Source organism: Malus domestica, chromosome 13 (genome assembly GCF_042453785.1).
Source record: "Malus domestica chromosome 13, GDT2T_hap1".
In the NCBI taxonomy this organism is placed as follows: domain Eukaryota; kingdom Viridiplantae; phylum Streptophyta; class Magnoliopsida; order Rosales; family Rosaceae; genus Malus; species Malus domestica.
The window spans coordinates 34987569-35059657 of NC_091673.1; the positions used below are offsets into that span (position 1 = coordinate 34987569).

General features: G+C 38.4%; 1 protein-coding gene across 1 annotated transcript; it reads right to left on the reverse strand.

The window, feature by feature from the left end:
• Positions 1-20565: 20565 nt before the first annotated feature.
• Positions 20566-22544, reverse strand: LOC114820317 (xyloglucan endotransglucosylase protein 7-like). The gene is made up of 3 exons (XM_029090876.2): positions 22201-22544; positions 21840-22033; positions 20566-21246 (listed from the first exon to the last, which is right to left on the reverse strand). Exons 1-3 carry the CDS (start codon positions 22492-22494, stop codon positions 20823-20825), a joined length of 912 nt encoding a protein of 303 aa, XP_028946709.1. The 5' UTR covers positions 22495-22544; the 3' UTR covers positions 20566-20822.
• Positions 22545-72089: the final 49545 nt, after the last annotated feature.

The following is a 72089-nucleotide window of genomic DNA, read 5'->3' on the forward strand; positions in this document are numbered from 1 at the left end:
TAAATCACAACTCAGAAATCACAACTGAAGGTAATCAATTCATATTACAAATATATTCATGGCTTTGAATTAACCTCTAGCCAAAATAAATTTAGTTACACATTATTAAAACAGAAATAAAATATAAATTTGGAAAGATTTAACCGAAAGATTGAGTGAAGCCTCTGCTTCTGTGCTACTGCTGTCGTGCTTCCGTCAGCCTCTGTCAATCTCTCTATGCCTATCTCTCCTCTCCGAGGCTCACGCTGCGCAAGGCAGCTTGCTGATTCTTCTCTCGTTTCTGCTCCTCGTCCCTCTCCCTCACTCAATTTTCTGTCTGTTCTCTCTATCCATCTCTCTGCCTTCTGTCCCCCCTTTTTCGCTAGAGCCCTCCTCTACTTGCTGTTTTTATTTATTTCTTTATTTGACTTTTCTTCTATTGCCAACCTGTGCTTTGCTGTATTTGTTGCCTTTCAGACAAAACCAAAGGGCAGCCTTAATCATTCATCATTATTATTCATCATGATTTTATGCTTTATGCTCTTCTTTGTCATCTTTGTCTGCTTTTCAATTCCAATCTGCAAGTTGTCGTCAGCTAGACCTTCCCTTACTCAAATGCCCATAACTTCTTCTAGAAAAATAATATTAACAATCCGCGAAGTGTTCTAGAAAATAGACATCTGTAGCTTTCCAAGCATATAAGGCTCATTCTCTAATTCATTCTGAGCTGTTCGCAACTTGCTCCCAAAGTCAGCTGATCTACACAGGCAGTTTTGACGAATTTATTATATAAAATTTCACTTGTTCTATTTTTATTTTCTTTGCATAACAAATCCTATAAACACAAAAATAACGTAAATAGCTCAAAAATATAAGGAACTAACTAAGAAAAGACGAGTGAATTCGAAGTAAAAATATATATAAATATGATCCGATCAAATACCCCCACACTTAACTTTTGCTAGTCCTCGAGCAAAACAAAGAAAACAAGAACAAGAAGTAACAAGAAAAACATTAGCTTCCCCCTATGTGACCCTCATAGAATTTCATTCGAGAACACAAATCAACAAGAACCATAGCTAGCATCAAGGAACTAATCCAAGTTCATCTTCCTTATTCAAATATTAGCAGTAATCTTTGAATCATCCTTGAAGTGTAGTGTGTGAGATAGCCATGCTAATGCAATTTCAAAATTTTTATATTTTTTAAAATCATCATATGCAAACTAGCAGCCTTCTCACGGGATATACACTCAATCACACATGTGTTTAGTTTAAATGTGTTTCGCTCAAAGAATCAAATGTGAAATTTCTACCATAAGCTTGCATAAAGATCTCATCTCCACAATCATAATTGCAAAACTTAAATCAAGAGGACTTTTATTGGATGTAATGAGGTTTAGGGAGAGGGTTATTGAAATGAAAGAATAGGTAAACACAAGTGTTCCAAGCTACATTGCAAGCAATTCTTTTCTTTAGATTTATAAGAACTCAACCTTTCCAACGATTCTTTTAGCACCTCTAACCACACCCTTAAACTGAAACTTGAACAACTTTTTATTTTCTTTGTGTACAATCTTTCTTTTTCTTTTTCTTTTCTTCTCTTTTCTCTTTTTTTTTTTTTTTTTTTTTTTAAATACAAACATGAAATACCCCCACACTTATTCTTTTGCCAAACACCTTCAAAGTACTTCATAAACGTTTCTCATAAGACAATCTCGCATTGCTCGCTTGGAAAGGGTAAGGAAAAATGTTTCAGGTATAAGGGTAGACATATCTGGTGATAAGAAATAAAAAGGCTCAACATACACGGCTCAAATTGGCAATCTAATGATATCATTTTTCTTTGGGAAACATGGTTATTTGGGCCATAGTGGTAAACCTAATGCCTCTATCATTTCCAAGTTCATGCAGTCAATGACAAACATTTCGAAAGATCGTTACGCAAGTTCTAGAGATGTATCTCACATAAGTTCATCACACATAAAAAAATAGGAGTGTATGAAAAATGCACACACTTTCAATAGGCTCAAAAACTCACATAGGATGTATATGGTCACTAAATTCACATATGAAGCTTTAAGTCATGCTTTAGTTTCACATCAACAAGGCTATGTGCATTTGGTTTTTCAAAGATGATCAAACATGTACAAAACTAACAAGAGAATTAGGAATTTCACAAAACACATGTTAACTAAGTTCTTGATAATCATGATTCAAATTTGATCCAATTATATCATTGGGTCGGGAAACTAACAAAAATCTAATAAGGAAAACAAGACAATATTTTTGGATTTTTTAAATTTTCCGATTTTTTTTTTTTTAAAGAAAACAAAACTAATAGAGAAAACAAAAAGCAACAACATGGAAACAAATGAAACTCGTTCGTAGTTGAATGTACAAAAAAATTTCAATTTGGTCATTTTTTATACTCTTTACCCCCAAACTTAAACTGGACATTGTCCCCAATGTCAGAAAACACTATAATGCAAATAAAAATAAAATAAATAAATAATAAGAAACAAAATAAAGCAATTGGACTGAAAACTTCCCTAGTTCGCAGTAAAACCAAGCGATGACCCTCCCAATCTAAAATTCTGCAATCAACTTCAAGGGTGGAAATAACCAAAAATTCCTGCAAAGAAAAGAAATAATTCAGTTAAGTAACGCAAGAAAATGTAAAAAAAATTGCAAACGAAAAATTGAAAATCACGATAAAAGACAATGAATAGAACTAATAAGTGATCATTGGTCGTGCTTGTTGACTTTCCACAGCTTTCCTCTTGAACGGGGTGACACTTAGCTTTTTACTTGCAAGTGATGATTTGATGATATTGTACGGCGAAGCTTTGCTCTTTGGTGATGTTGCAGTTCCTTATTTGTTCTCCAAGCAGATGTGGCAGCTTCTCTAGTTCTTTATCTCAGACTCCTTCCGCTGGGATGATTGTGCAAGCTGCATTCTTCTCTGCTTGTTTCTTCTGCACGACGGGCAGGCACGAGGGAGAGGTGTTGGTCTGTTTCTTTCTTCAATCTTTCCAAGTGCCCACCTCTTGCTTTCTTTCTCCTTGTCCCAGCTGAATTGTCTCCACATGCTTCGAGGTATCATTTTCACTTCCCTTACTGTCCCCCAGGCAGATGTGGTAAACGAAGAGAAAGCACAAGATGATGAAGATGAGTACTCGAGAGCAAGGCTAGGTAAGCAATCAGGAAGGGGTTCCAGGCAGTTGGCTCCAGATCGGAAGATTTATACCAAGTGCTGGCTGATTGCTTGCTTTCTCCTTGTCGTAAAACAAAGACAAGGAGAAGGACAGGGAGAAAGCATGATATGAGATACTCTTGCTTTCAACCTTCATGATATGAAATACTTTTGCTTTGGATGGGTTGTTTGCAGAGGTACCCCAAGGAATAAGGAATACAGAGTAACTCGAAAGGTTTCTTTGGGAATACATTCTCGGAGATGAAGAAGTGTTGAGAGGGTGTGTCTTTGCTGTGGGAAGGCGAAGGTAGATACTTATAGGACTTTTCGTCACAACCGGAACTATTCCCTCACTCATTGTCGGCAGCCGGTGGATGGATGAATAGTACAAATTACGCGCTTTCTGACAAAGCTGCCCGTAATTTCCGCAAAACTGCCAGTTGCATGTGACGAGTGATGACACGTCTGGACAAATTGATCTTTTGAAATCCGGGGTTCGGCTCGTGGTTTCTGAGTAAGCCCAACTTTTAAGAAATGAAACGCCTCTTTTGAGAAAAGAATCCGACTTTTGAGAAAGGAGCCCCGACTCTTCGATTTGCGAGAGGACGCTTCTCTGAGGAGCGCCTCTTTGATTTCTTCTTTTTATAGAGGCGTTAATTTTGTTCCACAACACACTTGAGCTCCCTCCTGTAAACACTCCCTTCTTGCACTTCCAAAATCTTAATCAGTCCGACTCTCTTCTTTCTTCACCACCTCTGAAAAATGTCTGGCCCTTCCGATCGTCGTTTTGACTTAAACATTGGTGAAGAGGCAGCTCTGCCTTCACCAGACAACATATGGCGCCCAACCTTCATATCCCCTACCGGTCCCCTTACCGTGGGGGATTCGGTGATGAAAAATGACATGACCGCTGCGGTGGTGGCCCGGAACCTTGTCACCCCCAGAGATAACAGACTGCTCGCTAGACGGTCTGATGAATTGGCGGTTAAGGAGTCTCTGGCTCTTAGTGTGCAGTGTGCGGGTTCTGTGTCCAACATGGCCTAACGCCTATTTGCTCGAACCCGTCACGTTGAATCGTTGGTGGCTGAAATACAGGGTCTCAAAGAGGAGATTAGAGGACTCAAGCATGAAAATAAACAATTGCACAAGCTTGCACACAATTATGCCACAAACATGAAGAGGAAAATTGACCAGCTGCAGGAAAATGATGGTCAGATTTTACTTGATCACCGGAGGTTTGTGGGTTTGTTCCAACCGCATCTGCCTTCGTCTTCTGGGGCGGCACCGCGTAGTGAAGCTCCAACTGATCAACCTCCGATACCTCCTCCTTCCGTGGCCCCGCCGACTGCTGAAGCTCCGCCGACTACTGAAGCACCACCTGACCAATGAATGCTATTATTTTACACATCATTGTAAAATATTTTTTTTTTAAGTGTTTTTTTTTATTTTTTTATTTTTTTATTTATTTTTTTAATATGTAAATTAATGTAAAAAGACTTTGTTTAACCTTCCCCCACACTTAAACTAAATAACACAAACTCACAGAAATCAACCAAATAACACAACTAACTAAACAAAACAAAATGAAAGCAGTAAAGATAAGGGTGTAAGTTGAATGCTTGGGTTGCCTCTCAAGAAGCGCTTGCTTTAACGTCCGCAGTCGGACGAATCTTTCCTTTAAACTCCCCTCGGCTCCAAAGCATGGAATTGATCTTTTAATGGGAGGTGATATTTAAAATGATTCGGCAATGGTTTAAATTCAAGAGTGGGTGCCTGAATCATCAAAATCAGAAACATGTTAGTATAAATTAAAATTAAAATTGGAGAAGATGGCTTACTTTCTTTTTCCGACACAAACTCAATGACAAACACCACATTTTTGAACATTTTCGGGACTTTGAACTTGGCCAGGTTTACTATGATGGTTGTGGCTTGTCCCGTGTCATCAAACTCAACTGCTTTGGGCTTGATTGTCTCATGCACAACCTCTTGGATGTATTCTTGATATGCTTCAACCACTTCATTCTCTTGAATCCCTTTTCTTGGTGTGCAAGGTTCTTTGAACGTTTCAATACCATCGGGAACTTGTTTTGGTGCACCAAGAATTGGGATATCACTTTGCACCTTTGGAAGAGCTTCCACAATGTCTTTTTCACTCTCTTTGATATTTGGAATAAAAAACCTGCAAGGACAACGGACATTCGGTGGAATAATGTTAGAATGAAGTGAATTTAGAACTTCCTCACCTGAGTTGGATGACATAGGGATTTGAGGAGCTTGCAGCAAGAATTCTTCTAAACTGCCCAGGTCGTCCTCCTCCTCTTCTGCTTGCAGCAGCAATTCATCCATGTTCGGGCTGTGTTTGGATGGTTCTGGGACAGCTTCATCCTTCATGTCACCTTCCAAAGTGATGGCTTCATCGATTTCACTTTCTGCCTTTGAATTTGCAATGTTTGAGTTGGAAAGTTCACTTTGATCTCGAATCTGTGCCATGAATTCCACAATCTGCCCAACTTGCATATCCAATTCGTCCACTCTTTTGACTCGGTCTTGCATCTCCTGGTTTTGATTTTCTACTCCCTGATTCAAAGAGGTGAGTAGCTTATTAAGTGTATCATCATCCAAGGACGTACCTGAATTGATTTGGGTTGATTGTTGTGGTGGCTGTGACGGTTCATATGGCCACTGATAGAACTCTTCTGATGGCGGCAATTGTTCTTCTTTTTGTGAACCCTGCGTCAAAGAAATTAGTCCTTCAAGAATTTCATTATAATTCACGGGCATACTTTGATTTGATTGGAATTGTTGTGGGGGATACTGTGGTGGCTGCATAGGTCTTAAATAGAACTCGTCTTGCTGCCAATATCCACCTTGTTGAAATTGTTAAGGTTCATCCCACATATAATCTGAATTACCTCTCCAATCTGAATTGCAAGCGTTGGAAAACATGTTGCCCCTTGATTGGTTATGGCCTTGATATCCCCAAACATCTTCATTTGCAGAAAATTGAGGACTTTGATATCCTTGCCCATAGGGCACATCAAATGTAGGGACACTTGGCATTGTGGTCCGTTCGGCATTATGAGTCAATTGAGCAGTGAGCTGTGCCAATTGAGCTTGAATGGTCGCAAGTGCCATGTCTTGCTCCATTTGTACCTAAAATCAAAGAAAGAAAAATAAATCAAATATCAAAAGTAAAATACACAAACACCAATATAAACATAAACAAAAAAAACAAAAATAAAGGGATTAGCAAAGTTGCTAATCCCCGGCAACGGCGCCAAAATTTGATGCGAATAATATAAGCACACAAAATTTAACCCTCTTTTTGACAATTGTAGTATAGATGTAAGTAGGGTATCGTTCTAGGCCGGGGATTAGGAGGGATTGCTAATCTATTCTAAATTAATTTAAAAATATTAAACAAGACTCAAGGACACAAAACTAGGCTAAAAGCTCTAATAACTCGAAACACACTTAGAATGACTCAAAATAATGAAAACAATCAAATTAGACACTAGGAACTGAAATGGACGGAAATTGAATTAAAAGACTAACAACAATGAAAACTAACTAAATAATATAATTTAATAATGGGGAGGGTTTGGTTTTGACGAGAAGTAAATTAAACTTAAATAAATTACAGAATTGACAAAAGCATGAAATTAAGGTGAAAGGATAGGTGACGGACTAGCTAGAGGGTTCTTCTCCACACATGACACATATGCAACCTAAATTGATTTTCAGTTGTTCTTTCAATAAATTGTAAATCTCAACGCCCCAAATTAACCGTGAATTGCACTAATTAACCCTCAGTTTTTCCACAAGTTATTAGGTTGGATGATTGCATACGACAACCCAAAACATTCCCTACAAGTTCCCTACATGAATTGCATAATAGAGATACAAGCAAGAATCATTAAGTTCTATGACAAACATAAGCATTGACGAGGCACTCGTTACTATGATTTGCATGAAACTTATGCCAAGAATTTACTTAACGTGATTGTGACTAGCAACCTTCACTACTTGTGAATATAAGTTCATAACGATTAGGTGAAACTCCCTTATATTCTAGCGTCAAATTCATGCATGTAAATTAAGTATGTATTCTTAATCGACATACAAAAATAAGTTATCAATCAAGCAGTTAAGCAAATTAAATCACAACTCAGAAATCACAACTGAAGGTAATCAATTCATATTACAAATATATTCATGGCTTTGAATTAACCTCTAGCCAAAATAAATTTAGTTACACATTATTAAAACAGAAATAAAATATAAATTTGGAAAGATTTAACCGAAAGATTGAGTGAAGCCTCTGCTTCTGTGCTACTGCTACCGTGCTTCCGTCAGCCTCTGTCAATCTCTCTCTGCCTATCTCTCCTCTCCGAGGCTCACGCTGCGCAAGGCAGCTTGCTGATTCTTCTCTCGTTTCTGCTCCTCGTCCCTCTCCCTCACTCAATTTTCTGTCTGTTCTCTCTATCCATCTCTCTGCCTTCTGTCCCCCCTTTTTCGCTAGAGCCCTCCTCTACTTGCTGTGTTTATTTATTTCTTTATTTGACTTTTCTTCTATTGCCAACCTGTGCTTTGCTGTATTTGTTGCCTTTCAGACAAAACCAAAGGGCAGCCTTAATCATTCATCATGATTATTCATCATGATTTTATGCTTTATGCTCTTCTTTGTCATCTTTGTCTGCTTTTCAATTCCAATCTGCAAGTTGTCGTCAGCTAGACCTTCCCTTACTCAAATGCCCATAACGTCTTCTAGAAAAATAATATTAACAATCCGCGAAGTGTTCTAGAAAATAGACATCTGTAGCTTTCCAAGCATATAAGGCTCATTCTCTAATTCATTCTGAACTGTTCGCAACTTGCTCCCAAAGTCAGCTGATCTACACAGGCAGTTTTGACGAATTTATTACATAAAATTTCACTTGTTCTATTTTTATTTTTTTTGCATAACAAATCCTATAAACACAAAAATAACGTAAATAGCTCAAAAATGTAAGGAACTAACTAAGAAAAGACGAGTGAATTCGAAGTAAAAATATATATAAATATGATCCGATCAGTATCAGGGAGGTCAGCCCAGACAGGGAGAGGTTGCTACTAGCGGTACAGGACCTTCTAGATAGTCTAATCAGCCAGGACAGGGACGTCGTTCTCAAGGGCGAGGTAATCAAGGTCACAGAGGTCGTGGTGGACGACAGCAAGCTCAGGGACGTGTTAATCACATATCACTGCAAGATGCTCAGAACTATCCAGATTTGATTATGGGTACGTTAAATATTCTTGGTCACTTTGCTAGAGTTTTGATTGATTGTGGTGCTACACATTCTATGATTTCTCATACGTTTGCTCAAATGACTCAACCTCACCCTACACCTCTAGGATTTGATTAGAGTTTGCTATGCCTAGAGGGGACAAATTTTATGTTGATAATGTTTATCCTGGGTGTCCAGTGATGGTAGATGGTGTAGTTATGCCAGCTAATCTTATCCCGTTAGATATTGTGGATTTTGATGTGATTTTAGGGGCAGATTGGTTGCATTGTAATCGTGCCCATATAGATTGTTACGAGAAATCAGTTACTTTTTATCGTCCTGGACTACCAGAGGTTACTTTTGTGGGTGAAAGAAGTGGGGTGAGGCATGGTGTTATTTCAGCCATGAGAGCAAATAAGTTGTTATCAAAAGGTTGTCAAGGATATTTGGCACATGTGGTGTTAAATGATGTTGTTCCTAACAGTGTGGAGGACGTTGGAGTAGTCAGGCACTATCCTGATGTATTCCCAGATGATTTGCCTGGATTGCCGCCAGACAGAGATGTGGAGTTTTCGATTGATTTGCTTCCAAGTACGGATCCTATATCCTTAACTCCCTATAGAATGGCTCCAGCGGAATTGAGAGAGTTGAAAATTCACTTACAGGAATTAACTGATAAAGGTTTCATTCAACCTAGTACTTCACCTTGAGGAGCTCAAGTGTTATTTGTAAGAAAGAAAGATGGAACTTTGAGATTATGTATTGATTACAGGCAATTGAATCGGGTAACGATTAAAAACCGTTATCCATTGCCTCATATCGATGATTTGTTTGATCAGCTTAAAGGTGCGTGTGTGTTCTCTAAGATTGATTTGAGATCTGGCTATTATCAGTTGAAGATTAAAGATGAAGATGTACCTAAAACGGCTTTCAGGACCCGTTATGGACACTATGAGTTTTTGGTGATGCCATTTGGATTGACTAATGCACCTGTAGCTTTCATGAGGCTAATGAATGAAGTATTCCAGCAATATCTTGATAGATTTGTCATTGTTTTTATCGATGATATTTTGGTATACTCTAAGTCGAAAGCAGATCATATTCAACATCTTAACTTGGTATTAAAGAAATTAAGGGAGCATCAGTTGTATGCCAAGTTTAGTAAATGTCATTTTTGGTTGAATCAAGTGGCATTTTTGGGACATGTAGTATCGGCACAAGGAATTCAAGTAGATCCTCAAAAGATAGCAGCAGTGGAGAATTGGGAACAACCACGAACCGTCACTGAGGTACGGAGTTTTCTTGGTCTAGCAGGTTACTATCGACGGTTTGTTCAAAGATTTTTCTATGATTGCTTTGCCACTAACGAAATTAACCAGGAAGGATGTTAAGTTCGAGTGGGACGAGAATTATGAGCAAAGTTTCCAGCAGCTGAAATATTGCCTCACTTATGCTCCAGTATTGGTACTTCCTGATGATAGCGATAACTTTGAGATTTACAGTGATGCTTCTTTGAATGGTTTGGGATGTGTTTTGATGCAGCATAATAGAGTGATTGCCTATGCTTCTCGACAGTTGAAGATTCATGAAAGGAATTATCCTACTCACGATCTTGATTTGGCAGCCATTGTCTTTACTTTGAAGATTTGGAGGCATTATCTCTATGGTGAGAAGTGTAAGATCTTCACAGATCATAAGAGTCTTCAATATCTTTTCACTCAGCTTGATCTTAATCTTCGTCAACAAAGGTGGATGGAGTTACTAAGTGATTATGACTGCACTATTGAGTATCATCCAGGTCGTGCAAATGTGGTAGCTGATGCACTAAGTAGGAAACCTCAAGGTCGACTCAATGCTTTGTATGCTTGTCGTGTTCCTCTTCTTGCAGAATTGAGAGCTACTGGAGTAAAGTTGGAGTTAGAAGATCGAAGAGAAGCTTTTCTTGCTAGTTTCCAAGTTAGGCCAGTTTTGGTCGATCGTGTACTTGAAGCTCAGATGGTTGATGATGAGATTCAAGAAATGATCTAATTGAGAAATGAAGGGAAAAAGAAAGACCTCAGGATTCAAGAATCAAATGGCTTGCTTATGCAGGAGAACAGAATGTATGTGTCGAATAATAAGGAATTAAAGAAGGAAATTTTGGATGAAGCACATTGTTTAGCTTATGCGATGCATCCAGGAGGAACTAAGATGTACCATACCATTCGACCATTTTATTATTGGCTGGGCATGAAAAGGGAAATTGCAGAATATGTAAGTAGGTGTATTGTTTGCCAGCAAGTCAAAGCAGAAAGAAAGAAGCCTTTTGGACGGATGCAACCACTGCCCGTTCCTCAGTGGAAATGGGAAAATATAACTATGGATTTCGTGTATAAGCTTCCACGTACACGAAATGGATTTGATGGAGTTTGGGTAATTGTAGATCAGCTTACCAAGTCAGCACACTTCATTCCAGTAAGGGAAAAGTATCCCCTGAATAAATTGGCTAAGTTGTTCATCACAAAGATTGTGAAGTATCATGGAGTTCTAGTGAATATTATTTCTGATCGAGATCCAAGATTTACTTCTAAGTTTTGGGTAGCTTTTCAGGAAGCTCTTGGTACGAAACTGTTGTACAACATTGCTTATCATCCTCAAACCGATGGACAATCAGAGAGGACTATTCAGACGTTAGAGGATATGCTGAGATCTTCAGTGTTACAGTTTGGTGATTCTTGGCATGATCGCCTAAACTTGATGGAATTTGCCTACAATAATAGTTTTCATTCGAGCATTGGTATGTCATCATTTGAGGCACTTTATGGTAGAGCTTGTCGTACGCCATTGTGTTGGTCAGAGGTTGGTGAAAGAGTGCTAAAAGGTCCAGAGATTGTAGATGAGACTACTCAAAATGTTCAGGTGATTAAGTCTAACCTGAAAGCAGCCCAAGATCGACAAAAGAGTTTAGTAGATGGACATGCTACTGATCGAGTATATGACGTGGGTAATTTGGTATTCTTGAAATTGTCACCTTGGAGAGGTGTAGTGCGGTTTGGAAAGAAAGGCAAGCTAAGTCCTAGGTACATAGGACCTTATGAGATCACTGAGAGGATTGGTGAAGTTGCTTACAGATACGAGTTGCCTCTGGAGTTATCTAAGGTACATAATGTGTTTCATGTCTCGATGCTTCGACATTATGTTTCAGATCCTTCACATATGATTCCTCCTCAACCTTTGTAGATTAATTCGGATTTGACGTACGATGAGGAACCAGTGACTATCTTGGATTGGAAAGACAAGGTTTTAAGGAATAAGATAGGAAGCTTGGTAAAAGTATTGTGGGGGAACCACTCAGTAGAAGAAGCTACTTGGAAGACAGAAGATCGAATGAGAGAGATGTATCCAAGGTTATTTTATGAGTATTAAGTGGATTGTTTGGTTGTGTGAATTTTGAGGACGAAATTCTATAAGGAGGGGAGATTGTCATAGCTCGTCCCGAGATTCTATTTATCGAGGTTGTGAAATGATGAAAGTACCCTTGACGGTTACTAAGGTATATGTGTGGCATGTTTTGAATAATGCATATTTTCCTAAGTTTTGGAAAATTTAAGTTGGATTAAAAGATGTGTGTATACTTGTGTGGTTAGGGAATTAAAGAGTGACTTGTTTTGGGTGGACCACACACACACACACACGGGACAAACCCTTTCCTTCCCCGTGCTCTCTCTCTTCCCTCGCAGTTTTCTCTCTTCCTCTCGAACCCGTACGGACCAAAGCACCAATCCCTCAATTTCTTCGTGGATCGAAGCTAAAAAGGTGAGTTTCTTCATCCTTTTAACCTCCTTATTCGAATGGTGTTACTTTTAGAACTGGAAACCTTCGAAATCACGTGAAATCCGAACCCCAGTTTGATGTCACTGTTCATGCACACGTGAATTGTTGACTTTCACAGGATTCTAAGCTTACAGGGAGCTTAGTGAGGTCTCAATGAAGCTCAGAGTGTTTAGTTTGAAGGTTTTGGACGTCGAGATCGCCGAGTTTGAAGTTGGCCGGTTTTCTTGGAATTTCTCCGGTGAGATTTCGTATGTTTTTTAACCTTAAAGTAGTGTAATGTGATTCTACATGCTTAGGGCTTCATTTTGATATAAAATGCATGAAAAATGGTTGAGAAATGACGGAGAACAAGGAGATTGAAAAATCTCCAGTTTTCCGGCGACCAGCAAAACCAGTCCGGCGACTGGAGGAAGAAGGTGACGCACGTGGGGGCGCGTGCGGCCTCGAAATTTTTTTCTAAAAATACCTCGACGTCCATGACGTCGAGTAGGTCACTGTGGTATATTCATATACCCAAATTGAGCATCGTATGAGAAGTTATTTCGAATTGTCGGTTATGTGCTTTAATTAACGTTTTTATAGTTGTTTCGCATATAGGTGATACCTATCCCGAGGACAAACGCATTCAAGGATGTCACGGGGGTTACGATCCTTCGACTTATCAGTGAGTAAGCAGTTATTTTTTGTTATTACCTATATACTACTGAATTTCCCAAAAATCGAATTTAAATGAAAGTATGTTTTTAAAATGCCATGCATGCATGTTATGAATTATATGAATTAGTAATTGATGCATATATATGTGAAATGGTGCTATGGACGCACATGTGAGTATCAGGTGAGTTTATGTTATTCATGTGAGCTATTGATGATGTGAATTGTGTTGAGAGCTCATAACCTGCACCTTTGGTGTTAGTGCTTATATTATTCACCCGCACCACACGCTCACCTCGGATCCAAGTAGGTGCATGTCGTATAGACGATAGAGTGGCTCCAACTGTAGGTGATTTTAGATTATTATACAGCTGTTGATGAGAGAAGCACTAGAGCGTATTCTTACACCTTTCTTATCGTACAGACTACTTCATAGTAGTGCCGTACAGGTCACTGCGGTGACTTTGGTTGGATGGGATATTGAGCTTTAGAATTAACCGTACAGGACCAACTGCAAGGTCTCCGATTGATTCCTTATTTCACCTGTTATAATGTTGCATTCTTATTCTGTTGTTGACATTTATAACATGGCATACCTTCTGATTTTTTTTATTAAGAATTGTGATTTGAGATATATGAAGATTATATGCATATTATGTTATTTTCTGGGAAAGTATACAGGTTTTACAGCGAGGGGTTAGAAATATTATTATTTGAAACATTTTCGAAAAGCTTTGTTTTACTGACCACTCAACTTTGTTTTGCGCCCCTCCAGGTTCTAGTTATCAGCGTTGGTGGCCCACGAGGATTTCCACGGCATTCTGACAGACTACTCATGTAGGACTCACCTTTGGGTGTTGTAATTTAGTTATGGTCCTACTTGACTGCACCTAGTACTTATGCTCTGAATATGCATGTTTCACACTTAAACTTACTCTAGCACGTTGCTTGGTTATTATTGCTAGTATTTGGTTTTTATTTCTTCGTAATTCTCTTACCTATTGCTTCCGCGTCGCACTTTTGGTTACGTCACACTCACGTGACGGCCAGCACGCCCTGATTCTAGGATCGGGGTGTGTCACATTCTTTTTCCATTTATTATTTCTTATTTTTACATAGTTTTTATCCATTTATTCAATCAAAATGTTTTAATATTTTTATTGTAACCATTTCTAATAGTAGTATAATGAGGGATTTTAAATTTATAGGATTAGAAATCTCTTAAAATATCAAACAATTGATGTCAAAACTACAAAAATATAATTATTAATTGTAATATAATGAGGTGTACAAAGTCAAAGGACTTTGATCAAACTTTGAATACCATTAAGGTTTTAGTCAAAGAATGTTAAGGATTAGAGACCACATCCAAAGTATCCCTTATTTCTTATTTCTTGCTCCAGAATAAGAACAAATGTGATGCCTTGTATTCATTTATGAAGATAATTAAAATAATTTTAAAAAAAGGCAAGTCGTCGGCACCCTTTCCCATCCCCATCCCCCTCTCACCTTGCCCTTCTCGTCACCTCTCTCTCCCTTTCTCTTTCTTTTTGTTTCTCTCTTCCCCTTATTATTTCTTCTTTCTTGCTCCAGAATAAGAACAAACGTGATGCCTTGTATTCATTTCAGAAAATAATTAAAATACCTTTAAAAAAAACAGGCAAGCCGTCAGCACCTTTTCCCATCCCCATCCCCCATCCGCCGCCCACCTTGCCCTTCCCGTCACCTCTCTCTCCCTTTCTCTTTCTTTCTGTTTCTCTCTTCCCCTTATTATTTCTTCTTTCTTGCTCCAGAATAAGAACAAACGTGATGCCAGCAATCTTCGGCCGAAAGATAGAGATTGACGACAGCCGATCTTAATTGGAATCACCGTCGACAATCTTTGGGTTCCATGTGGAAGTAAGAGTGAGAGAGAAAGAGAGGAAAGGAAAGAAAGAGAGTCAAATAGAGAAAAGGGATAATGACGCCTGAAAAATCGTCGGCTGATGATACAGGTGAGTGTGGGTGGTTCGGCATCGTCAAGCTCGTGGACTTATGATATCTTAATTATTGTGAAACAATTGGAATTTTTTGTAACTTAAAAGAATAAATTATACAGGTGTCAAATGTTTATTTGTGGAACTCCAGGTCAGCATATGTGCCTGGTACATGGAAAAATTTCTCCATTAAAACAAGGTGACTTTATTGTTTTTAATGGTTCATTTGTCATAGTGCTTCAACTTTTGCAGAGAAGAAAGGAGGACCTTTGCTTTCCCACTCCCCTAAGCAAAGAAAATGGTGGGGCTTCCACCAATTCCTAGAAAAATTAGGAGGATCAACCTCCTTTTTCCTCATCAAACTTCCAGGGATTCTTACCCTCCATTTTCTCGGCAAAATGGAGCAAAACCATTGGATGGCTTCATCGCTTCTCCCATCGCAGCACCACCATCATTGCGATTTCAAACCAAAGTATATAGCCATACGCCTCTGGAGTTCTGCAACTGAAGAAAGGTTGAAACCAGCCTCTCAATAGGAGAGGCAACAACCTCCTCACATCCCCGGTCGCTGCGTTACCGGTCACAAGCAGCGACAGTAGCAAGCTTGTCATTTCCTGGAATTCCGTCAACAAAAGGAATCCTTGAATCAGCACCACCGCCACCTCTCTCGAGCCATCACTCTCATCTCCCAAGTCACGGCATCCATTACGGCTATTCCAAACTAGAAAATAAAGTCGTAGGCCTCTGGAAATCTGCCATGCCTTCTTCTTCTCCACCATTAGAGATATTCGCAACACCATTGCCAACACCCAAACAGACGTAGCAGCAAACTAGCTTCCCACAGCCTCCTGCAACCTCTTGGTGTCTAAAGAGGTTTAGACATCTTTCTTTTCTCTCTTCACAGATGCAACGAAGAAGAAACCATCATCCTCCACGTTTGCACAAGTGGAGAAGAAGAACCTATTATGCCCAGCGAATCAGCGATGGTCCCTAAACTCCCCGATGATGCAAGGACAGTTTCGAACAAGGCAATAGCAGTGACGGATGCACAAGCAGTGGTCGCCGATCACTTCAACACCACCGCCTAACAATGGTGCTGAAGTAGCAGTGGGAGAGCTGCCACGAGAAAGCAAAATGGGTAACAGGTTTTCATGGTCATTAGTCACTTAGTTCTTCGAGCCCAGTAATCGCAACAATGGTTCAACTCGCACGGCTTAATCACCAACCGCGCGACTTAATCACCAATTGGAAAATTTTCAAAACTTCATATCTTCTTCATTTCTCAACCAAAATTCACGAAATTTGAACCAAATTGAAGCTTGGGATGAAAGGAACAAAACCTTACCACTTGTAGGTCCTAAATCCACAGGAAACTTGCCGGAAAATTATTGAGAATTATTGAGAGAATAGTTGACTTGGCATACAAGTTAATGAAATCTCTAGGACTCTCAGTGCCTTAAGGAAATAAATATATTGGAATCCTAATCACATGTAATCAATTAAGGGCCTTTATTAAGTAAATACAAGGAATGAGAGTCATGATGGGACTCTAATTGATTTGACATGATTTGGGTTGATATCCTTTCCGATCATAGGAAGGAATTGGTTGAAAACCCTAGCTATAAAACCAAGGAGCAGTCCCTGCTTCCATACCAGCTGAAACTCACGAAAACTACAAACCTATTTTGATAATAGAGTTCATTAAGAGGTACTGGAAGTAGAATACTACTTCTACTTTGCTCGCAATGATCAATGGCTTCATCTTCATAACCATGTCTTCCATATTCTCCTGATAAGTTTAATATAATTAGTCGATCTCTATTTTATATTGATTTGATTTATTCATGATCCTAATGTCTTGTTGTTGTGCTTTCAAAATATATCTTACATGTAACCCTTCAGCCGAGACTTGGAGGCAAAGGAAGAATACAAATCCTTAGTTTAATATTTGCTTCAAGTTTAAATTAGAGTTGTTGGATCATAGTCCATATGGCTGCTCTCACTTTTATCTAGCTTAAGTGATAGATTATAATAAATGGCATCATCTCATAGGGTGATAGCAATTAAGGGCTGAGATTTAATTTTGCTTGATGAGCGAAGGATCTCCCTTCCTTTTCCTTGTATAATGGTAACAACCTCACATGTTTGTTGAGAGGAATATCGAAATCAATTCCATCATCATTCTCTTAAATTCTCTCTGCCATTTTTTGGTTTTCTCATACCTTCATCAAACTTTCATAGAAGCTTATCAAATATTCCCATACTCTAACATTTAAATGGGATCCTAACCCTTCTCAAACTTTATTGGGCAAGGCACAACAATGATGTAGTTTTAACTAGGCATCACAAATTGGAAATTGGGCCAAAATAATAAATGAGCAGGAGTCCAATAGCGTGATGGAGGCACATCATGTGTGAAGACGATGCCGACATCGAATCCGTGGAGGACGTAAATCACTTCAAATACGGTAAATGTGAACCATCGCAAAGCACAAAGCTCAATGGACTTACACTATGTCAAATTTAATGGATCAAATTCCCAAAGTGGCCAATGGCATGAAGTCGTATCAAATACCAAATGGTACGAAGTCGTATCAAATACCAAATGGTATGAAGATCAAATACCAAATGGTACGAAGTCGTATCAAATACCAAATGGTACGAAGCCGTATCAAATACCAAATGGCACGAAGCCACAACAACACTCAAATGGCATGAAGCCGCGTTCAGCTCCAATGGCTTAAAGTCCTCGTCCACACAAGCTAAAACTACACAAGGCATCAAACGCTCCTTGTCTGCATGAGCTGAAATTGCACAAGGCACCAAACCCAAAGAACACAACAATACAAATCTTTATTTAGTGAGTCATCCACTCACTGAAAATACCAAATCATTATGAACTACGTTGGTTTGATTCTGCCAAGGATATTGATGAGTCCATATTATACCATATATTTTACCCTATTCTTAGTTATAATATATTGGTTATTTTGGTAGAATTTTGATACTTTGTTATCTATTTTCAATACAGGACATTATATTTCCTCTAGAGAAAAACATGATCAAACAGATGAATTTTAGAGTGATTCTAATTGGAGGATGTTCGTAAGTCTGTTGACTTGATCATGTCAAAGTTTCATAATTTTCTACCAAGCGGTTTATTTATGGCGATGAAATAAAGAAGCAGCATGCAATGTTGTCAAACTAATGTTTTGGACTTCTTTGGGCTTTTTGGCATCCAAGATGATGTCTTTTAGGTTCAAGGCCTTTTGGAATTATGTTCAGGACATCTCAAGCTTTAATTCTAGCCATTTTGGGCCTGTTTTGGAGCCCTGAAGATCCAGAAACATGGCTGTTTTGAGACTATGCAGATTTTGGCCAATTTTACTAGTCAATTTAGGATTATGTTTCCTAATTTATTTTAATTTATTTGGTTTCCTAGTATTATTCTAAGACTTTTTCTAGGTAGGGTTTTATTTTCTAGTAGTATAAATAAGGCTTTTTAGCCATTAGGGTTTAGAGGGGGGAAAGAAGAGAACGCACGCACACTTTAGAGAGCTTTTGGATTCAAGTTTATTTTCAAGGTATTTTCTATCCTTGTTTTTAATAATATTTTGTTTATGATTGTTCGTAACTAGTTTCGTTTGCTAGGCCACGAGCCTTAGCAAGAATATGTAGTTTATTTTCAACTTCCTTATGATATTATGTATGCAGCTTTTGAATTATTAATCACCGATCTATACTGTCTAATTGTCTTAATGCTTAACTACCATTAGGATCTTTAGAAAAGTAAATTGATGCAATTTTGGTCGGAGGTCGGTCCCTGAAATTGACGAAGGCTTATTGTGATTAATATGTGCAAGTTCACTTAGGATGAATACCACGTCTTAAGGGTTGTATGGTTTTTCAAAAGGTTTCACAAAGTTTAATGAGTCATGCATGTTTAGATTTGATTTGAATACCATAGAGAGCATTTGACATGGTATTTCAAAGTATCAAACCATTTAATTAAGTTTTCTGGGAAAAATACCAAGTATATATACTGAAAACCAAAAGCCCACTCACTGATATGTGGAAGGGTCGTAACCCCTCAGCCTTACTTGACTGTGCTCGTCCTCAGGATAGGTCTCACCTATATGCGAAACAACTATTTAAACATTATTTTTAAGCACATAATCAAAACCAGGTAATAACTTCTCATACATTGCTCAATTGGGGTATTTGAATATACCACCATAACCTACTCAACCTCAGGAACATCCTCATATTTTTAGAAAAAAATTCGGACCACTTAAGCGCCGGCCAAGGCACGGCCAGACGCGCAGCCTATGCACAGGCACGTGCCTGGCACACTGACGAATTCCCTAACGGCGTTAGGGAATATTTCGTTAAATATTAGAATATGCTGTTAAATATACTTGACGCCGTTAGAATATTCCGTCAACTTCGATGGAATATTCTTCTTCTTCTTCGGCGAGTCACCAAATTCCTTCGCCGCTGCCGTCTGTGTCATTAGAAACTAGAAAATTTTCAAATCTTCATATCGTCTTCATTTCTTAACCAAAATTCATGAAATTTGAACCAAATTGAAGCTTGGGATGAGAGGAACAAAACCTTACCACTTTTAGGTCTTAAATCCACCGGAAACTCGTCAAAAAAAACCCACGATAATCCGGTCACCGATGCAACTCACTAACTCGAGCTTCCTGATGTCCAAAACACTTCAAATTTCTTCCCTAAGCTTCGCAAAGACATTTTAAGGCTCCCTAGCACCCTAAAACTCGACAAAAAAGTCCGCGATCATGACAAGTGAACAGTGCACCTCATCGGAGCTTCTTGGTTCTGAAGTTTCAGAAGTCCCCACGTTGAACTAAAGGTATGGATGAGCTCCTGGACTCGCAAGGAACACAAAGACCAACTTCTCAGCCTCGATCCATGCAAGGAAATACTGGTTTAGCAAATGACCGTATGGTTGTACGGAAATGGAAGAAAATCCTAGAGGGAGGAGAGAGAGTCAACGATTGATGTGCATGTGTTGGTCTAGGTTGGGTCACCAACCAAAAACAAATAAAACTTAAAATCTAATTGGTCCAAAAGCTAAGAAGGAAAATGGATTGGTCCCAACCTAGTTCAATTACACCCTCACCATGTAACGTTCAAGAGTAAATTAGTAACTTCCACGCTCTTGACGACAAAATAATATAAACATTCGGGATGGGTTGTCACACCTAGGCTTTTACAATTTAATTTTCAAAAACCGTTTTCTTTTAGTTTATTTTAGTTTGTCACTTTATTTAATTATTTTCTATTAAATTCGTCTTTATTATTTAAATCACAAAATCACATTTTTCTCAAACTTTGTTTTAAATAATTAATTAAGATTTGATTTAACATAAATTATTTATTCAATCTTGAGGAGAACGACCTTACTAGAGCCATCTATACTACAATTGTCTTGTACTCTTGCAAGTATTTTAGTGTTTTTATCCCTTGTAAAATCCCTATCAGATATGTAGGCAGTCTATTACCATATTCACCCAAATAAACCAAACACCAATTCTTTTTAGTGGGTCATTCATTTACTAAAAATCCCCAAACCAAATGAACTACGAGTGACTTCATCCCTTAAAGGAGTTCGTTCAAATATGATGAACATTGACAAACAAGGATCAACAAACAATACCCACCAAAACACACTAAGAAAATATATCAACCGAACAATAACACAAGATTCTTACAAGGTCCTACAGTTCGTGCCTACATCCGCATCGTCATGCAAGAAGAATCAAAATCTTAAAAACAAAATAGTAAGTTTAAACAAAAATAAAACGAACGTAAACAAGCTGCCTTTAACATGTTAAGAATGTTTATGTTTTCTTGGGTCCAATTCAAATCAAAGGTAAACACACTTCTTCTGCAGAGACTAAATGAATAATTATGTATGAGCTGCGCTGTGACCCCTGTAGGGAAAAATGGTAAGATAGCATTCTGGGGCAAATCCTTGAGGGAATCGCTTTACGTCTGTGCAGTAGTTGTAGATCATATAATTCTTTTGCACCCATTGCATCCTCCCTTGATCCGCAATGTTAAGAGTCTTCCAGTACCATGATCCTTTATTTGATTTTGAATCGCAAGAAGAAGTGCCATAAGAGCAGATGCAAGCATCGGCATTGAAGTTCATGTAGGAGGCAGTGAAGGGCGATTGTGTCCAATCTATCTTTACAAGTCCACCTCTTGTGGCCCAGTTATCAGCATTCCAGAGACTGGAGTATAATCTCATAGCCTGGTTTTTGGGGAATGGAATACCAAACGACTCCTGGTTCTTGAACTGTCGAATTGGAAGGTCATCAACCAAGAATCTACATATACACGCAGCAGTATTAGAGAGCATCCTTTCTTACAAAGCCATGTAACTATTGATAAGATAATCAATACATAGGACTTGAGGTTTCTGATCGAAATTAGAATAATGCTAGAGATATCACATATGATTTGTTGACATTAATTGAACATAATATCTACCTCGTTGGTGACATGTACTTAACAATTTGATCAGACTAATTTTTCTTCCTATAAATTAAAAAAAAAATTGGTGAGTGTTAAGAAAAATTGCATCACAAAAAAATGACCGTTAGAAAATTAAAAAATAAATAAAGGAGGAGAATTTGGACAGTAATTGATCATAGGTGGATATGTTAATTGACATGCACAGTTTTTAACCACGTAACGAAATTCGGGCACCATGTCAGCAAAATGTGAGATTAGCCCTTTCCACATCATCACTTAACAATCAATTTAACAAATTAGCTAACGGATATGTGATGTTGCAATGGTTTGAAGATGATATATGGGGTTGCAATGGTTGCAATTGCACCAAACATGAGGGGACAAAATGCAATTTATTGTATTTTATATAACATTTTTTTTTTCTATGTGATAGATGCTTACTTACATAACATTTTGGGGATTCCAAAGTAGAGAATAGGTGTGGAAATCAGCAGTGGGGTCAAACCAAAGATAGAATTGCTGCTCTCTGTTACCCTTGCCTTGGCAGAACACATTAGTATGAAGAATGTAAGGCTCACCAGTAACATTCCCCAAGAATTCAAAGTCTATCTCGTCATGGGATGACCCAGTTGATGATAACTGAAACATATAAATGTACCAGTATACCGTTAGCATTAGAATTTAATATATGAAGTACTCTTGCAATTTTCACTTGAGTGATTTCATGGCAAAAAACCTCTCATCTATTTTCCCATAAATCACTTATATTACTGTGTGTGTGTGTGTATAAGTTTCAGGATACTTACATAGAAGGTAGTGACAGTGCCAGCAGAGTTTCCAGCAACAAGCTTGATCCGTATATCAATCTTTGCATATAGGTATTGATTATATGACTCAAAAGCTGAGCCACTGACATTGTCAAGAGAGAGAGCAAGGAGGTCCCCGTTGTTGAGCATCTTTGCATGATAGTCCCCTCCCCATGTTATGTAGAAATCTTGGTAAAACTTGCCAGCAAAGGTAACCGTGGAAGTGTTGATCATGAAAATAAAAATCAACAATAATGCTGCTGAAACATTGGAAGAATAATAAGCAGAAACCATTGCTCTTGATTTTTAATGGTTAATAGTGCTCTTCAGAATTTGTAGAAAAAAAAAAACTTAATTAGTGGTACTGGAAAGCAGCTTATTTATAAGCTCAAAGATGTGCAAGGATTTATACTATGGGATTTGTTCGTGGCTTGCATTTTATTCAAACACAGATGATTAAAAGTTGTCATTCATTGGTCATCTATTATTTAAATATATATTCAAAAACCATGTCAAAATGAGAGAATCTGAAGAGTAAAAAACTGTTTTACTTGATTTCAGAAGTTCATACGTCACTGTTTGAGTTGAACGTGGTGGCCACCAGTTTATGGACAGCAGCTAGCCAGCTACCAACCATATCGTTTCACACTTGCTTAACAAACCTTTGTTTTATGTCGAACCAGCTAGTGCCTTGCTCGTCTTCACTAAGAGGGTTCACTATTTTTTTTTATTTATTAATTTCCCTTTTCATTTTTTTAAAGAAAATTATTTATTACAAAACTATCAAAAATGTACATAGGACGTGCACATGGAACGTAACCAAGAGATCACACACGATAAAAATCACTGCACAAATTCACAATACAAACTATCATCATGAATATAATACGATTCTTCAACTACTGTAGAGACCTCCATCTAACCAATAAAAAAGATAATAACCTTGCGAGTCATAGAACCATAGTAACATAATCACGAGGAAAAAATTTCACCACCTCTGATGATCTTGCAATTGTCAGCAAAGAAGCACTGCTATGACTATGAGTCACCTACAATAAATGTCGAACTTCCTCTTCATAATCTTTTGCCAAACCAAAACAAAAAAATAAAAATAAAAATAAAAATAAAAACTAACCTTAACTCTATATATTAGTCATTGCTTAAAGATCTAAGTTTGATTCGTAAATCATAGCCATCACTAAGGCTCTCCTTGACAGAATGAGAGAGGGACTACAATCAATGATGTGGCTTAACCATGAACGCACAAATAGGAGGGGAAGGGAAGGGCACCCAAACAGGAGGGCAGATAATCTGCCTCCGTGAAGGAAATGATGGTGTCAGATGGGGTTGGAAAAATGGGGTGTTGAAAACCCAAATAAACCATTATTTTAGTTCCTACTTGCATCTCACTTCAATTTCCACCAAAAACAAAAACATGTCTTCCCATTGTATGAAAACTCACTTAGACATTCAGTAATGTTCCAGCAAGGGTGCGTGCTGCACGAGGGAAATTTCCAAGTTTAGGATTTGTCTTAGGTATTTTTACATAGTTTCGAACATAACTTGTTCGTTATAACTTCAAATTAAGGGTGAGCATGATGCGGTTAGGTGCGGTTTCGAATGAAACCACAGCCGAAATTGAAATCTTTTGCGATGTGGTTCTGTGCGGTTTTGAAGGCAAAACTGAAAGGAAACCAAACTGTTTGGTTCAATGCGATGCGGTTTCAAACGGTTTCGGTTTGGTTTTTGAGAAAAAAATGTACCATTAACATATACACCTATTTACGCATAAGACGGTCTTATTTTCCTCATATATATTAATTAATGAACATGCAGCAAAAACAGCAACAAGAATGCAGCAAAATGCAATAACAATGCAGCAAAACTGCAGCAAAAAATAGCTGCAAAACTGCAAAAAAAAAAAAAAAAAAAAAAAAAAAAAAAAAAAAAAGCTGCATCAAAACTACAACAAAACTGCAGAAAAATTGCATCAAAACTGCAGCAAAAAATTGCATCAACCCTTTTTCATTCAGTGTTCTTAAATCCTCAGTTTCCACTAGAAGAAACTTCTAATAAAGCATGTTTCAGATAGTGCAATGTATACCACACACATAGCAGCACAAACGATTGAAAGAATGGTAGTAAGGATCCACATTGAAAATGCCGAACACTAGCAAGGATACATGCATACAAGCCCACGCAACATAACATCACAACTAGTAGTTACAATCTGCCATTAAAAATACTCTTATTTCTCTACATCCAAAGAGAAGCAGATGAAATTGAAAACAGTGGACAATCTCAAGCCATGGGATAATTGGGAAGCCTCCAACTGTGAAGTGGTCTCTATCTGTGACTCTGCTAATTCAATTACATAACTCAAGCCATGCTTCTGATGAACAAAAATCCTATGAGAATACCTCTATCGTGACTCTGGAATTTGGTTGGAAAGTGTTTTTTATACAGTTATTTGGCTTCATCAATGATCAGAGGCTTTTCTTCTAATAAATACCAAATTTTTTGAACATTAATTATCATGATACATTCGTCGTCTTTGTTACATTTAGGCAAGCACACAAGGCATTGCCTAAAGAAATTAATAATTTAGAACTTAAATTGATACTTGGGTGGTTCCTAATCTAGTTCCCCTTTTGATTCACAAACCCTATCCCTAAAATTAATTATAAACCCTAACCCAGTTCCCCTTTTGAATCTTTGATTCAAACGAACCCTAACTCTAAAATTAATTTAATTACAAATTATTAACTAAACTAACTAATACAAGTTCTAAGTTCTTACCATATTAGCTGGAACAAAGAGCACTAGAGCAGGTGAATGGCTTGTAGATGAAGGGGATCTGGGGATGCAAGCAGTGAGGTCGCAGAGATGCAAGCAGCCAGGTCGAAGAGATGCAAGCATCGAGGGCACTGATGTCGACTATGGAAGGGATGAAGATGAGTTTTGCGCGAGAGACAGACAAATGAATATGGTGACTTGAATAGTGTAGTTGAAGTTGAACTAATTAAAAGTTAAAACATAACATTCAAAATATATGGCGCGGTTTCGGTTTTGGTTTTAGTTTCGGTGCGGTTTTGAAAACCCAAAACCAAAACCAAACCGTTTTCTTTGTTGCGGTTCAATTTCAAAACCGCAACCGTTTCAAAACCACAAAACCAAACCATTTGGTGTGGTCCGATTTGATTTGTGTTTTGGTTTTAGTCTTCGGTTCCAAGTGCCCACCCCTACTCTGAATTGAGTTCCATCCGTGGCCACATGTTCGTAAAAATGAGTACTATTCAAAAATAGTAAAATAAGACTGGAAAAGTGAAAGGAAAATTGAAGTGCATGTGTAGGGATGATAATTTAATCTGTCAAATCTGATACCCGCAGGTAACTGGCCCGAAGAGTTCGGTTTCGGGGAGCAAATTTCGGGCTTTTTTATTGTTATGGGTAACCGTTGGGTAAAATTTTCTGTTTCGGGTTTGGTTTTGGTTATAGGGGTATCTGCTCTGAACCCATACCCAAACCCGCCCCATTTTCATTCTTTAATAAAAAATATAAATATTTATTATATTTAAAACCTTTGAGTTCTTTAATACTACATGGGAGACTACAAAAATCTTGAGCACCACATACACGTACACGCGTACCCACGTATGCAAAAGTCTTGAGACTACAAAAGTTCCATTTTTGTGCTTTGTGCTTCTCCTTTCCCCAAGCACCTTTCTCTTATTCCCGTGCTCTGTCCCTCACCTCACTTCTCTGCAAGTCTCTCTCTCTCTCTGTCTTTCTCTCCTTCTCCTTATTATACACCACACCACCATCTTCTCGCCCTCATCGATCCCTCGCCTTTCTCTTGTTCCTGTGCTTTCTCCCTCACCTCAATTCTCTACAAGTCTCTCTCTCTGCCTTTCTCTCTTTCTCCTCATTACACTATCCTCACCTCTTCCGAGCTACGTACACACGGCACCGCCACCCACACCACCCCACCGTCTCTGGCGAGCCCTCAAACCACACCCTCTAAACCCCCACCATGTTTGCAACCTCTCACTCTCTCTCCTCGTACCTCTTGCACCATAACCTCAAACTCCCCCGAGAACCAACCATCGAAACACCAGTGGCCTCCTCGTCTTTCTAACTGTTCAATCAGTTAAATTTTACGGTTATAGGAAAACCGTTACCCGATGTATTTGGTTACAAGGAATACCCGGTTGGGTTTTTTACGGTTTCGGGTACGGGAAAAATAAACAAGTTTGGTTATGGGGATGGCACATCCGAACCCAATCCACCTCGTTGCCATCCATATCCACGTGGAAGGCCTATGTGGCATCTCAGGGGCATTTTGATAATTTCACTACTACTTCGGGACGGGATGTCACAATCTATCCCCTTAAGAAAATTTCATCGTAGAAATTCGAAACAACATAATTTAATCAAGGAAAAATACGAATACAAGTCTCTCGCATGTTCTTCCATTTCCCATGAAGCCTTTTCAACATAGTGGTCTCTTTGAATTTTGTATCGCTTGCAAGCATGCGATCGTAACGGCTAGCACTACGAGAGCAAGTGTGTGTGTGTGTGTATGTCTTTGGGTCAAGCCCATACAACAACTAGTTAGGAATGAGGCCTAATTAATAAAATACTACCGGAGATGGGCCTACTTGCCCACTCGCTTAATGAACCCAACGAATATGTTATCGATATTTCAATCTGTAACCTGCAATACCAACAACCGATTATTGTCTCGATAAACAAGTAATGGGACCCCGAGGGTGCAAAATTATTATTTTGCCCCTTAAGGGGAAAAGTGCATAAATCGTCCGATTTACACATCATTTGCACTCACGTGTTCGTAAGAACACGTACTACCTAGAAAGATGTGAAAATGAACAAAGAGTAATAAGGACTCAGATGTCCACGTATGAAATCCACATGGGATTTCCTTTTAGTTGACTATGGATGTTTCGTAAATTTCTAGCGTTAGGGAATAAAATAAGAATAAATGTGGGATAAGATTCTGTCAAGTGGTCTAGAAGGTGTCCCCGTGGACCGACAGAAGATGGGAACATTAGTAAGTCGGGTCGACAATCATCGAAACATCATCATAGTCTCCATGTGTACAAGGTGACCTATACATGAAGTCCATGGTGATATTCTCTCCTATCCATCTGGATATAAGGAGTGACTGTGACAACTCGAACGATTCTTTCTTCCTACTTTGACTAGTTGACAAATCAAGTTCTTGCTTAATACCTAAGCGATCTCATTTTCCATCCCAAGTCAAAAGTGGAAGGGTTGGATTTGGAAATTAGTTAACAAGGTTTCTTATTGATTTGTAAGTAACGTCACATCAATACTCGTGAGTTGTAACTGAAATAGGATTTGACGGCCGAGTCAGTCATGTGTTTTTTTGCTGAGATCATGAGTAACTACATTTACACAAACTGGGGTAGTACACGATGGTGCAATCGTAGACGTTGATTAATTTCTTCCTTTGTTGCCGTCTACAATCAAGCTCATTCTAAATGAAGATGTAATTGAGGGGTTAAAGGGAGTCGATGAAGATTTTGGCATGTTTCTCCATAGCGAAACCACCATCAAGTTTTTAGTGTAAAGGTAGCAATTGTCAACTCTAAGTTGTAAGTAAGAAAGTTCACTTCATGTCGTTCCAACTGTCGGAAGCCATAAGCGGTTACCCTACCATGCTGCATAGCACGCAGCTAGATCATTCAGTGAACTATCACTACAAATTCTGAAATAAGGTGTCATCGAAAAGTGTAAGAACGATAGTTGGTAAGAGACAACATCTCAGTTGTCAGAAACTTAATCACATTCACCTTTCAAATGAAACTAAGTTCTTTCCTGGTCAACTTGTAAGGAATATGGCTAAGGTGGAGAAAGTTAGCACATAACGTCAATGGTAATCGACAAGACCAAAGATACCTAGTATTTCGCAAAACCTTGTAGGGGTTTCCAATTTTCCTACAACTACAACATTTTTGGGGATTGACAAGTATGTCGTTTGCTGAGCTCATGTCTCCCAAAAAGAAACATGATCTAAACAAAACTAGCATTTAGGGAACATAGTTAAAGCTAGTTCTCCTTGAAATTGCTCAGATGAAATCATCGATGTTTAGAAAGTTTAACTTCATTATTAGAGTAAACAAAGAAGTTCTCGATATGGTTATCACGAATTTCATGGGACATGGGCGAAATGTACAGTGTATCAGGTTCATAAACAATATTTCAGCATTCGTCAACCCACATGACGTCACGAGGAACTCATAATGAACATCTCGAGTCCTAAACGTAGTCTTAGGAGCATCATCGTTTTTGATCTTTAGCTAGTTGCAACCAAACTTCAGATCAATCTCAAAGAAAGCTTGGGTTCTATAGAGTTGGTAAGAGGGATCTTCACTTCAAGACATAGATTAACGGTTTTTAATCATCACCCAATTAAATTGCTAGTAAACAAGGTCCAATCTTAAGGTTTAGTCTTTGCTCTTCATGAATGGAAGCAGAGGTCTTTGCAGTCAAGGTTCGAGGAAAATAGGTTTTATACTTGGACATAGACCAATGATGCCTCACAGGTAGATATTTATGAATGATGTCAAGAATTTAGTTTGACCGGATTCACAATTTCCAGTTGTACCAGATTGTCGTCCTCTTCTACAACACGTGCTAATAAGCCTTCACATTTATTCTCAATGAATGTTTCGCCTGTACGGCATGGATTTTGTACTTCAGTTTTTGATGTTTGCCAGTTTAACTGACCATAGGAATAACAAGTCGTCAAAAAATGACTACTTTCAGTTAATGCTCCACCAGAGGAATAATAATAATGTAGTCGATCCATCTCTTGGATTACGTGGAATTCCACGATATCTAATAAAATAATATTAACTGGAATTACCGGATTGGTAATGGAAACGGTGCAATCACTACACTCGTATTGGCATAACAAACTTGCCTCGTGGCATAGGAATTGTCAAGACGTACCCGACTAAGGTACCATGTGATTGAAGTATTTGAACAACAAGGATGATAAAATGACTGACTGGTGATTAATGTCGTTGTCATGACTATGGGTTTCCTGTTCTCCTATAGACTTGTCCCCAAGTTTCCACAATTTTAATTTCTTCAGCTCAGGTAGTCACTGTTAATCAGTCTATCAGTCACGTTGCTAATTAACGCATTTATGATATTTTGATATTGTTCATTACCCTGAAACTGTGAACCAGCATTCTGGCACAAAGGTATCACTCCCAGATACTGTTAATCAGTCTATCAATCACGTTGCTAATTAACGCATTTATGATATTTTGATATCATTCATTACCCTGAAACTGTGAACCAGCATTCTGGCACAAAGGTATCACTCCCAGATACTAGCATTTGTCTAGTATAAAAAATCATATCACTTGAATACTGGTTTACAGTTCCTGGGTATCAGACAACATCGTCAACGAGTGGCGCTACTGTAGGCTGATTACAGGTTAGAGCCCGCTCGGGTGGATGGTTTTGGACGATTGGTTAAAAATTGGTCCTATGAGGTGGTTTCATAATTCTAGGGAAAATACTTACTACTTCAGAGATTTCTACTAACCGTAGGTATAACAACTCGTATTGGTTGGAGTGTTCTAAAGTCGAAAAAAGGAAATTGCTAATAATCTACTTTAGGACAGATTTAATGAGATTTGATCTTCCTCCTAAAGATTCAGAATCATATCTGCTATGTTGGAAAGATTGACGTTGTCGGGGACAAAATGTTATTGTCCCCCTAGATGTTCTTCTATTGAGTGCAACCACTTCAGCACTAACATAGTCATTCGAGACATTTTCGAAACTTCGAGGTGAAGCAAAACCTCGAGGAAACTTTGGGAGGTGGCACAAAAATAAAGATGGCAAAGGATGAAAGCGCTTGTGGTTTCCTAACAAAGAAGGGTTGGTAGCGATGGTTAGACTATAGTTGTGTTTAATCGATAAATTTCCAATGGTACACAATTATTGATATGATTTCCTTGCTTCAGGGTCAACAAAATGTCTCCCTTTCGGGTCTTTCTTTGGCAAGGAGGTTCTTCACGTAAACTCTAGTGGGGGTTGCGAAAGTGTTCTTCTAGAAGGTCGGTAAGTCGTAAAAAAAATGTCAGCGATAGTTGTTCCAAGTTGCCAAAAAGTCATGAAAAGTTGGCATATTTCATGTTTGACAAGGTGGCATAATTAGGACGTTAGAATTCAAGAACCGAGAATGCTTACATCACGTGTGTGATGATGGCAATACTGTCTAACTTATGCTCTGATACCAAACTGACACACCCTCACCCGAAACGTCCACTTGGGCACTTGAATCGCGATGTGCTTGCCGACACTTGGAAGATGACGAAGCCATATAGTGTAGTGATGTGGAAAAATATGAATAAATTAAAACCTAAAAGTGACAAATTTAGAGTGCGCATGTGAACAGGGATTGAACCCATATCACACAAGTGATGTTAGAACATAGGTAAACTGCAGTAAAAGAAGAGTAATGACATTTATACCGAAAGGAGAAGTCTCCTACATAACAGCTTTTGCCAACAATCCTCGTCGTCACAAAACATCTGCCACTAAAATCCTAGAAGGGCGAAAAATAAGGGTGAGTGGGCCTGAAAATAAAGTGTTGTAAAACCTTTTCGAAAAGTGTAACCCCTCGTTCTAAACTAAGTATATGGATTCCCAAAAAAAATATTATAATAATAGTATGTAATAGATACCTTGCAGCAGAAGTGAGTCAAAGATGTAGGTACACCAATAAGGCATCTCAACATTAAATCTCAAACCATTATTATAGGAAATCAATGCTCATTAATTTATGTAGGCGCACAAGTCCACTGCAGGGATATTCAGACAATGGAACAGGTTGGGTGTAGGTTTTACATTCTAGTACTACATCACATGAGCTATGCTAATCACATCACATATGAGTCCAAAACTTCACACAAAAGGACAGGTTGGCACCTAACTTTGGATCTCAAGTGAATGTAAACGGTGCATGTGAACTACATGTGAAGTTAGTCCTTGACCCAGGATAGCACAAATAACTAAGAGACACCGTGCAAACATGTAATAATGAGCAGATAAAATACAAGGATGTCATGCCACAAGTTTATGCTCACAAATAATATTAAAAACATAAAGTGTATGAAAAGTCTATTTGTAAAGCTAAACATGGCATGTCACATCATAATATATTAAAGCGGTTGTCGGGAAAATCATAGACACACACACACACACACACACATATATATATATATATATATATATATATATATATATATATATATATATATATATATAAAGATCCACTCACAGGTACTTGAGATGTCACAACCATTCGAGCTAGGAAAGTAGGAGTCTCTGATAGTAATCGCACCTAAGCATAATATTGGGTATCGTAAGTAAAAATCAACTACAATGATTAAATTTAGAAAAACGGAAGACAGATTCAGAATCAGCCCGTCGAAATACGCTAAGAAGGGTCCCGGACAAATTTTGTAAAAAGTCAACGATCAACCCTAAAAGTTAATCGAGACACCCCGGTGGTCAACTATATTAAAACATCAAAATTTTCCTAAATGGATGTCAAAAATGGACTTGGGACGTCGAAATTAGCTTAGGAGGTCAAGAAAATTTCGAAAAAGTCAACAAAAAGAATTTTCTAGAGAATATTCCAGAATCCATTTAGAATTTGGGCTGGGTTGGATCTCGGGTTCGGATCTGGGTTTGGGCCGGTTCTAGGTTTGGGCTTAGCCTCATTTTTGTTTTTGTTTTTGTTTTTTTTGGTACTCGGTCGGGTTAACCTGAATGAACTTGTGGGTTCCACCAAAGGTTTGGGCCGAGTTGGATCTAGACCATGGATCCGTTTGGCCCTTTTTTTTCTTCTACTTCTGCAGATTTTCGTCGAAAAATCTAGGGAGGATTAAAACCCTCCGTTCAGACCCAAAACTCAACTAAAACTAGCAACCCAATATATCAAATTGAAGCCCCAGAAACAAGGAATCGAAATATACCATTGGTGTTCTCATCTGTGGTTGCATTTGGCAGGAAAATGGCCTGCAAGGGCCAGGTTTCTTCCCCGGAAATCTGGGAAACGAGATGCAATTTGCATGCATGTCAAACCTTAGTAATTTCCAACAAATTTTCACATGCAAAGAGGTATTTAAGTACCTGTGATTGTTCTAAGTAGAACATGAGCTCCAAAGGCCTCAAACTTGTCAGAGTTTGCTCGGAGAAGGTGACTGGAAACTGGGCAAAGTTTCAAAGAAATTGTAGGGGGTTAAACTTCTAGTTTCGAATTGGAAAACACCACAAATCTTGTCCCAAGCAACATTAAAACATAATGAAACAAGACTTGCATTGAGAACCTCACCTGGGTTTGAGTTTCAGAGCTTGAAGCTCTCGGCTTCAATGGTGGTTTACACCGTGATGGTCCAATGACGCATGCAGTGGTGTAGCTATGATCCTCTAGTCCCAGAGATTAAGGTTTCATTGTTTTGGAGTTTGATTTGTTTAAATTTGGAGGAGGAAAGGGAAGGAGAGCTCTCGGAGCTCTAGAGAGAGTGAAAGTGTCGAGGGCTTAAAGAGAGTTTTAGAGGGAGAGAGTTATGAAAATAATGAGGGAAAAGTTGAGTGGGTAGAGAGAGAGAGAGAGAGAGAGAGAGAGAGAGAGAGAGAGAGAGAGAGAGAGAGAGAGGGGGGGGGAGGAGAACAGATCAAAAAGGAAAAGAAAGTGAGAGGGAAAATAGAGAGAAAGTTAGTGAGGGAAATGATGGTGTCAGATGAGGTTGGAAAAATTGGAGAAATTTTTCATTGTGACGAGAATACAGGTGGTACATCATGTATTTTTATATAAGTAGTTGAAAATTTTATTTTTTAAGTTATTAACTTTTTAACACACATATCCTACTATTTATATAATTACATGTGGTGTACTATTTCGTGTGCCAGTCAAACTGAAAAATCTCTCGAAAATGGGGTATTGAAAACCCAAATAAACCATTATTTTAATTCCTACTTGCATCTCACTTCAATTTCAACCAAAAACAAAAGCATGTCTTCCCATTGTACAAAGACCCACTCAGACACACAATAATGTTGCAGCAAGGGTGCGTGCTGCACGAGGGAAATTTCCAAGTTTAGGATTTGCCTTAGGTATTTTTACACAGTTTTGAACATACCTTGTTCGTTATAACTTCGAATTGAGTTCTGTTTGCTGCCAAGTGTTCGTAAAAATAAGTATTATTTAAAAATAGTAAAATAAGACTGGAAATATGAAAGGAAAATTGAGGTCCACGTGGAAGGCCTACGTAGCATCTTAGGGCATTTTGATAATTTCACTACCACTGAGGATAAAGCACGATAAATTTCGGGACAAGATGTCACAAATGATATGGTGGGATGGGTTTTAAAACCTTTTCCATTATTCAGTGGCTGAAATCTCAGGGACGAGATTTGTTTTAATGGGGGTCGAATGCAATACCTATTGTGTAAGTTATATAACAAAAATTAAACTTATTAAGTCTCGAATTTTAGTGCTCACAAGTATACGAATCGAATGATTGCATAGCATATAAACACAGATATCGTCCCACAAATATCAAATTGATTCTAAATGTCTCATTAACTAAATTGAAACAGATTATAATTGGGAAGCTTTAACGGCAAAGATAGAAGATTTGAATTAAACTAAAAATGAAATATGACTTTAATATAAAATACATGAAATAATAAACTTATAAATATAAGAAAATAAAACCTAGGGCATCCGAATTCACTGTTACCAATTATACTTAATTGCCTTAATATGTTATGCTCAAGTAATTCCTTGATATTGATGATCGATTTTCCCTAAATTGTTCAATGGCCATGGCATCTGGTTCCATCAAAAGTATCCTTACATGTTAATCCTTTATGGCATCTAGATGAATTTAAACAAATAAGAACCCATTAAGCTCTATGGAAATCGTTGGAAAATCATATAAACCCTAATTGCATGATGTCTACAAATAGATGTTTATGGTATCAGTTGCAAGAAGCTAAACCCAAGTTAAGTATGACATCTACTATAACTTACATCAAATCAACTTAACTAAAACTTAGACGGTGATCACGCATCTAAATAAAAATCAAGAGCATATGAATAGCAAAAGATACTCAATAAGGATGAAAAACTTGATAATAACAATGCCACAAGGCAATTAAGTATTCATGATTAGGCTACATCAGTAAAGAAAAGAAACTAGAAAAGCTCTCCCCTCTTCTCTTCCTTGCCACAGCCCCCTATGAAAAATGATGTTATTTGGTGGATTGGTGGCTAGTAATTCACAATGGAGAATCAATCTCCATATAAAGACCCACGGCGAAGATAAGAAAAAAAAAATTAAACCCCACTAAAATTCTAACTAATGCACTTTCTTATTAAATAAAAAGAAAATAAACGGAAATAATAAAAACAAATAGTTATGTCTCTCCTTAAATCCATTGAATAGCACTCCCATGTCCATTTGATTTCCAAAACTGTTGCAGTCTCATCTTCTTGTTGTAACACATATGCCTTGGTGCAGTTGAATTTACTCTACACACCAGAAAAGCTTATTTTTCACTTCATTTTTGCATAACTCTAGTGTTGAATGCCTATAAATTAAAACAAAATAAATTAGTGCATTTAACTCATTCATATATACAAAATCCAAAGGAAGTATATGATAAAAATATATGAGAATATGCACCCATCAAATACCCCCAAACTTAGATTTTGCTTGTCCTTGAGCAAAACAAAAGAAAACACAAAGACGCGACGAAAACAAATGATAAGTAACTTCCCAAAGTTTAATATAGAGAAAATCTAACCGTAAGATAATATTCAAGAAATAAGCAACAATAGTTCAATACTGACACACCCCGTCCCGAAGGAGGGCATGCTGGCCGTCACGTGAGAGTGACGTAACCATTTACACAGTACGGAAGCTTTAAGATACAATTTATAAGTTGATACACCCGAAGGTGAGTCCTAATTTTGTCCAATTTGTCAGAACACCGTCAAATTCCTCGTAGTCACCACACCTTTGTGATTCCTGAACCTGGAGGGGCGCAAAACCAAAATTGAGTGGGTCAGTAAAACAATTCTTTTCAAATCCAATTTTTTCTCAAAGCATTGTAACCCCTCTCCGTAAAACCTGTATACTTTCCCAGAAATGTAAAATATAAATATACATATATATTCTCAAAACTTCATTTCATTAACTCAACATTTTCTCATATTAATTATGCCATGCCACATCATCTCAACAGTAATAAGGTATGAATGCATCAACATAAATCATATCAGGTGCAATAAAGTAATCAACCGGAGGCCCTCTATTAGCCCGGTTGAACCTAGAGCTCAAAATCTATCACTCTCACACTCTGCCGGAGTCACTCCGCGTGACCTGTACGGCCTTCTGCACACAAGTTACGCTCTAGTGCTTCTCATAAATCATCTGTGCACATAATCTAAGGTCACCCACCAGTCGGAATCTCACTAACACTCTTGCGACTGGCCTGTCGTACCCACTCCGCGTGGACTGTACGACTAGCATCTACTTGGATCCAAGACGAGCGTGCGATGCGGTGAATACTATAAGCACTAAACTATGGTGCAGGATTTGAGCTCAATATACATCAACATCATCATAACAGAAATAAATACTCACTTGTGCGTCCACCGCACCATTTCATACATATGCATCATAAATCAATTCTTACCTGTGCGTCCACCGCACCAATTCATATATATGCATCATATATTAATTCATGCATGGCAGTTCAACTCACATTTCTATATACTTTTCATATCAATTCTATTTCTGGGAAACGTCAATTATATATATATATACGGAAAACAAAACTGCCCACTCACCTGGAGTTCGTCCAACAACTCCCTAGCACCACACATCAAGGCGTCACGACTATCGCCGCCTAGAATAGTAATCAAATCCAACCTCAGAATTCATATCGATAGAATATATAACTTATATAAAATACGTCACTACGTAGTTCGATCCGGAAGATCTGCCACTCAGATTTTAAATCCATAACTTCCAGAGGTCCACAATATATCTCTAGGATAACCTCCTAAAATTTCATTACCATCCAACGGTCGGATCGTCAATTCACATTTTTACCTAAATGTGAAAACTATAAAACGTTATTCGAACACCTAACCAACAATCCTTAATAACTTTCTCATACGTTGTTCAATTTAGGTATATGAATATACCACAGTGATCTACTCGACGTCACGGACGTCGACATATTTTTAAAATAATTTTTTACTGTATCACGCGCCCCCACGCGCCAAGACAAGCACGGCCCACGCGCCCCCACGCGCATCATCTTCTTCCTTGGGTCGCCGGACTGGTTTTTCCGGCGGCCGTTTTCTGGGCAGTTTTTCAAATTGCCATAACTTTGTCATTTCTCAACGAAATCAAGTGATTCAAAAACGAAAGTTGTAGCCCTTGAAGAGACAAAGAGAATGGTACCTTGCACAACACCTAGTTCGCCGTGGTTTGGCCGGAAACTGCCTTGAAAGCCTCGGAGGTCGCCGGAAACTGGGTATTTTTCAAATGAGTATAACTTCTTCAATACTCAACGAAATTGAGTGAAACAAAAAGGAAAGTTGTAGTACTTGACGAGACGAAGAGATTGATACCTACCTCGACTCCTAACTCACCGGTTATTCGCCGGAAAGAGCCTCGAAAGCTCCGGCCAAACTTTGAACTTGTCGATCTCCGTGTTCTTACGTCCAAAAACTTCCAACGAAGCACTCCGAGCTTCCTTGGGACCTCACTAAGCTCACTATGAGCTTGGATTGTCCTAAAAATCAACCAATTCAAAGCTCATGAACAGTACACTTTCATGGGGAGTTTAGAATCTAGGTTTTCCGAAGTAAAACTTACCTGAAATGGATACCAACGTGATCGTGAAGTCCTCAGGATTCCAATGGTGGTCTCAACTCTGTCGTTGGTGGAAGTTTAGGGTGGTTTTGTGGTGGTCCGTATGAGTTCGAAGGAGAGGAAGAGAGACAGAGAATGAGAGATTGTGAGGGAGGAGAGAGAGAGACAGGGTACGGGAAATATGGAGGGATTTGAGGTGTGTGGTCCTACCTAACCCCAAATCACAAAATTCCATCTCCAAATAACTTAGGAACATATATTTCACCAATATATAATTCACATATCTTAATCACGTTTAAGGGCAATTCCGTCAATTTACAATCACGAGTGTAAAACTTTGGGACGGGCTGTGACAAATACAATATCCAAGAGTTAACCAAATTTGAATCGAACCAACTTGGAGTGTAGTGTGTGTAATAGCCATGTCAATTCAATTCTAAGCTTCTTAAAATCATCATATGCATACAAGTGAACTTTTCACAAGGCATACATTCATTCACTCATATTTGTAGGTTAATGTGTTTCACTCAAAAGATCTCATTGTATCTCGCCATATACTTGCTTGTCTACCTAACTCGGTATCAATATAACGAGGCTGAGGGTTAATTGGTTACACAAGAAAAGAGTATGGAAAAACACAAAGTCTAAATAACTTGTCACAATTGTATTTGAGAGATGAAGAAACTTTAAACCCATGAAGCACATTAGAACTTGAGCACATAATAGAACTTTATTTCACTCTTTTTTTTTTTTATAAAGCATACAATAGTTTTTTTTTCTTTTCATTTTTTTTATCAGCTTTTTTTTCTTCTCTTTTTTTTTTCATCAGCTTTTTTTTCTTCTCAATATTCTTTTCTTGTCTATTATAAATGCTTAAGCCCCAAGACTTGGCATTCTCTCCTCTTAAGAAAAAAATTACTCTACAAGCTTTTAGACAGGTAGGAAATTCTTTACAAGGCTAGGTAGGGAAAATTTAGGTTAAAGAAATTAAAAATAAAAAATAAAAAAAAGGCTCACATAAAGGGTCAACGGGGCTAACTAGGGAAAATAATAACAAGGATTGGCTAGAAAGGATCAAACGAAAGAAGAAAAAAAAAATGCCTATGTCATTTCCAAGATTAAGTTTAAATCTCTTGAAAGTTATGAAAAAATTAAGACCAAATCTCATCACTGAATTCGAAAGTAGCCAATAACATCAGGACCCCAAGAAAAATAAAATGTTTTTGGATATATTTTTGATGTTTTTTTTTTTTAAGAAATAAAGCAAAAGGATTGAAAAAACAAATGAAGATAAGAATAATGGAAATAGACAACAAATGTATAGAAAAAAAATAAAAAATAAATGCGTAAGCTCTTGGACAAAGAAACTTCCTGGGTTTAAAGGAGACATGCAAGCGAAGATATACATGGAATCCACCCCCCAAACTTGAATTTTGTAGTGGCATCAAAGTTGGGTGATTTCAATTTATGCAAAAATACAATATAATGGGTAAGCTAAACAAGAGATTGAGGAAAATAATTTATTATTAAAAAAAAACTAAAAGTAAACATTAAAGCTAAACCAACTAAAAAAATGTAACAATCCAATTAAGTAAGGAATCGAATCAAATTCGATCCCCGGCAACGGCCAGAAACTTGTTATGTAAATTAGATAATAAAAATTAAACTCATTAAGTCTCGAATTTTAGTGCTAGCATGTAACATCCCACAATGACCAACGAAGAGAGGGTGATGTGCCTTATATGTACATGCTCTCCTCCCTATAGCACGAGGCCTTTTGGGAACTCACTGGCTTCGGATTCCATCAAAACTCTAAAGTTAAGCGAGTTCAGGTGAGAGCAATCTTAGGATGGGTGACCTACTGGGAAGTTCTTGCGTGAGTTCCTAGAAACAAAACCATGAGGGCCTGGTCCAAAGCAGACAATATTGTGCTACGGCGGAGTCGAGACTGGGATGTGGCAGAATGGTATTAGAGCCACTCTGCCGTTCAGTGCGAGAGTGCTAACGAGGACTTCGGGCTCCTAAAAGGGGTGGATCGTAACATCCCACATCGACCACTGGAGAGGGAGTGATGTGCCATATATGTACATGCTCCCTTCCCTATAGCACGAGGCCTTTTGGGAACTCATTAGCTTTGGATTCTATTGGAACTCCGAAGTTAAGCAAGTTCGGGCGAGAGCAATCCCAGGATGGGTGACCCACTGGGAAATTGTCGTGTGAGTTCCCAAAAACAAAATCGTGAGGGTGTGGCCCAAAACGGACAATATCATGCTATGGTGGAGTCGAGATTGGGATGTGACATAACAAGTATACGAATCAGATGATTATATAGTATATAAGCATGGATATGGTCCCACAGGTACCATTTGGTATGTGGGATGGGACAGAACACAGTGGGATGAGGCGTTCCGTCCCACGTTTGGTGCGCCAAAAATAGGTGGAACGCGTTGTTCCAGGGGACAAGTTTTGGCTGAATTTTGGTTCCACCTCACCCCTAGAACGACTCGTTCTACATCCATGGAACACAAATTTATAACATTTTAAGACAAAAATACCCCTTATCTTTTTCAATATTTACACCATCCAAAAAATAAACCCTAAAATTCTATCTTATTTGCAAGGTCTAAAATATCGATATTATCGGCGAAATATCGCCGATAATATCGTTTTTTTTAGAGGGCGATATTTTCACACTTATCCACTTAATTATCGTCAATATATCGCGATATTATCGATAATATCGCCAAGGCTCCAGCGTCGCAACTGCAGCTGAGGCTCCATCGTCACAACTGCCAAGATATGCGCCTCTCTCTGGAATCCATGCTCAGACCCATCGAAATGAGCAATCCCTTTTCTCCGGATCCCAAAACCAGCTCATGTTTGATGGATCATCCACCTCGTACGGCCTAAACAAGGCTTCCCCTTGCCTGATGGTGCTTGCCGGGAAGTGAGAAAGGGAGGAGGAACGGTCCATAGGTGGTGATGGTGCTCGTCGGAGTGTGCACCACTGTGGTGCTTCCCAATCTTCTTCAACACCTCGGCCGTAATCGGGACCGTAGAGTTGACTGGGTTGCTAATCATGTTGATCAGCACCTATAAAAAACAATCACCCAACATCCCAATTTGATCAAATACTCAAGATTTCCAAAAATTTCATAGAAATGAAGGGGACAAAAGGGATACTCACATTGGGGCAGTACTTAGCGATGGCGGTAGTGAGACCCTTGATGGTACCGACATTAATGTTGAAGAGATCATCTCGGGTCATGCCGGGCTTTCAGGGCACTTCGGCGAGGATAATTACGACGTCGGCTCCCTCCAAGGCTTGAGCAAGCTGCTCTTCTCCGGTGTAACCTTTGACCTAATCACCACCATTCATCAAATCCCCGAATTAATCAAAAAAGTTGAAAAATTTAAGATCGAATTGGAAACACCTGATCGGCGAAGAGGAAGTATTAGAGAGGGTTCGGAGTACCTCAGATCTGGTGTTGATGTGGCTGACGTCAATGGCGACACCGGGGGTTCCGGTGATATCGTAGAGGGAGACTCTGTGTACGGATCTGGTGATAGACATTGAAGGCCTCATGTTTTACTTTGGGAGTGTCGAAAGCTCTCTACTTAGCTTTGTTTCGCGAGTTGCAAATACTGATACAACAAGAAGTAATTTACAGAGCAAGCGATTGTGCCTGCTATTGGTATATATCTATGGCTAGTTCCTAGGGATTCTTGGTGTTGAATATTATTTTCAACGTGTAATTTTAAGAGGTCTTCAAATAATAAATAATTATTACATGGTCCCTTACCTTTTTTGACAAATGATAAAATATGTAAATAAATTTAGACGTAAAGGGCAATTCAAACACAGGATCTCAGTTGTAGTTTGAATGCTCTTAACAAAATTACAAACATCTTTAATCGTTGGGCTATGGCATCCAGTTAAGAGAGAGGTTTCTATCTTGATTATCGCACTTCATGGGTTGAGTTGCACGGCTGCTAGGCTCCAATAAAGGGCCTTCACCTTCTCTTGCATTTTCCAAGAAGATTACCTATTTTAGGCTACACCATTGGCTATCACAATGGTAGAGAGATGTGTTGCCCTTACACTACGATGTGGATTCAAATCTCGTTGGTTACCTAATCTAATATTACCATGCAATTTATAAAGTGTAAAATATTGTTCATTATATATAAATGATTATGGTGTGTTTAAACTTCTTTCATTAATTACTACATATTTTCTACACTCACAATGTTTGCCATATCGCTATATAATCAACTTAAATAAGTTAAATCCATCATGCAATGCATTTTCTTCTAATTTTTTGTGATAAACTAATAGATAATTGACTAAATAAATATCCTGCAATATTTCAATAAAAATTTCCAAGTTTTTCTTACAATTTCTGTGGTTTTTATTCAATTTTTATCGATATCGATAATATCCCGATAAATCTATCGAAATTTCCATGTTTTGGACTACCGATATTTCCAATATCATCGATATTTTAGACCTTGCTTCTTCGTTCCATCTTCTCTGCCTGCTGATGCTTTTTCCCATAGCCTTCCTCCTCATCCTCTCCCGTAGCAATTGCATCTCCAGGTTCGATCTTGATCTTCTCTCGTAGCCGCTGCATCTCCAGGTTCGTTTTCTTGATTTTTCCATGGAAAATTTCAATTTTCTAGGAAAATAGGATGATTATGAGAAAATAAGTTAGTTTTCTTGGTTTCTCTGGTTTAACTTGTGCTTGGGAAAAAGAACAAAGTCTGAATATTAAGGTTTATTTCGATTCTAGTTTGTAAAGATTGGATTTGGTTTCGAGCTGTGCGATTTAGTGGGTTTGGGTGTGAGCTTGGCTTTGAGAATGTGGGGGAAAGTAAATGAAATTTAATCTTGTTCTTGGTTTTTTTGATCTTTGAGATGCTTAGTTTTAAGTAAATTAATGGAGAATTAATGACAAATGTGTTTTGTTTTTGTTGGGTGGGTATTGAATTGCACAAAAATGCCAGAGATTTGTTGCTCTGAAAGTGCAAAAGAGTGCTGACCACTACACCGAGACGGCCATGGATGAGATAACCATCTTGAAACAGATTGCAGAGGGAGACCCAGATGATAAAAAATGCGTGGTGAAGCTTCTAGACCATTTTAAGCATTCGGGTCCGAATGGGCAACATGTTTGTACGGTTTTTGAGTACTTGGGTGATAATCTGTTGACGCTTATTAAGTATAGTGATTACCGGGGAGTGCCACTACATAAGGTTAAGGAGATTAGTTATCATTTTTTAGTTAGATTGGATTATTTGCACAGACAGCTGTCGATTATACACACTGATTTGAAGCCAGAGAATATCTTGTTGATGTCAATGATAGACCGGACCGGCTCAAGGATCCAACAAAGTCGAGCACCTTTTATTCTTCTAGGTGGTAAAGACAAGGATGCATCAGATTCAGGGTATGCAAAAGCGTTAAATTGGGATTGTTGGAACAATCAAATGTCAAGTTATAATATATAACAATTACACAGTTTATCTTGAATAGAAATTTCACAAATATACAATATATCTTACAATATGAACAATTTAACAAATCACAAACACTAAAAACACACTGACTTGTTTTGGAAGATAGAGGCTTGCAGAGCGATCTCCTAAGACAGAAATACGTCCCTACACGAGTGCAGTAGTTCAAAGGACGTCTATCTTGCAGGATACAACTATCTAATCCAAGTTCTTGCACACGAACTTGGATTCTAGGCGAATTTGTTGTGATGGTTCTCTGTGAAGTATAAAAGGAATTGATGGAAAATCCTTTTTTGTTGTTGATCTGATGGCCATCTTTATAATGGCGTAGTGGAGCAGTTTCAAGCCGTTTTTAGAACGGTTGTAACTGTTCAGTTTTATCCTTTTGAAAAACCTGAATGCAAAAATAAAAAACGTAAAAATTTAAACTTGTGTTTTCGTCAATCCGAGCCCAAGAGCCCCAAGGCCCAAGGTCCATCTTTGACATTTAATATATACACCCAAACCTCCATTTGTAAGGTCCAAGATCCATAGCTATGGCCCAATTCTTTTCAAACCATAAAGGAGGGAAAAGACTTATAAGGTAGACTTCTTGAAAGTGTTTGTGCGATGTGGGACTAAGTCCCACTCACAAGTTCCAACAATACCCCACATTTGCTATTCAAACTCTAGCAATACCCCACATTTGAATAGAAAATAAGATACTAACTAAATCAGTAACATTTTTCCAGAGAACCCAGACACGATACGCATCGAGATAGGTGTCTTTTGGACTTGAACCTTCTCTAGTGAATACTTATCGAATTTACCTAATGAAGCAGTGAATTTAATATCTTGAACTGATCATTATTAGTAGTAAATCGAAACAAGAAGTATCACACATATCACATCTTGACACACGTCAATTCATACGGTTGTGTTCATTTTGGTCCTGAACATATCCTGATTTCATGAGACATTTAGAGAATTGTAGCCATATCAAATCTCAAAGATGCGACCCCACATCAATCTCATATAAGTAATGCTAACTAAGAATAGCCTGTTCTATTCATCTCAACTATAAGATGTTAGCATTATTAAGAATAATGATTCACCCTTTACGTCTTACAGGTAACACATTGTTTGCCATCATAGGAATAAGTAAGGATTGTTTGTTTCTTACCTTGAGTTTTCCTCAACTAGTTTGCCTATTGAACCTAGACCATTGGATCTCCAATTAGCTAGGTTAGGTTTCCGTCAAGTTATAACTCATTGAGTTGGCTTTAAACCCATTCCCCTCGATGTAAATGCCACTTGATCCTTGGATAGGCCTTTTGTCAAAGGATCGGCAATATTCTCCTTTGATTTAATATAGTCAATGGAGATAGTTCCATTCTTGAGTAGCTGTCTAATGGTTTTATGTCGGCGCCTTATATGTCTTGACTTTCCATTATATTCAGCGTTTTTGGCTCGACCTTGTGCAGCCATGCTATCACAATGTATACATACTGCAGTAACAGGCTTTGGCCATAATGGAATATCTTCCAGAAATTTTTTAAGCCATTCAGCTTCATCAGCAGCTGTATCTAAGGCTATAAATTATGATTCCATTGTCGAACGTGCTATACATGTTTGCTTAGATGATTTCCATGACACAGCTGCTCCACCAAGTGTAAATACATATCCACTTGTGGATTTACTGTCTGTGCTCCCTGAAATCCAATTGGCATCACTATATCCTTCTAATACTGGCGGATATTGAGTGTAGTGCAAACCATAATGCATTGTATGCTTTAAGTATCTTAATACCCTTATTAAAGCATTCCAATGATCTCTTCCAGGATTACTTGAATACCTACTTAATCGGCTTATTGAATAAGCGAGATTAGGTCTTGTACAATTCATAATGTACATCAAGCAACCTATAACTTGTGTATACTCCAATTGAGATACGCTCTCTTCTTCGTTTTTAGTAAGTTTATGAATTGGATCAAATGCAGTGACTGCAGGTTTACAATCATAATGTCCAAACCTTTTTAGAACCTTGTCAACGTAATGTGATTGAGTTAGGACATATCCATCTGAATTCCTTAGAATTCGAACTCCAAGAATCACATCAGCTAATCCCATATCTTTCATATCAAAGCTAGAATTTAGCATTTTCTTTGTGGAGTTAATCACATCTTTGTTTGTTCCCAGTATAAGCATGTCATCAACATAAAGACATACAATAACACAAGCATTTTTCGTTTGCTTAACATAAATGCATTTATCACTTTCATTGATCACAAATCCATTTGTAAGCATATTATGATCGAATTTTTCATGCCATTGCTTAGGAGCTTGTTTAAGTCCATATAATGACTTAATCAATTTGCAAACTTTCTTTTCTTGACCTTTGACAATAAAACCTTCAGGTTGTTCCATATAAATTTCTTCGTCCAATTCACCATTTAGAAATGCAGTCTTGACATCCATTTGATGTATCTCGAGATTGTGTATGGACGCTATAGCTATTAATAACCTTATAGATGTTATTCTAACTACTGGCGAATAAGTGTCAAAGTAGTCAAGTCCTTCTTTTTGACGATATCCTTTGGCAACTAGACGAGCTTTATACTTGTCTATGGTACCATCCGGTCTCAATTTCCTTTTGAAAATCCATTTATGTCCTATTGGTTTATTTCCAGGAGGCAAATTAACCAATTCCCATGTATTATTTTGCAAGATGGATTCCATTTCACTTTGAATAGCTTCTTTCCAATAAGGCGCTTCAGAGGATTCTAAAGCAGCCTTATAAGTTTGAGGCTCGTCTTCGGTTATAAAAGTGAGGAAATCAGGACCAAAATCCTTTGCAATCTTTGCTCTTTTACTCTTCCGTGGTTCCAATTCTTGACTTTGAACTCTAGAAGTTGAAGCATGATTTTCGTCATCATTTCTTGTATTATCATCATGTACTCTTTTGTTCAATACATATGACCTATCTTTATAAGGAAAAATTTCCTCAAAGAACTCAGCTTCGGCAGATTCAAGTATTGTATTTACCTGAATGTCTGCAATTTCAAATTTATGAACCAAAAATCTATATGCCGAACTATTATTGGCATGACCAATAAATATACATCCACTGTTTTTGGTCCAAGTTTTTGTCTCTTCGGAAGAGGCACTTGAACTTTTGCAAGACAACCCCACACTTTCAAGGTTTTGTATGTAGGTAACCTACTTTTCCAGATTTCATAAGGAGATTGATTGGTCTTCTTATGTGGAATTCGGTTCAAAATCGTATTTGCAGCAAGGAGTGCCTTGCATATTTGGATTATGTGCATATCTCACATTTAGATACTTTGTTCATAGAGCATTTTGGCAATAGGCCTAAGTTAACCATTCTTTGAAGAGAATGAAAATTAACATGACCTAATCTTGCATGCCATAATGTAGATGACTCAATCAAGTAAGCAGAAGAAGCACTAGGCTTGTTATTGTTATTAATAGCATCAACAGAAAGTACATTCAATTTAAAGAACCCCTCAGACAGGTAGCCATTTCCCACATACACCCCACCCTTGGTGATTACAAACTTATCAGATTCAAAGACTATTTTGAAACCCTTGTTACTTAGAAGCGATCCAGAAATCAGATTCTTGCGAATATCAGGAACATGCAGAACATTGGTGAGTGACAGCTCTTTTCCAGAAGTGAGTTTGAGCGTCACTCTTCCTTTCCCTGCAACGGCAGATGCAGTTGCATTCCCCATGTACAGATTTTCTCCACCATCAACAGATTGGTAAGTAACAAATAAATTTCGATCAGCACACACATGCCTTGTTGCTCCTGTATCAACCCACCAGTCATTGGAATTCGTCAATAAATTGACTTCAGACACAACAGCAACAAACTTTTCTTCTGCAACGTTTGCTTGATTGGAATTCTCAGAATTCTGATCCTTCTTATGGCGGCAATCCTTTGCCCTATGTCCTGTCTTTCCACAAACCCCGCAACCTCCTTTGATTTTCTTGAAGGTTTTCCCTTTCATAGCGGTTAGTGCTTTCTTTGCAGCAGCATCCTTGCCTTTGTTTTTCTGATGGTGCCTTGCCTTGTGTAAGTCACTTCCTTCCACAACATTGGCTTTTGCCTCCAGAGATGAGACATCATACTTCTCATTCTTGCGATGATCCTCCTCCACACGTAATTTGAGAATCAATTGATCCATGCTCATGTCTTCAGTTAGATGTTTAAGATAAATCTTAAAGTCTTTCCAATTCGAAGGCAGTTTCTCTATAATAGAGCCAACCACAAAACCTTCTTTCAGACCAAGGTTTTCTTCATCTAACTCATGAACAATCACTTGGAGTTCTTCAACTTGCTTGACAACAGACTTTGTGTCACTCATCTTGTAATTCAGAAATTTTCCAATTACAAACTTCTTGGAACTTGCCACTTCGGACTTATACTTCTTATCTAGAGACTCCCACAGATCTTTCGCTGTCTTATATGATGAATAAACATCATACAGGGAGTCATCTAAAGCATTCAGAATGTAGTTCCTGCATAGAAATTCACTGTGAGTCCAGGCTTCTATAGCCTGCAGAATTTCGGCAGGAATATCTCCCTCTTCTGGTGCTTTGGGGGACTAAGAAATAATCACATGACTCAAGTTCAGAGTTGTTAAGTAGAACAACATCTTCTGTTGCCAACGTTTGAAATCAACTCCCTTGAACTTCTCAGGTTTCTCAACGTGTTGCTAAACGACACCAACATTTGATTGATCCATGGATTCACAATATATATTTCTGTCTTAGATTGTTGGAACAATCAAATGTCAAGTTATAATATATAACAATTACACAGTTTATCTTGAATAGAAATTTCACAAATATACAATATATCTTACAATATGAACAATTTAACAAATCACAAAAACTAAAAACACACTGACTTGTTTTGGAAGATAGAGGCTTGCAAAGCAATCTCCTAAGACAGAAATACGTCCCTACACGAGTGCAGTAGTTCAAAGGACGTCTATCTTGCAGGATACAACTATCTAATCCAAGTTCTTGCACACGAACTTGGATTCTAGGCGAATTTGTTGTGATGGTTCTCTGTGAAGTATAAAAGGAATTGATGGAAAATCCTTTTTTGTTGTTGATCTGATGGCCATCTTTATAATGGCGTAGTGGAGCAGTTTCAAGCCGTTTTTAGAACGGTTGTAACTGTTCAGTTTTATCCTTTTGAAAAACCTGAATGCAAAAATAAAAAACGTAAAAATTTAAACTTGTGTTTTCGTCAATCCGAGCCCAAGAGCCCCAAGGCCCAAGGCCCATCTTTGACATTTAATATATACACCCAAACCTCCATTTGTAAGGTCCAAGACCCATAGCTATGGCCCAATTCTTTTCAAACCATAAAGGAGGGAAAAGACTTATAAGGTAGACTTCTTGAAAGTGTTTGGGCGATGTGGGACTAAGTCCCACTCACAAGTTCCAACAGGGATATGAGTCGGAACCAGAAGAAAAAGATTAGAAGAAAGGCGAAGTGTGCAGCTCAATAGTGCGTCGATAGAGATGAAGCTGATGCTGATGTAGAAACATCCACTGAGGTAGAGGCATCTCCTAACACAAGATTGAATGTGCGTACTGTCGAAGACCAGTCTACTAGTTCTATCAATGCGAATAGATCATTAGATGCGGGTGGGCCAAATGGCTATCGTCCAGGAAGTCAGTGTAGTAAGAGAGGTAATCGTACTACAAGGCAGAAGTTGTTGGCATCAATTGACCTGAAGTTCAAATTGGTTGATTTTGGGAATGCATGTTGGACGTGCAAATTGGTTAATTTTCGGAATGCATGTTGTTACCCATTATGATAGCGCTAGCAAAGATGACACTAGAGAGGATGAATACAATGATTGATGCTCTCTTTAGAATTGTGACAACTCAGTATGGCTCTGCAGACACATCAGTATGAAGGTTATACATCAGCAAGGCAGTTAGTTGAGATTGTAAGAAGGTTGTTAGTCTGTTGGGATTTGTAGGGATATAAGGAAGTTGGTTAGTAGCTCATGAGTGAAGCAAAGAATACTTGTATAAATAACAAACACCTATCTCTGTAATTCATTCATTGTTCAAAGAATACAATCTTTAGTCATTCATTTTCTCTCTCTAAATTCTCTACCATTGTTTTTCGTTTTGCTTCTGCTGCCATGTCTTCAGTCAAGAAATTGCATAACATATCTTCAGTCAAGAAATTGCATAACATATCTTCAGTCATGTACTACTGTAAAAAAATATATCATAGATAAGCATATATGTGTTCAAACATGAACAAGTTCAAAAAAAAATTAAATTGTCCTGTCCCATCCCACTCATAAACATTGTACCAAACAATAGACGGAACAAGGGTAAGTTAGTCATTCAATCTTTTGGTTTTGTTTTGTCCAGTGTGTACCAAACGCAGAACGAAACAATGGTCTCGTTTGATCCTACGTGTACCAAACATAACACTGAACCTTCGTTCTGTCCTGTCCCATCTGAGTTCCAAACGGTACCACAGAGATCGAATTGATTCTAAAAGTCTTACTAACTAAATTGAGACAAATTATAATTGGGAAGCTTTAACGGAAAAGATAGAAGATTTGAATTAAACTAAAAAGGAAATATGACTTTAAAATAAAATACATGAAATAATAAAATTATAAATATAAGAAAATAAAACCTAGGGCATCCGAATTCACTGTAACCAATTATACTTAATTCCCTTAATATGTTATGCTCAAGTAATTCCCTGATATTGATACTCGATTTTCCCTAAATTGATCAATGGCCATGGCATCTAGTTCCATCAAAAGTATCCTTACATATTGATGCACAAAACCGGAGGTCTTGGAACAACGTAAATCCGACCGTGAATCTGCAAGTAATGTAAATAACACAAGATGTATTGTGGTTCACCCCAAGGTTTGGGCTACGTCCACACTGATTATATATTTCACTGTTTGTGAGGGAGAGAGATTCAGAGCCTCTAAGGGAGAGAGTGAGGTCTCTGATGGCCTAGGAATTGGCCTTCTCTAATTATGAGGGTGAGGAGTACTTTTATAGAATAAGGGCTCCTCACTTATTACATATTTGCCCCTTCCTTTATTACATAATTACATTTAAGTCCCCCGAGCATTTGTACGAGATCTAAATACGGAGGCCGTAAGTATGGTATAAATAGTAGTCCCCCAAGTCTTCAGTCAAAAGAGTCTTTTGGTTGGAGACTTGAAATTCAGTCCATGTGTGGGCCGAAGTAACTAGATGTCGTCTAGAGCTGAATACTCGATATGAGGCGGTGCTCAATGTGAAATGAGGCTCAACTAGAAGTGGCACATGTTGCGAGGCTGCTCAGCTTGTGGCTTATGTTGCCTTGGTTAGCTCGGATTGTGGCGTTGAAGGTGAGGGAGTCCCTTTTATAAAATAAGAGCTTGCTCCTCAATACATGAATGCTAGGCTAGAGTTGATGCTCTCTAATGATGGTGAGAGAGTCCCTTTTATAGAATAAGGGCTCGCTCCTTAATACATGAATAATGGGTGCTTTCTAATGAAAGTGAGGGAGTCCTTTTTATAGAATAAAGGCTCGCTCCTTAATACATAAATAATGGGCTAAGTCCCCCGACTATTTTTTATGAGGCCCAATATATGGTACATAGTGTAGTTCCCCAAGTCTTCGGTCAATAGAGTATGTTGGCTGGAAACTTTAAATTGAATCCATGTATGGGCCAAAGTGGCGGTTGTTCGGAGACGGTATTTGTATACCCTGCACTGAAGCTTTGTAGGTGAAGCTTTGCAAGTGATGCTTTTGAAGATGGAGCTCTGTAAATGAAGCTTTTGAAGCTAGAGCTTTTGTAAATGTAGCTTTTGAAGCTAGAGCTCTGTAAATGAAGCTTTTTGAAGCTAGAGCTTTTGTAAATGACGCTTTTGAAGCTGATTGACATGAGTGATGCTCATAAATGTTTATGTTGATTTATATGAGTGATGCTCATGGATGTTGACATTAGTGATGCTTCTGAATGTTGACATGAGTAATGCTCATGAATGTTTATGTATGATTGACATGAGTAATGCTCATGTATAATTTGGGAGTATTGGACGTACTTTTGATCACCTAGTTGGTGGTAATAGCGGCAGGTTGCCGAATAATTTTGGAGTACTGGGCGTACTTTTGATCACCTGGTTGGTGGTAATAGCGGCTGGTTGTAGAATAATTGTGGAGTACTGGGCGTACTTTTGATTGCCTGGTTGGAGCTATTTTGGGCTTATGGGCCTTCGCCCTCTACACAACATTCCAGTCCATTTATTTTGGGCTTTGCTGTTTTTTTTATTACCCTCTGATGGGGTTTATACAGATGTCTTTAAAAGATAAGAAAAATAAATTACATCAGTCAAAAGTAAATCCGACCCTCTGATCAATAGGTCACACCCATAATTTTCTTTTCTCTTTTGCAAATGGCAGACAAGGAAATCACGTGGAGTGTCTCTTTTTCCCTTCTATTTTTGCCGATAAAATCAGTGGAGTCTTCAGATTGCAGATGGCTTTTACTTTCTCAAAAATCAGGAACTGATTTCACATGCAAACCGCGAACACTTTCTCCTTTTGCTTTCTCTGAAATCAGAAAATGATGGCTTTTTTCTTTTGCTTTTGTTTCCCATGTGCTCTTGCAGAGGAAAGCTCATGGCTCACAATGTTCTATATCTGGAACTGGTTCAATGCCTTTTCCTACTCCTGTGCCTGGATATGAGGGAGTTGAGATGATTCACAGCGTCTTCCGACGCTGGCCACCAATGACGGCGATGGCGGGAAGAGAGTCCCAAAGAGTTGGTAATGCGCTACCTTCGCCATAGTCACCTAGAGCAGTACAAGCTCTCTGGGTTTTTTCCACCAACGAGATCAGGTTCTCCATTCTTGGGACACATCCAATCTCCTCTCTTCACTTCAACGTCTTGAGATAGCTCATCACCAATGAAATTGGATAATTTTTCTTCTTCTCAACAACCCTTTCATTGAGTTGAAGCAACTCAGAAAACAGCTTCTTGCAGATGTTTCTAGAATCTCTCTACCATGCAGTTTCTCTCCTTAATAAAAAACAATGGGATCCAACGCATTAAAACAATAGTATTTGCACTATACCCACTGTACGTGCTGCTGCTTCAGATTCCTTAAGAATCACATAAGCTCTATCACAGGAACCTCGGAGATTACAACCACCGTAAACCTCCCCTTCATCCAGTCTCAAATGGAATCTCAATATTTTTGCTAAATTCATAGCTTTCCGGCAAAGATTAGGACATCCACCCTCCGCAACTACTTGAATATCTTCCATAGATAACAATTTGAAAACATCATAGCAGTCACGAGCAAAGCTGAAAGAGGCCTTCTTTACTTCATTTATATTCGTGTAACCATCGCTTTCTTTCGGCGGCATTCTGGTGAAGTACCTCTTGGCCTTCAAGTGGTCGACGAAGGGCACCCACTTGGGCCAGGGGTGGTGCAGGGGCGGCGTTTCTGTGTTGTTGGCCGGGACGGTGTTAATACTTTCAATTGCATCCGAAGAAGAGGCGTACCGGGGGAAGTGCAGTCCAGTGGCGAAGGGCATAACTTTCTTACAGGTCCACTGGGTTTTTTATCAGATTCTTTTCTGGAATCCCCCTTTTCGAACCTGAGGAAGATGGAGAAATTGAAGAGAGAGATAGAGAGAGAGCAGGTCAGAGACCTAGACCTGATACCTCTTACCGGTCCTCTCGTCGATGATGGTCAAAGGTCCCCAGAGGTTCCCGGGCGGTGGTACCATGTTCTGAGCAGACACGCAGTGCAGCTCGAGAGTGGGTCCAAACTCATAAGGCTCGATGGTTGCAGCTGCCAGGTGAGACTGTGCATTGAGCTTGGCGGGGTTAAAGACTGAGGGGTCGACGTGGCCGGTGCTCTACTCGAAATCCGTGATGGTATTAGGTTTGATCAAAGACCAGCTCGAAAAGCCGATTTGGGAAGTACCCAGATGCAGAAAGGTTTGAAAGATTGCAAGTTTGCAACGTTTTTCATAAAGGGGGCCCATTTTGCTGGATGAGACCACCTCAGGGTTGGACTCCACTATAGCTCAGCGGATCCTGATCACACTAAAAAGGCTTGCTAGTGGGGTCTATGTCTTCTCCATTTCATGTGCTCTGCTCCTGCAGTTGAGCTCTCTGTAAGATAAGAGAGAGATGGAAAATGGGTTTTTTGGATGGTTTCTTAAAACTGCACAGAGTCTACGAATGTTTTCTGGAAAAGCCCAAAGAGTGAGGTTTTCTAGGTTCTTGGGTTTCTGCAGGTTCACGGCGGATGTGCAAAAATGAAAGTGAACCAACATAACTTTTTGTGTCGATTCCCACAGACGGGGCCAAATGTTGATGCACAAAACCGGAGGTATTGGAGCAACGTAAATCCGACCGTGAATCTGCAAGTAATGTAAATAACACAAGATGTATCGTGGTTCACCCCCAAGGTTTAGGCTACGTCCACACTGATTATATATTTCACTGTTTATGAGGGAGAGAGATTCAGAGCCTCTGAGGGAGAGAGTGAAGTCTCTGATGGCCTAGGAATTGGCCTTCTCTAATTGTGAGGGTGAGGAGTCCTTTTATAGAATAAGGGCTCCTCACTTATTACATATTTGCCCATTCCTTTATTACATAATTACATTTAAGTCCCCCGAGTATTTGTACGAGATCTAAATACGGAGGCCCTAAGTATGGTATAAACACCCTTAATATGTTATGCCCAAGTAATTCCCTGATATTGATACTCGATTTTCCCTAAATTGTTCAATGGCCATGGCATCTGGTTCCATCAAAAGTATCCTTACATGTTAATCCTCTATGACATCTAGATGAATTTAAACAAATAAGAATCCATTAAGTTGTATGGAAATCGTTGGAAAATCACATAAACCCTAATTGCATGGCATCTACAAATAGATGTTTATGGTATCAATTGCAAGAAGCTAAACCCAAGTCAAGTATGGCATCTACTATAACTTGCATAAAATCAACTTAACTAAAACTTAGACAGTGATCACGCATCTAAATAAAAATCGAGCGCATTACGAATAGCAAAAGATATTAATTAAAGATGAAAAACTTGATAATAACAATTCCGCAAGGCAATTAAGTATTCATGATCAGCCTACATCGTAGCTCTAGCAAAGGAAAGAAACTAGAAAAGTTGTCCCCTCTTCTTCTCCTTAAATCCATTGAATAGCACCCTCATGTCCATTTAATTTCCAAAACCGTTGTAGTCTCATCTTCTTGTTGTAATGCATATGCCTTGGTGCAATTAATTAGCCTCTTGGTCCACTGAAATTACAATACACACCCGAAAAGCTTATTTTTCACTTCATTTTTGCATAACTCCAGTATTGAATGCCTATAAATTAAAACAATATAAATTAGTGCATTTAACCCATTCATAAATACAAAATCCAAGGGAAGTATATGATAAAAATATATTAGAATATGCACCCATGAATACCCTGAAATTTTTTAGATATATGAATTAAATATCCATGATGAAGAATATGTGAAGGAAATCGAGAAATAAATCAATTTATGGTTATGAAATTATGGGGAAATGTGAATTCCCATTCTTGGATTTTATTATTAAATTAAGTATTTTGTAGTCGTATTCGTAGTTACGACACATTTATGTTTACGGTGTATATTTGTTTGATAAGCGAAAAAGACGAAAATGCCCCTAGTTGGCTAAACATAATTATACGAGGACGAATTTTATCCTTATTTGCTTTGTTGTATTTCTTCGCATAAGATAGAGTTCAATCCTATGAGCGCGTAGACGAAAACCGTGCGCGAACCAGAGTAATAACAAAGAACTTAAATGCTCTTAAGTTTAGGGACACTTTGGTAATTTTGCCCCAACTTTTGTGTTTTTTCCCAAAAAAATCCTACAGCAGCAGGGAATCAGGGTGGGAGACCCGAAGAAAAAGAAGGAAAAATAAAAAGAAAGGAAACAGAGGGAACTCTGGAGCCTTCCAACTTCTTCACTGTATTTTCATAACTTAAGTCAAATTATAGTCAAATTTTCACCTCAGTGATCGGTGGGTTGAATCCAGGTAAATGAGGGTGCCAATCAATTTAGAGAAGGGATTCGTTAGACGTACGTGAAGTCGAATGGTGATTTTCGAGCCAAGCATATTTGACTCACATATTCAATAAGTCGATTCTCGATTCATTCCCGGCCTACTAGCTTATTCATCATTCCGCATCATTTTCAAAGAACTATTTGTCAAACTTGTTTTAGTTTCTTTTTATTTATTTAGTTTTATTCGCGGACTGGGTGCGGAATCAATTCTTTCAGCGATTCCGGGTACGAGGTGTGACAAAATGGTTTGAATCTAGTATTGAATATATTCACCATTTGAATATTTTAGAAAACGGTTTAATCGATGGTGAACTACAAATGGCTTGATCTATTCGTAGGGTACATAAGCAGTGTAACGAGAAGGTTAGATGCAGCCATAAAATAACTTAAATTTACTTTAATGAATAATTGTCAAGGAAAGAAATTCCTTTCGTTAATATTGTAAAGATTAACGATGACTTTATTTTGGCCTATCATTTAGCTTCTAAATTACTTTTTGGGTCGTTACACAAACACATATGGTTCATCTTTTGGGGGTGGATCTACTCAACCCAATAGCTCAAACAATCAAGGTTATTACTCTGGCAATCAAAATGGTGGCTACAATAATGGTCCACTGAACTACATCGGTGGCTACAATGGTGGATACAGAAGCAACAATTATAGAGGCAAAGGTAGAGGGAAATTCAACTGCAATTTAGGGTCAAGATTCAATACACTAAACAATAACCCTGGAATTCTTGGCACTCCTAAACCTTATCAATCAACTTGTCTTGACCATCCTTTTGAAATTCCAACATGCCAAATCTGCAACAAAAGAGGATACATTGCAGCTGACTAGTTACAAAGGTATACTGGTTCTTCTAATAGTTCTTCATCACCTATTCAATGCCAGATTTGCTGCAAATTTGGGCACAACTATCCAATGTTATCACAGAGGCAATTTTGCCTATCAAGGAAGGCCTCCTGCACCTTCTCTCAGTGCCATGCATGTGAATCATCACCCTTTAGCTCCACCAGATCAATTTTGGATTGCTGACACCGGAGCTACATCTCACATGACATCTGAGCTTGCTAATCTTGAACTAGCTAACCAATATCAAGGAATTAAAACAGTAACCATTGCTAGTGGTTCAAGTTTGGCTATTATCAACATTGGTTCTTCAAAATTGCATACTCCAAATCATACTCTTGAGTAAAAAATGTTCTTCATATGCCAAAATTGTGATAACATTAACTTTTCATTTATCAACTCTGCAAAGACAATAGATGCAGGTTTATATGTGATGAAATTTCTTTTTGGGTTCAAGACAATATCACAGGGACAATACACCTCAAGGGGCTGTGTAGGGATGGCTATTACTCTATTCCATTTTACATACCAAAGTAGCTGCTATTTGCATCATCTCACAAACATGCATGCTACCTTGCAAAGCCAGTACATACAACCTTGTGGCATAAGGAGACTAAGACATCTATGAAATGCAATCCCTTCTGTCATATTGCACAATAATCAAGTTCTTGCATCACAAGATACTACCACAAACATTTGTACACCTTGTTTAAAAGGAAAAATTACCAAACTACCTTTCTGCACCATTCCATGTTCCCTCCTTGCACTCATTTGCTGCACCATTCCACTTCCTTTCCTTTGTCTACCATGTGCACAATATCCTTTCACCTCCTTGCACTCATTGATTTACCACTTACTCACCTTTCCACCCATGCCATGCATAATCATCCTTGTCCCCTTCATGCCCCAGATTTCTTGCACTCATTTCATGCACCATTACACTCATTATCCACCCATGCCGTGCACCACCCTTGTCTCCTTCATTATTTCTGATTTCATGTATCAAAACATTGAATCATTGCACTCAATTGCTGCACATTTCTTGTCCCCTTCACCCAACATATTTCATATAACTTTTACCTCCACTACATGCACTTATTGATGCACCATCCACCACATTTGGAATCCCATGTCATGCATCATGAGTCTTGCTGCACCTTTGACTCATTTCTGCATCATTCCACCTTCATTTCCTTTCTCTGCCATGTGCACAATCATTCATATTCCTTACTTTCATTCATAGCTGCAACACCACTCCATTTTACCCCCCTTACTTTGCATCATTACTTCATTTTCACCCTTGAATCATTGCACACACCACCAATTTCCCTCCATTGTCGTGCACTTCCTCTATAAAAGGAAATGTGTGTAGCAGCCATATAGTTCAGTTTTGGCTTGATCATTCATCCCCATTACAATACAACCTTCATCCAAACACATCCATTCATCTTCACATCCATTCCTCCATATAAACAAACCTTCAAACACTCACCAACACCTTGTGCCGTAGAAAAGGAAGGGAAGGAAAGTGTTTGGACGTGCTTGCTGTCCAACTTGGATCGTTGGAGCGTTTAGGTGTTTTCTTTCTTTTGTTTCCAATGTTTAAATTCATTTTCTTTCATTTTGTTGTGAACATGAGTGGCTAAACCCCTCTTAGCTAGGGGTGATTTAAAAGCCATGATTATGTGTGTAATATGATTTGATAAATTCCAGTTATGAACTCTTGAATCGTGAATGCAATTGGCTTAACTATTTGATTGATAACTTATTTGTATTTGTTGATTAAGGGTCGACACTTAATTGGCATGCATAAATCTGATGCTAGAATATAAGAAAGTTTCACATAGTCGTTACAAACTTATATTCATAAATAGTGGAGGTGGCTTATAAACGATCGCGTTAAGTTTAATTATAGCATGAGTGACATGATGTCATAGTTGCAAGTGCTTTGTCAATGCTTATGATTTTCATTAAATGTAATGATCTTTGATTATATCTCTATTATGATGTCATGTAGGGAACTTTTGAAGAATGTGTTGGGTTGTCGAATGATGTCATCCAATCCAATAAAACAAGGAAAATCTGAGGGTTAACTAGTGATGTCACAGTTAATTTGGGGCATTGTCGTTCATAATTCAATGAAGTAGTAACTGGAAATCGAGTTGTTTGCATACATGTCATGTGTGGAGAAAAAGCCTCTAGCTATCCCATCCGTCATCTTATTTCTCAAATTTGTTTTACAATCTGTCTAGTTTTTCATACTTGTTTGTTTGTTTCAACTTCATCCAAATCAAAACCCTCCTTTTAGTTTCTTATTTCAAAGTGTTTCAAATCTGTTTTAGTTTGTGTGTTTTAAGTGTTTTGATTCGAGTAAAAGTCAATTTTCATGCAAAGCCATTCCTAGTGTCTAGTTTAAGTTTATTTGGTTCTTTTAAGCTGTTTTAAGTATTTTAAGTTTGCTTTGAGTCTTGTGAGTCTTGTTAAGTGTTTTTAAGTTTAGTTTTATGTTTTTGAGTCAGTTTAGAGGTTATTAGCAAGCCCTCCTAATCCCCGGACCAGAACGATCCCCACTTATACTTATACTACAATTGTTAAAAGAGGTTAAATTTGTGTGTGAAGTTAATTTTCGCATCAAGTTTTTGGCGCCGTTGCTGAGGATTAGCAACTTTGCTAATCCCTTGTTATTTCTTTTTGTTTATTTTCTTGTGTTTTTGTTCCTAGTTTCTGATTTTACTTGTTTTCTTGTTTTAGGTGGTTTATGACTCGAAGTTCTCAACCTGTTCATAAGCACATCCTTTTCTTTGACGACGATTTTGAAGGAACTTTGAGACGAGCAATGAATCAACAAGAACCCCAACCATCTCAACCTGCACCAGATCTTGAAGAAGACAAAGTAGAAAAGCAAGAGGAGGCCACGGCAAGGACTTTTGAAGAAGTCCAAGATATGGCAGTAGACAATCGAACAATTGAGGAGCTTTCCACTTCGGGATTGGACAATGCTCTGCCTTTATGCATTCAATATCCAAAGGCGGCCCAAAACAAGACCGACGAGTTCGAATTAAAGTCTAGTTTATTGCACCATATTCTTAAGTTCCATGGGTTGTCCATGAAAGATCCTAATAAACATTTGAAGGAGTTCGAGGTTGTTTGTTTGAGCATGACTCCTGTGAATGTTGACGGAAGCATTCTAAAAATAAAGGCTTTTCCCTTTTCTCTCTTGGAAAAGGCTAAAGATTGGTTGTATGAGCTAGCCCCCGGAACTGTCACATCAAAGAAGAGTATGAAACGAGCATTTTTGGAGAAGTTTTTCCCAACTTCTCGAGTCATTCTACTACGCAAAAGGATTAGTGGCATTCAACAAAACCAAGGTGAATCCTTTCCCACTTACTATGAGCGTTTCAAAACCCTTGTTGCTTCATGTCCACAGCACCAGATGAAGGAGGAGCTTCTTCTTCAATATTTCTACGAAGGGCTTCTACCAATTGAACGCCAAATGCTAGACGCCTCAACGGGAGGAGCTTTGGTGGACAAAACACCCATGGCTACCAAGACCTTAATTGCTAACCGAGCATTGAATGCTCAACAATATGAAAGCGTTGGTCAAAGAGACAACCCACGGCAGCAACAAGTTAATGAGGTAAGTGCTATTTTCGAACTTCAAAATCAAATGGCTAATCTTACTACTCTTCTTTCACAGGTGGTTGAAAACCCAAAAGAACAAAGTGTAGCTACTTGTGGCGTGTGCTCAATGAATGGACATCTCACGGATAAGTGCCCTTAATTGATCGAGAACGGCAACGCCGTGGGTTTTGGGAGTCAAAACCAACCAAGGAATGATCCGTTCTCGAATACATACAATCCAGGTTGGAAAGATAATCCAAATTTCAAATGGAGGGAGCCTCAACAAACCCAACAACAAAGTGCATTCAGACAACAACCTCCGGGATTCTATCAAAGGCCATATGCACCCGCACAACCCCAAACACAACCTGCTCGAAATAACTCAGGTTCGTCTTTTGATAATGCTCAAGTTATTCAGTTACTAACTACATTGGTGAAGGGTCAAGAAAATCAAGCCAAAGATATGCACAATTACGCCAAGGAAGTGCAAAATCAAGCTCGAGAGGTGACTGAATTAAAGAGACAAATGGGACAAATGGCTGAGTTCATGGGGCAATTTAGAAGAGAACAAGGTAAGTTACCTAGTTCAACGGATGTGAATCCAAAGGGAGGCTTCAAATCTGCCAAAGCTATCACCTTGCGAAGTGGAAAAGAAGTGGGATCTGATCCTAACCCATCTAAATCCAATCAAAAGGAGGACAAAAACATGTAATTTGAGGAGAAGGAACAAGGCCTGCCCTCGGCAAGGATTGACCAATCTTTGCCGCAGCCACCAACACACCCTAATTCGACCACCAAAGGTAAGTTGGGTTCAAATTCCATGACTTCTAATTCCATTCCACCCAATGCACCCTTTCCTCGCAGGTTTATGCAATCAAAGAAGGATGAGAGTGACAAAGACATCCTTGACACATTCAGAAAGGTGCAAGTCAACATTCCACTTCTAGGTGCAATTAAACAAGTCCCTAAGTATGCTAAGTTCCTGAAGCAGCTGTGCACTACAAGGAAGAGGGCTTCGAACAAAGAGGTGGTAAGGGTAAGTGAGAATGTCTCAGCTGTGTTGCAACGAAAATTACCTCCTAAGTGCAAAGATCTCGACAGTTTTACAATTCCTTGTGCTATAGGAAATACTCGCTTTGAATCTGCCATGTTAGATCTAGGTGCATCAATAAATGTCATGCCTTATTCAATATATGCATCTATGAACTTGGGAGAATTAAAAAAATGATAGAGTGATCATTCAACTGGCCGATAGATCTAATACGTATCCAAAAGGTGTTTTGGATGATGTTTTAGTGCAGGTGAATCACCTAGTCTTTCTGGCGGACTTCTACGTGCTTGAAACAGAAGACTCGAACCATTCCCCTCAATTACCAATCTTACTTGGCCAACCATTAATGAAGACTGCCCATACAAAGATAGATGTATTCAAGGGAACATTGACCATGGAATTTGATGGGGAAGTTATTGATTTCAATATTTATCATGCTATTAGATATCCTCATGATGGTCACTCTTGTTTCTCTATTGATGTGATTGACTCTTAGGCGCAGGAATTCCTTGATGATTTGAGTGAGGATGCACTTGAAAAGACTCTCATGCAAACCATTGGACTAAAAAACAAAGGGTTAGCACTTAGGCATGCACACGGCAACAACAAGGAACACCTTGCTGTGCCTATTCAAGAAGCGTTGGTGGAGATGGTTGCTGCCCTAGAGTCAAATCCAAGGCATATAGGTAAGTCTCCTAACCTAATTTCAATTCCCATTTCGACTAACAAGTTGCTTCATTCTGTAATCCAGCCATCTTCCTTAGAGCTTAAACCATGGCCTAGCCATTTGAAATATGTGTTTTTGGAAGAACAATAGACGTTGCCCGTCATCATCTCTTCTTCACTCACTGCACAAGAGGAGGACAAGTTGGTGAGGGTGCTTCGGGAATACAAAACTGCCATTGGGTGTACATTGGCCGATATCAAGGGAATTAGCCCTACCACTTGCATGCATCGAATACTCTTGGAAGAAGAAGCCAAACCATCTAGATAAGCACAACGCCAACTCAATCCACCTATGATGGACATTGTGAAGAAGGAAATCATCAAGCTATTAGATTGTGGAGTGATTTACCCAATTTCTGATAGCCATTGGGTCTCGCCGGTCCAAGTTGTTGCTAAGAAGTCTGGAGTCACTGTGGTAAAAAATGAAGATAATGAGCTTGTGCCCACCCGAATCCAAACCGGATGGAGAGTTTGTATTGACTATTAGAAGCTCAATGCTACGACAAGAAAATATCACTTCCCACTGTCCCTTATTGATCAAATGCTGGAAAGGTTAGCCGGTCATTCATTTTATTGTTTTCTTGATGGCTATTCGAATTATAATCAAATTGTGATAGCTCCCAATGACCAAGAAAATACTACCTTCACATGTCCCTTTGGTACCTTTGCTTATCGACGCATGCCATTTGGGCTATGCAACGCACCAGCCACATTCTAAAGGTGTATGGTAAGTATTTTCTCAGAATTTGTGGAAAAGATCATTGAAGTGTTTATGGATGACTTTAGTGTTTTTGGTGACTCATTTGATGCATGCTTGAATAATCTTACTTCGATCTTACAATGATGCATCGAAACTAATCTTGTCTTGAATTGGGAAAAGTGTCATTTTATGGTAAAACAAGGTATAGTTTTGGGGCATATCATATCAGAAAAAGGGATTGAGGTTGATAAATCTAAAATAGATCTTGTACGTCACTTACCCTCTCCCACTTCGGTGAGGGAGGTTCGTTCTTTTCTTGGCCATATAGGATTTTATAGGAGATTCATCAAGGATTTCTCAAAAATCGCCCAACCCCTTTGTTGTTTACTCTAAAAAGAAGTAACCTTCGAGTGCAACAAGGAGTGTGAGACCGCTTTCAAAACCCATAAGGACATGTTGACTTCGGCCCCTATCATCATGCCACCAGATTGGAGCCTTCCATTTGAGCTAATGTGTGATGCATCCGATTATGCCATTGGTGTTGTTTTAGGCCAAAGGAGGAACAAACAGCCCCACGTCATCCACTATGCATCCCAGACCCTAACTGATGCTCAATTAAATTATTCTACCACTGAGAAAGAACTTCTTGCAGTTGTATTTACTTTAGATAAATTTCGTTCATACTTACTTGGCACTAAAGTGATTGTATATTCTGACCATGCAGCGTTGAAGTATCTCCTCACCAAGAAGGAGGCCAAACCAAGGCTGATTCATTGGATGCTCATACTTCAAGAGTTTAACATTGAAATAAGAGACAAAAAGGGGAGTAAAAACGTGGTGGCTGACCACCTCAGCCGTTTGGTGCACGAGGAGGACTCCTTACCCATTCTAGAGACATTCCCTGACGAGCAATTGCTGTCCCTAGAGGTAACTGAGCCCTGGTATGCTGATCTGGTTAATTATTTGGTCACAAAACAAGTTCCTAGCACTCTAGATAAATACAAGCGTGATAAACTCAGAAATGATGCACGATTTTATGTGTGGGATGGTCCATATTTGTGGAAGTATTGTCTTGACCAGATTATCCGTAGATGTGTGCACAATTCTTAATTTAATTCAATTCTTGCATTCTGCCATAGTTATGCATGTGGGGGTCATTTTGGCACCTAAAGGACGGCCCTTAAGGTTTTAGAAAGTGGTTTTTATTGACCTACATTGTTTAAGGATACTAGAACATTTTGTATAACTTGTGATTGATGCCAAAGAACAGGTACAATAGGTGCCAAGGACCAAATGCCGCAAACCCCGTCTTTAATGTGGAGATCTTTGATGTATGGGGTATGGATTTCATGGGACCCTTTCCGCCCTCATAGGGTTTTACTTATATTTTGTTAGCCGTTGACTATGTGTCGAAATGGGTGGAAGCCAAAGCCACCCGTACTAACGATTCTAGAGTGGTGGCAAATTTTATCAAGGCTAACATCTTTTCCAGATTTGGCATGCCGAGGGTGTTCCTAAGCGATGGAGGCTTCCACTTTTGCAATCGCATCATTGAGGTGCTGTTTAAAAAGTACAATGTGAAGCATCGGGTTTCCACGCCATACCACCCTCAAACAAGTGGCCAAGCCGAAGTCTCGAATAGAGAAATCAAGCAAATCTTGGAGAAGACTGTTGGGCCAAACCGGAAGGATTGGAGCTTGCGTTTAGATGATGCACTGTGGGCATATCACACTGCCTACAAAACACCTCTAGGGATGTCTCCATTTCGACTAATCTATGGCAAGCCGTGTCACCTACCCGTGGAACTGGAGCACAAAGCGCATTGGGCTGTGAAAACATTCAATTTGGACTTAAATGCTACTGGAATGAATAGGAAGCTCCAACTGAATGAACTTGAAGAGATACGGAATGAAGCCTATGAGAATGCACGAATTTACAAGGAGAAAACAAAGGCGTTTCATGACAAAATGATTCGGGGAAAAACATTCTCAATTGGACAGAAAGTGCTACTATTTAATTCCCGTCTACGATTGTTCCTTGGTAAGTTACGGTCTAAGTGGATTGGGCCATTTGTTGTCACTAATGTTTTTTCCCATGGTGCAGTCCAAGTTAAAAGCTTAAGGAAGGGTGATGAATTCTAAGTGAACAGGCATAGTCTAAAGCTATACTATGAGAGTGATGTGGGGTAGATTGTGGAAGAAATCCCACTCAGTGCCGTGGGCCCTATCCAAGCTTTGAAGGAAGTTTCATCCGGCTGCAAGATGTTAAAGCAAACGCTTTTTGGGAGGCAATCCATGTTTTGCGTTCCTAAAAACCTTCCATTTTCTGCAGTTTTATTTTGCCATGATTGTCATTTTTATTTGTTGCTTGTTTAATTGTTTTTGGTGTGGGTTTATTTTTGAAACATTGACAGATATGCAAGGTATTTTTACATTAAAATTTGTTGAAAATGAATAGGAGGTAGAAAAATAAAAGAGAGAGCCTTCACAAAGGCTGCTTAGGAGAAGTCTTAGTAGTCGGCGGAGCCCCAAAAGGAAAAGGTATCGGAGGTTGATCATTTGGAGCTTCATTACGCGGTACAGCCCCAGAAGACGAAGGCAAATGCTGTTGGAACAAACCCACAAACCTTTGATGATCAAGTAAAATCTGACCATCAGATTCCTGCATCTGGTCAATCTTCATCTTCATGCTTGTAGCATAGTTATGTGCAAGCTTGTGCAACTGTTTATTCTCATGCTTGAGCCCTCTGATCTCCTGTTTGAGACTCATCACTTCAGCCGCCAATGATTCAACTTGACGAGTTCGAGCAAATAGACATTGGGCCATATTAGACACAGAACCTCCACACTGCACACTGAGAGCCAGAGAATCCTTAACAAACTCATCAGACCGTTTGGAAAGTAGTCTGTTATTTTTTGGAGTGACAAGGTTTCGGGCCACCACCGCAGCGGTCAGTCATATCATTCTTAACAACGGTAAGATGATCAGTAGGGGATATGAAGGATGGGTGTCATATGTTGTCTGGAGAACGCATGGATGCCTCTTCACCAAGGTTCAAGTCAAAACGACGGTCGGAGGGGCCAGACATTTTCAAAGGTGTTGAAGAAAGAAGAAGTCGGACAAATCAAAATCTTAGAAGTGCAATGAAGGGAGTTTCTACAGGCGGAAATTCAAGTATGCTTTGAAACGAACTGAGTGCCTCTATAAAAATCAGCACTCGACAGGATTTCAGAGATCGAAGAGGCGAGCTCAGAAATCGAAGAGGCCAATTCAAAAATCGAAGAGGCGCTAGCTTTCTCAAAAGCTGGGCTTGCTCAAAAACCACGGGCCATCTTCTTTTCCAGATTTGTCCGCACTTGTCACATGCAACCTCTGCACTCGACGGAGCTCAGAAATCGGAGAGGCATTTGCTTTTCCAGACGTGTCAGCATCTGTCACATGCACACTCAGCTTTGCGGAAATCACGGGTAATTTATCGAAGCGCCGATTTTAGATATCAAAGAGGAACCTGCTTTTCCAGACGTGTCAGCACCTGTCACATGCACACTCAACCTTGCAAATATTATGGGCAATCTGTCGAAGATTTCTAGTGACGTAGAAAGCACGTGAAGTTTACTGTTCAATCATCCAACGGTTGCCGACAAGAGTGAAAGAATAGTACCGGTTATTAATTTATATAAATGTCGACCTTCACCCTCTATAGCAAGGCAGACATACATAACCCTTCTTCATCTCTGAGAATGCCTTCCCAACAAAGCCTCTCGAGTAACTCAGTGTTCCTTATTCCTTGGGGTACCTCTGCAAACAACTCATCAAAAGAAAAAGTATTTCATATCATGAAGGTTGAAAGCAAGAGTATCTCATATCATGCTTTCTCCCTGTCCTTCTCCTTGTCGTTGTTTTCACCTGCGGGACAAGGAGAAAGAAAGCAATCAGCTAACACTTGGTATCAATCTTCCGATCTGGAACCGACTGCCTGGAACCCCTTCCTGATTGCCTATCTAGCCTTGCTCTCGAGTACTCATTTTCAACATCTTATGCTTCCTCAAAAGCTACCACATCTTCATGGAGAACAGATAAGGGAAGTGAAAATGATACCTCGAAGCATGTGGAGACAATGTGCTAATTCATCATCAGCTAGGGACAAGGAGAAAGAAAGCAAATGGTCGGCACTTGGAAAGATTGAAAAAGGAAACAGACCATCACCTCTACCTCATGCCTACCTACCATGCAGAATAAACAAGCAGAGAAGAATGCGGACTGCAAAATCAAATCAACCCAGCAAAAGGAGTCTGATTTGAAACCAAGGAACTCACATATTCCTCGCTCAGAATTCCAAACCAGTTCGAGATCAACGCTGTGGAAAGTCAACAAGATCATCTATCTCCAAAACCAGATTTGCGTTCTTAAACTCTACTCTGTCTGGTTTTTACTTTGCCATACTTGTCATGTTTATTCATTGTTTGTTTGTTTGCTTGTTTTTGTATGAGTTTATGCTTGAAACATTGAGGACAATGTTTGATTTAAGTGTGGGGGCGGGAGGGGGGGTAACCAAGTTGTTTTGCATAAAATTCGTAGGAGTTTATCACCCATTACTTCTAGTGTTGTTCCTTGCTGTTTTTAAGTGTTTTAAGCTGTTTTGGAGTGTTTTAGTGTGTTTTGACATAAAAATCCGAAAATCCCATAAAAATTTGAAAAATTGTTTTGAAAAACCCAAAAAGAGTTGTTTTTGTGTGTTTATTTGTGTCTTAGGGTACCTTCCAACACAATGATGATGATTTGGTTTTTAATTACATGACTGTTAAAGAGAGTTATAAACATGGATGAAAATTTGATTTACTCTTTGGTGTATGCTTGGTTGTGGTTATAATTTATGAATTCACATGCAATCATAAAGGAAAAATCGGTTTTTGTAACATGCTTGAAGGAAGGAACTCAAATGAACGCTACAACCTTGTGAGACTTGAGCCTAAACGTTTATTTGGAGAGTTAATAATTTGTGCATCATTGTTTTCTAAAGTCGTTGCATGATCTCATTATTCTTTGCTTGGTTGCTACTTAGAAAGCGTTTCATCATTTAGTTCCAAATGCTAGAACTCATGCCTATTTCATTCAAAGCATGCTATTGATTTGCATAACACATATTCAAGATGAAGTTGTGTAGTGACCACCAAAGCCAAATTGTCGTGCTCCTATTTCATTATGTGTTTAAGTTTAACCCCGTTGAGCCTTGTTAAGCCTATGTTCTTTGTTAATCCACACTATCCTTACCTAGCCTAGTTTTAGGACCATCCATACCCTTGTTCTTGAAGCATAGTAAAGCATGACTTAAAATGAACTCCTTTTTTATCAATGTATTGCAGAAAGCAAGTGTGGGGGAAGTGATTCTTGTGTGTGTGTGTGTGCCAAAGTCCTTAATAAGGCACGGGTAGAAAAGAAAAAAAAGAAAAAAAGAGTAGAAAAGAAAAAAGAATTGAAAAGAGTATGAAAAAGAGCTCTAAAGTGTTATTTGTTAAAAAAGGGTCCAAAACATTGAATTCGGCCCTAAGTGTTGAATGAATCTTCCCTTTGTATTTAAAAGTTGATTCTGCATTCTAAAGTGAATTCCAAGTGTCTATTTCATTGCTTTGCTTGCTATCGATTTAAGAACGTTTGTTATTCCTATCCTTTCTTTATTAGCCATTACCCCCAAGCCCTGTTACAACCCTTGACTTCAATCTTGAGTGTTGTGTGTTTCAATTTTTGGAGTTCAAAATTGGTATGAGCATATGGTGTCACTGGTTCTCGCATCTAAGTAGTAGTATTCCATTCATGAGATCATATCTAAACATGCTTAATAACTCCAGAAAATTGCTTTCTTTGTTATAACATATGTGAGTCCTAGTCTTTCGTGTTTACATTAATCTTCTCACATATACTAGTGTAGGGTGTGTAGTCAGAAAATGTGTGTGAAAATAGAGCGTATCTTGTAAGAAATTGAGCAAATTCTCTAAGGCATGTTACTACATTCAAAACATCGTTTTAATTGGTTAATTGTGAACTAGTAAGTGGTGACTGTGATTAAGTATGTGCTAAAGTGTAAAGATGACCAAAATCTGTGGGAATGATGATTTTTAACATGTCAGGTTTCATTAAAAATCCCTGAGGCAAATGTTGGAAGGTCTAGGTTGTATTTTGTTTGTTTTGATTGTTTTCTTTCGTTTTGCTTCTTTTGTTTTCCTCGAGGACTAGCAAAAGCTAAGTGTGGGGGAATTTGATAGGAGCATATTTATGCGACTTAGTTAGCTTGTTCTTGTGCATTTATGTTGTTATTTCTTAGTTGATTTAGTATTTCAAGCCATTTTCGTGTGGTTGTAGGTACAAAGGGTTAAAGAGGCAAAGAAGTGCATTTTGGTGCCTTTTGGAGCAGTTTTGGGCATGGAATGGATATCACATGCATGGAGCAAAGTGGTTGGACGAAATTAAAGATCTAAAGAAGCTAGGAATGTGCCAAAGAAAGGAAGAAAATAAATTGAGGACCAAGGAAGACAAGGAAACCATTAAGAATGAGGGAAGACTAGTCAAACTTTCCTTATCTTGTCGTTACCTTTCCTAATCCTAAATTACCAAAGATTTAGTCACACGAAAGGTTCCTAAATACTTTGGGACATTTCATTACATATTCTACAAGTCCTAAACCTGCCCTAAAAGTCCAAGCCATACCATCTTTCACCATTTCTCTTCCTTGTCGTGCAAGGGAGCCATTCCTTTCCTCTTTTCTCCCATAAATCACTCCATGCCGTGCACATTCATCCATGTTCCCTCCTTGCACTCATTTGCTGCACCATTCCACTTCCTTTCCTTTGTCTACCATGTGCACAATATCCTTGCACCTCCTTGCACTCATTGATTTACCACTTACTCACCTTTCCACCCATGCCATGCATAATCACCCTTGTCCCCTTCATGCACCAGATTTCTTGCACTCATTTCATGCACCATTACACTCATTATCCACCCATGCCATGCACCACCCTTGTCTCCTTCATTATTTCTGATTTCATGTATCAAAACATTGAATCATTGCACTCAATTGCTGCACATTTCTTGTCCCCTTCACCCATCAGATTTCATACAACTTTTGCCTCCACTGCATGCACTCATTGATGCCAATCCACCACATTTGGAATCCTATGCCGTGCATCATGAGTCTTGCTACGCCTTTGACTCATTTCTGCACCATTCCACCTCCATTTCCTTTCTCTACCATGTGCACAATCATTCATGTTCCCTACTTGCATTCATAGTTGCAACACCACTCCATTTTACCCCCCCCCCATGCTTTGCATCATTACTTCATTTTCACCCTTGAATCATTGCACACACCACCAATTTCCCACCATTGCCATGCACTTCCTCTATAAAAGGAAGTGTGTGTGGTAGCCCTATAGTTCAGTTTTGGCTTGATCATTCATCCCCATTTCAATACAACCTTCATCCAAACACATCCATTCATCTTCACATCCATTCCTCCATACAAACAAACCTTCAAACACTCACCAACACCTTGTGTTGTAGCAAAGGAAGGGAAGGAAAGTGTTTGGACGTGCTTACTGTCCAACTTGGATCGTTTGAGCTTTTAGGTGTTTTCTTTCTTTTGTTTCCAATGTTTCAATTCATTTCCTTTCGTTTTGTTGTGAACATGGGTGGCTAAACCCCTCTTAGCTAGGGGTGATTTCAAAGCCATGATTATGTGTGTAATATGATTTGATAAATTCCAGTTATGAACTCTTGAATCGTGAGTGCAATTGGCTTAACTATTTGATTGATAACTTATTTGTATTTGTTGATTAAGGGTCGACACTTAATTGGCATGCATAAATCCAATGCTAGAATATAAGAAAGTTTCACATAATCGTTACAAACTTATATTCATAAGTAGTGGAGGTCACTTATAAAAGATCGCGTTAAGTTTAATTCTAGCCTGAGTGACATGATGTCATAGTTGCAAGTGCTTTGTCAATGCTTATGATTTTCATTAAACGTAATGATCTTCGATTGTATTTCTATTATGATGTCATGTAGGGAACTTTTGATGAATGTTTTGGATTGTCGAATGATGTCACCCAATCCAATAAAACAAGGAAAATCTGAGGGTTAACTAGTGATGTCACAGTTAATTTGGGGCATTGTCGTTCATAATTCAATGAAGTAGTAACTGGAAATCGAGTTGTTTGCATACATGTCATGTGTGGAGAAAAAGCCTCTAGCTATCCCATCCATCATCTTATTTCTCAAATTTTTTTTACAATCTGTCTAGTTTTTCATACTTGTTTGTTTGTTTCAACTTCATCCAAATCAAAACCCCCCTTGTAGTTTCTTGTTTCAAAGTGTTTCAAATCTGTTTTAGTTTGTGTTTTTAAGTGTTTTGATTCAAGTAAAAGTCAATTTTTGTCCAAAGTCATTCCTAGTGTCTAGTTTAAGTTTATTTGGTTGTTTTAAGCTGTTTTGACTATTTTAAGTTTGCTTTGAGTCTTGTGAGTCTTGTTAAGTGTTTTTAAGTTTAGTTTTATGTTTTTGAGTCAGTTTAGAGGTTATTAGCAAGCCCTCCTAGTCCTCGGTCTAGACCAATCCCTACTTATACTTATACTACAATTGTCAAAAGAAGGTTAAATTTGTGTGTTAAGTTAATTTTCGCATCAACATTTTAATAGTATAATTATAATAGCAAAGTACCTTAAGGACAGAAGCCAAAAACGCAACTGATATCAGACTTGTTTATTTTGTATGAATAACAGATATTATTGTCCTTGTAGACCTTGTCAACCACAACCACCAGGTATTTATTGCCCTAGACACCCAACTATAATTAGCATAAAGAGAAGATTAGTATATATATCCAAAAGAATTAGCAAAAAATTCCATAAAAACAATTAGACAAAATTTAGATTATATTACATCTCAATTAGAAGATAATAATAAAAATATTCAAAGGTTTCCTAGCAAAAGAGAGATAAAAGAGCTTATTGACCTCATATATAGTAAGCCTAACCAAGTAGAACTTAGATCACTAGAAATAGTTGAGCAGTTAAAATTAGAAGTTCAAAAAATTCAATTAGTGCAAAAGGAGTTGAGTGCACAAGTAGATAAGTTGCATAATAAAGTAGATAAATTATTAGTTTAATGACCGATTCTAGAACTAGCAGAAAATATATCCAAGCTTTGAAAGAAATTAGTAAGCTAGATAAAGAACCAGTAGGTTTAATAGATTTTTCAACACAAGTAGCCAGTAGTAATATTCCCATTAGGAAAAATAATTTAATTATTCAATTAGTTTTAAGTTTGGCTGAAAAATTACATCAAGTTGAAGAACAAATAGCATAAATAAACCAAGTTTTACATAAAGCATCTTCATGACTTGCACCATCTTTGTTAGAAAAATTAGAAAATTTAACATTAAGTACAAATAATCATATTAGAAGACCTAAGATAAATCCTTTTGATAAGAGAAAATGGAACTCATTAGGAGAAAACGAAAAGAAGTAGTTAGAGCTGAAGATATTTATCCAAATGAAGAAGAAGCACAAGAATTTATTAGAAGAGGATTTGTGTCACAGCCCGTCCCGGGATTTTCTTATTAAGGACGTGAAATGACGAATTTACCCTTAGCGGGTATTAAGGTATGTGTGTGACATTATTTGGTTTAACCTTAGATATGTTTTGGAAGAAAATAAATAAGATGAGTTGGATTATTAAATTTGGTTTTTGTTAATTTTGGTTAGGGATTTAGATGATGGATGGTGTGGATTGAAAGGGACCATCTAAACCCTTACCCTCTCTCTATCCCGTAGCTCTCTCTCTCTCCTCCATCTCGACACTCTCTCTCTCACACCCATATTGTACGGCCACACCCAAAACCCCCCAAAACTCAGTGGATCGAAGTAAACAAGGTAAGAATCTTCATCCTCGTGATGTTTTGAGTTGATTGGTGCTAGTTTTAGGGCGTGGAACCTTCGATTTCACGTGAACCCGAACCCCCCATTTTTGGTCACTGTTTATACACACGTGAAATGTTGTGTTTCAGGGAATTCTAAGCTTATAGTGAGCTTAGTGAGGTCCCAAGGAAGCTCGGAGTGCTTCGTTTAAAGGATTTGGACGTCGGGATCACGAGGGTTGAATTTGGCCGGTTTTGCTTGGATTTTTCCTGTGAGATTTAGTGGTTTTTGGAGCTTGAAAATAGTGTATCGTGATTCTACATGTTTGGGACTTCATTTTAGTATAAAATACGAAGAAAATGGTTGAGAAACGAAGGAGAACAAGGCGTTTAAA

Coding starts and splice junctions, on each gene's coding strand:
- LOC114820317 (XM_029090876.2), bottom strand. CDS start 22,494: ATGGTTTCTGCTTATTATTCTTCCAATGTTTCAGCAGCATTATTGTTG. Junction 22,034..22,200: donor GCACTGTCACTACCTTCTAT/GTAAGTATCCTG, acceptor TATATGTTTCAG/TTATCATCAACTGGGTCATC. Junction 21,247..21,839: donor TGGAATCCCCAAAATGTTAT/GTAAGTAAGCAT, acceptor GTGTATATGTAG/ATTCTTGGTTGATGACCTTC.